General features: G+C 42.1%; 3 protein-coding genes across 15 annotated transcripts in view; 2 read left to right on the forward strand and 1 right to left on the reverse strand.

Moving 5' to 3' along the window:
- Positions 1 to 1744: 1744 nt before the first annotated feature.
- TP53INP1 (tumor protein p53 inducible nuclear protein 1) lies at positions 1745 to 13667 on the reverse strand. 5 transcript variants are annotated; one of them, XM_075085439.1, is made up of 5 exons: positions 13545 to 13661; positions 10141 to 10424; positions 9321 to 9669; positions 7580 to 7613; positions 1745 to 5198 (listed from the first exon to the last, which is right to left on the reverse strand). In XM_075085439.1, the coding sequence occupies exons 2-5, from the start codon at positions 10250 to 10252 to the stop codon at positions 5181 to 5183; spliced, it is 513 nt and encodes a 170-aa protein (XP_074941540.1). In that variant the 5' UTR covers positions 10253 to 10424; positions 13545 to 13661; the 3' UTR covers positions 1745 to 5180. The 5 variants fall into 5 exon arrangements, with proteins under 5 accessions (XP_074941540.1, XP_074941538.1, XP_074941536.1 ...); XM_075085437.1 differs by having other exon boundaries at positions 9321 to 9672; XM_075085435.1 differs by lacking the exon at positions 7580 to 7613 and having other exon boundaries at positions 9321 to 9672; positions 13545 to 13667.
- A 19553-nt stretch (positions 13668 to 33220) lies between these two features.
- NDUFAF6 (NADH:ubiquinone oxidoreductase complex assembly factor 6) lies at positions 33221 to 53555 on the forward strand. Of its 6 annotated transcripts, none has more exons than XM_075085441.1 (9): positions 33221 to 33434; positions 36902 to 37001; positions 37915 to 38037; positions 42542 to 42598; positions 44201 to 44303; positions 47007 to 47140; positions 49001 to 49102; positions 52847 to 52903; positions 53411 to 53555. In XM_075085441.1, exons 1-9 carry the CDS (start codon positions 33262 to 33264, stop codon positions 53537 to 53539), a joined length of 978 nt encoding a protein of 325 aa, XP_074941542.1. In that variant the 5' UTR covers positions 33221 to 33261; the 3' UTR covers positions 53540 to 53555. The 6 variants fall into 6 exon arrangements, with proteins under 6 accessions (XP_074941542.1, XP_074941543.1, XP_074941545.1 ...); XM_075085445.1 differs by having other exon boundaries at positions 33293 to 33434; positions 36902 to 37005; XM_075085442.1 differs by lacking the exon at positions 52847 to 52903 and having other exon boundaries at positions 33222 to 33434.
- Positions 53556 to 64644: 11089 nt separating this feature from the next.
- PLEKHF2 (pleckstrin homology and FYVE domain containing 2) overlaps positions 64645 to 70664 on the forward strand; it is a 23405-nt gene continuing 17385 nt past the window's right edge. The window contains exon 1 of one of the 4 annotated variants that reach the window (XM_075085456.1): positions 64645 to 64734. The gene's annotated coding sequence lies outside the window, so the exon portion shown is untranslated. Of the gene's footprint in view, positions 64945 to 65363; positions 65454 to 70664 lie in introns of those variants that run through there. The other 3 variants (XM_075085458.1, XM_075085460.1, XM_075085459.1) reach the window with 3 other exon arrangements.

Raw genomic sequence — 70664 nt, forward strand, 5'->3', positions numbered from 1 at the left:
CATCCTCAGGTACAAGCAGGAGCCCAGAAGAATGCAGCACTTTTGGAAGGAAAATATTCCCCTTGCTTAGGGTTAATTTTTGTTTCCTTAGGAGATTACGTGGTGTTTTTTTCCCAGCTGCTGAAGGTATATCCAACCTATCAGTCTCTAGCAAATTAGTGAAATCCTGGCACAGGTTGCCTAAAGACGTGGTAGATGACCCCCCCCGGAAACTTCCCAGTGTTGCACTCCATTACGTTCCTGTCAGTCCATTTCTCTAGTCTGTCAAGGTCCTTCTGAATGGCAGTACAGCCCCCTGATGTATAAATAACTCCTGCCTTCTGCAAGCTTCCTGATTTACGCACCCTGCCCCATGACCCAAGTCATTAATGAAGGTTTTTAACACTGTAAGATCCAGCATTGGTAGGATACACCAGCAGCAACTGGCCTCCAGCTAGGCTTCATGCCACTGATCTCAACCTTTTGAGCACAGCTGAGCCAGTTCTTGATGCACCTGCTGCTCACCACCTACTTATGTGGTCCATGATTCATCAGTTTGGGAGGATGTTATGGGAGACAGGGTTAAAATCCTTGCTAAAAATCAAGATAAACAACATCCACTGCTCTCCCCTTAACCACTGAGCCACTCATTTAATTGTAGAAGGCTGTCAGGTTGTCAGGCATCCTTTCTCCTGCATAAATTCATTCTGGCTACTCCTAATCACCTCCTGGTTCATGTTTGGAAATGGTTTCTGGGATTATTTGCTCCATCATCTTACCAGAGATCAAGGTGAGACTGAGTCTTGTAGTTGCCCCTATTCTTCTTGTCCTTCTTGAAGATAGGAAAGACATTTGCTTTCTTCCAGCCTTCAGGAATCCTGCCCATTGCTATAACCTTTAAGGTAATGAGAACAGCTTCACAATGACATCAGCTCCTTTGCCAGTCATGGATTTATCCCATAGATCTCTGTATGTCCCATCTCTTTAAGCATTCTTTAACTTGATCCTTCTCAACCAAGGGCTGATCTTTCTTGCTCTAGGCCTTTCCCACCAGCCTCAGGGGCCTGCAATTCCTCAAGGCTGGTCTTACCAGTAGAGAGCAAGGCAAAGAAGGCACAGACTACCTCAGCCTTCTGCATGTCCTTTGTCATGAGGACTTCCACCTAGTTTAGCAGCAGGACCATGTCTTCTCTGATCTTCCCTTTGCAGCTGATATGCATATGGAAGGCCTGTTGTCCTTCACATTGCTTGCCAGGTTCAGCTACAGATGGCTTGGCTTTGGCTTCCCTAACCCCAACCCTGGACATTTGCACAGGGTCTCTACATCGCTTACAGGTTACCTGTCCCTGCTTTGACCTCTTGAATGCTAACAGCAGCCTTCCATCCAGATTCTTCATGGCAGTCCATGGCAGGAAGATGGAAGGCAATGGGCATGAATTGAATCTCTTAAGAGAGGTTCAGCCTAAATAAGGAAAAACTTTCCCCCCTACCTCATGCACATTTTAAGCAGTAACATGTTTTTCTCTCTGTCCTGTTCACCTACAGCACTATCGCATGCTGATCAGGAAACGCAGCAGTTGGCAGAGATATGTAACGCTCCTTAGACCATGCATTGCCACTTGATTAGCAATGCAAACTGATTCCCAGGACTTCTGTACTAGAGCAACTCTTCTGAGATACTCGGCCCTTGTACCTACCATACCTGATACGGTGCTCAGGCATTTGGATTTTGACTGACCTGTAACATAAAAGAACAGACTGACAATTTTCAATAGGCCATTTTTTATTGAGAGTTAAAAGCATGTCTCCCCATGGTGTGCAGAACGCACTATGAAAACAAAATACAGAAGATTGTTTTAGTAAATACACACTGGTTAAGCAATGCTACTTTTTGGCAAAGTGCTGTATTTTGTTGTTTTTCAGCTTGTGTTAAACTATTAAAAGTAAGAGCCAGGACATTCTTCCATATCCAAAGGACTGCTACAAATAGAAGTGGCTCTGGAGAGAAGCTGCCATATATGCATAGACTGATGTACAGTATTAATCCTAACTGAAATGTCCCTTTTGAATCTTCAAGTTTGCTGTGTAGAAGGCACAGTTTAAAATGCAAGTCTGTCTATTGACCAATACATATGAAAATAGTTTCAGCAAGATTCATGAATATCAATCAGTATGAGACAGTGCAAGGCCTCCACTTTTACAAGAAAAAAACCACACACACTTTAATACAATTCAAAAACCATATAAAAAGCCACATAGCTCACTATTAAAACAGAAAACCAAAACAAATCTAATCGCCCAATAGCTCCAGGCACAAAACAGGGCTAGATCAACATAAATATATAAAACAAATTAACAAAAAGCCATTGATGCAGTACTATCTCACACAATAATATGGTTTCCAATATTACAAATTGAGAAGCACAGCTTTGTGCAACAAAACAGTTTATATCCTGAAAGATATAGGTTTTCATCACCAGAAAGTCATCTAGTAATGCAGTATAAGATGATCAGTATCTCCCAATTCTAGGAGCAGTCTAAAGTTGCATTTACTTGCCTACTGAGAAGAACAGACCAAGGCTCTCATTGTAATGCCTGGGAGCCTTATACTCGCAACTCCATCTCCCTGTTAAGAGTTAAAGGATTACTTACTCCTTCTGACACAGGGAGGTGGAGACTCCATCTTCCTTCATTTCACTTTAAGAAAATTAAAGCTGAAGGAAAGTAGTTACTTTCATATAAAGAAAAATAATAAAGGAAAGCAAAGAGTTTTCCTGAGCTAGAAAGTTGGCAGTGAGGAGAAGGAAGTTTAAGCGGGGCAAAAAAAGTTGGAGTGATAAAGGTGGATAATCTGAGGCAAGTAAGAGTACCTGTGAACAGATGAGAGACTGGTGAAGCTACAGCTATTTGCAGATAAACCAGAGTATGTGGACCACAAAAGAATTGTTGTATGGACATGGGCACATACTGCTGAAAAAAGTACTAACAAATCTGTTTTGGAAATTCATGACATGACCATTTCTATTTTCTTTCACTGTCCATGTGAGTTCAATGTGTCTTTAAAAAAAAGAGACTAGTATATCCAAGAAAGCACCTATTGCTTTTGTACATTTAACTATTTGTCAATATCCCTTTGCAACAAACCTAACTAATCCCAGTAAAGCAGGACATCTGCAGTGAAACAGTGTATGGGGAACAACATTTATAACCTCTAAGTATGTGCCACAACAATTCCAGCTCCAGAATGTGCAATGTTACCACTACATCAAGGTTAATCCAAATTGTTGGGTTTTTGCTTCAGTGAAATTGAGGTGTTTTGATGAATTTAAAATACTTCATAGGTCTGGAATAATTCACATTATTGATCTTGCCTAATCTCAAAAGGCTCCTCACACGACTCCTTATACTAACTTCTGTATAAGGACTACTGGAAGACATAGTTGAATGTAATGTTAACACTTTAATGCCCTAGGCACTAAACAGAAGGAAAAAAACCCCAGTAAGTCACATTAAGCAGTGACAGAAAGGAGGGATAACCTTACTTACATTCCCCTCTTCTTTCAGTGCAGAGTTCTGCTTCCACACTTCTAAAGCCATTTAATCTGCTTCCCAGATTGATCTGTTGGGGTTCAGCATGGCACGTGGCTGCTGTGTAATACACTCTTTTGTTAACAGGTGAACTTTGCTTTTTTTTTTAAGTGCCTGCCAACTTCCGAAACATCTTGCACAGTGTTCTTAAGAAAGCCACTTGTTAGTTTTGAATGGCTTTTCTTTCCTGTTGGCCCACAGAAGTGCTATCCAGTCCTTCTGCCCCAAATGGGCTAGGAGAACAACCACTGCCAATCTATCTCAATTTTTATGCACCCTGTTATCACTGTGTTTAGTTCTGTAAGACTGTTTTTCAGCATACTCTTCTCCCTGCCACACACTGCCCTTCATTTCCAGTCACAATTAACTCAGACTTCATTTTCAGAGAAAAAGAGAGAAAATTAGGAGAACTGCTAAAACCTTCCTTCTAGCTACTTTTGAGCTACTCTCAATCTGTAAATATGAGACTATCTAACAGCAATTAGCAGCTCAGAAATAACCATCCATCAGCCTGACTTCTTTAAAGAGCAGTCAGCTACTGATGGGATTAAAAGAACCGTCAATCCACCATTTTTTCCTTTAACTAGAGATTAAATGAAATAGGGTAGGCGAAATATACCTTTCAAAGACCGAAAGAAAGAGAAAGGAGTAAGAACTTGAGCTGTACCAAGTAAAACCCAGTTCAGCTCTCTGGGTTGTGCATCTGCACTTAACCCATAGGTACACTTTTCCTTCCATTCCACTGAGGTACTATATCTGTAACACCAGTGCCGTATCATACTGCAACAATATTTGGGGGACATTTAACCCTTTACTGACACCCATATTAAGTACCTAACACACCTACACAGACTCCACTTACACAAGCAGGTACTAGGCAATTTAGATTAGATGTCCTTCTTGTAACAGTTCAGAGTAACTATGTAATATCCACTGGCAGCTATAGTATTTCCTTGTTAGAAAATAATCGTATATGCTGATTACGGACAGATACACAAGCTGTCAAGTACTGGTCTTTAAAGCATAGGGCTAACCTCAAATTTTCTAACTCCACTTTGATTAACGCAAAACGTAACTGATTTCCATCTCAGTTAAGTTTCTTTAAAATACCATTTAAGAACCCATCTATACATCATAGTTTATAAAACAGCACACAAACTATCATACTGATAGGCTTCCAAGACATTGACATTTAACATCAACGTTTAGGACTTGCTGCAAGATGTTCAGAGATTTATGTGTCGTTTCAAAAGAATGCAACACTAGTTACGATTGTGTTTGAGGGATTGATGATCAGCTTCAGATTGACCACACTTACCTATGCATAAAAACAAAAGCAACGTAAAAACAATTAGACCATAGATTAAAACCACGAGAGCCATCAGTAATTGAACTGACGCTGGCAAGGCTGGTGAACAAACAGTCCATTGTGCTTGATTTGCCGAGAGTGGCAATCCCTGGTGAGGTTTTGGCGACGGAGACCGTTTCTGTTGAGATAGTGTCTTCCATTATGTTCTTTTATCCAGTGGGTAGGACGAAAGCTCTTGGTTTTTTCCAGAAAAGTTGAATGAGTAGCAAGAGCTGTGATGTAGCAGTGAACACGCTGTCCTGTTTCATTTTGGGCCTCCAGTCTAGAAATGTAACAAGCAGGTATCAGTCATTCCTGAGCTGTGTTGGAAAGACATGCAAGCTATAGAGAGCAAGAGACATGGATATCAACATCCAGCATCTCAGAAGGGCACCGTTAATCTACTGGGACTGATATTTGGGCTGAGGCGAGGTCAAGTCAGTTTAGGAAAACCACACTGGCAAGTAGCGTGCAGCACTGCTAACTCACTTTTAGTGCGAAGAGAACACAATAGCCTTTGGACTTTTGGCATATTACACTATTAATGCCCTTCCTTCCCCACCCCACCTCCCTAAGCCCAAGATGCAATACAGAACAGAAATATAAAGCAACGCATGTCACACTGCTCCAGCTTTAGAAGACTTGGACTTATCCACTAGGCAAAGTTTGGTTTAAAAATCATCTTGAATATAGGTGGTTCAGCCTGAAAGCAGGAGCACACTAATGAAAGTGTGTTGGGATTGCCAGCCACGCAAATAAATCCAAACAATGTTCATGCAGAGGAATAGGAAAGATAGAGCAGTTGTGACACACATGGGAAGTAACTTAGAAGGACTGTTCCTCAACCAGCCCTCTAGATTTCATGAGCAGAGAGTCAGCAGTTTTGGCAAATCCTTACTCCATCATGCACTAGTGAAAAACAAACCAGCAGCCTATGCAAGCAGGGAATGACATATTGAAAAAGGACTTTCCTACTTAACAGAACAATCACTAGTGTTTCCTGAAACTTCCAAAGTAAAGCTAAAAATAGCCTGGCAGTTTTAAAAGCAAAGTAAATCCCAAGCCTGAGTGCCACAGCTGGTGTGACATCAGTGGCACCAGAGTTGCTTGCCTTCTCTCTCCCCACCCAGGGTCCAACGACTAGCTGTCCACTCAGCGGTGCCCAGGAAAGATGTCTGCAAGACCAGGAGCTTGCTCAGATGTGAGCAGGAGGTCTCTTGGGAAGTCTGTCAGCATTAGCATGACTCTATAATAAAGTCTCTTCTGGAAGAGCTTAACTTGCATTTATTGTATGATGTCTCTGTAGACATAAGTCTGGTCTGCCTTGCCCATGGTACACCCTTGTAGCCTTGCTCTCAGGGGGGCTGCAGGTGCCTGGCAGAGAAGTGAGATCTTCTGCCTCCCCTCACTCCACACGGGAGCAAAATACTCCCTGTCAGCAAGAGAATATTCCCTCCCTTCTAATTTTTCTTTTAAATATTCAAATCCACTTGCTTTTTGGCTCCTTGGGTAGCTTAATATGACCAACTGAAGCCTACATATTCTGGAATAGCCATGTGTGACATGCTGCTTTTCCCTTGTTCATTCACTGGATACTGTCCTACACCTGGCACTTGAAATATGAAGCAAGAAATAAGAAAACAGCACATCACAAATCAACTCACAGTGCCTTGTAAACAAGTTCTATGCAGATTACACCAGTTTAATTTATATGACGGTGCCTGCAAATATGGGGCTACTGTTTCCTATATGGGGTGATCCCTTAACATGTTCAACAGTGCTAGAGGTGGAACTCCATATGAAGTCTTTCTGGGGAAAGCTGTAAGGAGCTATGAGGCCACACCACCTTGTGTTATTAGAATCCGTATTTCCTAAGCATGCCCTTTCTGCATGTCATTAACTAGCAAAGGACATCAACTGCTAATACAAAGTGTTGTGGTTTGTTATGGAAAAACATGACTAACCTGACAAAACAGAGGAGGTTTAAACAACAACCTTTTGCTTTGAATTTAAAAGGAACAAGTATATTTCCTCCACAAAAGGAAGAAAAACTAGTTGAAGATATTTATGCTTTTTCCCTTCTTATCAAAATGTCTTCCAGCGCTGGTTTGCAAACCAACACTCTCCTCCTTGCCATCTTAAAGCAAAACTGGGATAGCAGAGGTGGTTTGAATTAGGTAAAAGGCCACACGCTCTTCCAAAACGTAGCACTTTGGTATCTTAGTGGTTGCTTTTGGTAGCCTGATGCTAGCAAGCCCCGGGCACTAAGAGAAGAGGGTGATGAGCTTCCATCAAGATTGTCAAAATGTAATTTTAGAGGGGCTGTGTCTAAAGCCAGACCGCTGCTACACACATTTGCTGTTGCACCCCCAGCATCTATTCTGCTAGAAAGCGTAAGTGTCCTGCTAGTTGCGCTACGGAGCCAGACTTCACAAGAAACATTAAAAGGCTTCAGACCCCACCCCAATTAATATTTAAGTAATTTTTCTGCACTTAGCGTTTCAGCTTGTTAAAGCAGATGTAGTTAGGCTTGATCAAGTAACATCATTTGGCACAGAGGTTAGTCCTAAAACCAGTATTTTTTTGGCAGACAAGGCTCTAGAGGAAGCAGTGTTGCTAGCAGCCTGATCAAACAAAGCACTGTCCCAAAACAGTAGTACTTACTGTGCCAGTGTGCCTTAAGCAGCTTTTCTTGGCCCTACAATGTTAAATGGCCAACCATTAAACCACTAGAGACTTCAAAACAGCTTTTGAAACTTAGTGCATTACCAGTGTAATTCATTTTCCTAGTTCCTGTAATCTACCTCAGCTTTAGACTTAAATCTACTCCCAGTTCTGCCACTCAAAATAGCTCTTATGCAAAAGCTTAGATCCTCTGACGAAGCAACAGCACAGAATTCACTGTGAAGAAACTTATTCATGCGCCAGCTGAGGATCACCACACCTTTAGCTTCCCAACACATAAAAGTAGCTTAACTGTACAGCATAATATAACATATCCCTCTCTAGAAGATTTTATACCAGTATCCCTAGTTCACAAGTCACTGAGAAAAGTCAGAATCTTACTTTGTGTGTTACTATCCAATATAATTGATATTTTAGATAAACTGATCTACCGTCTCTCACTAGGGTATGCCTCACAGCCTGCAGTTCTCTTGCAGATTCCTTCAGACCCTCATTTTAAGGGTCCTGTGTGCTCATAGCTTCCCCCCGATTTAAGTTAAGCTAGACCTTTGATGCTTAACATCACAAACTACCCTCCCCGAATATTTATACAAATCCCATGTTCTCCAAGACTAACAGTATCAGCACTACACTTCAATATTATACAGCAGCATATCATCTCAAAGTCACTCATTTCTTTCAACTAAGAACTTTATGACAAGGAGGTCATCAGAAAAGTCAGTGGGCATCTACCTACAGCAACTCTACCACTATGCTCAATTTTTTCCCCCTGTGTAACAATGCTTACTGTACCATGACTTTTTTTTGTCTGGTTGTTTCTAACTGTAGGCACCAGATGGGAGGAAAAGTCAGTCTTTGTTATTAACCAGGATTCACAAAACACCCGTTTATTTCCAATTCAATGAACACACGGGCAAGTGTAGAGTCATAATGGCAAAAATACTCTATTAGTACATGTCTATGTGCACTATACTGATATAGCTGTATATACTGGACAGTTAATATCAAAGCAGCAGTGCAAAGCAAACATGCATCTGCAGTAATTCCACATGGAATATTCCACGTAGGTTTTTAAGGACCACCCACACCCCCAAAAAAACTCCAACTCAAGCAGTGCAACCTCTTACCTTGCTAAAAGCAGAAGTTTGCAGTGTAATTTTTTTGACTTTGAGGGGAGTAAGCTTTGTGGACTATTTCAGTTTGCTTTTTTCCACAAGGCACCTGTGGAAAACTTTAATCCTGTCCTAATCTATCACCAGGTTGAGGAACAAAAAAAAAATACCAAACAGACTTTCCTGTCAGGATAGTTAAAGTAATATTTTTTTCACCTCACAAGGTAACTAAAAGGGTACTAACAGGTATGAAAATACACATAGCTATGGAGGGGGCAAAGTGCTTTCAAATCTATGTTATCAGCTATAGAGCTAACTGCCACCAACAGGAGTGGAACATATTCTGCGAGGGAACAACGAGGCTCCATACATATTCACCTCAGTGTCAAAATAGCATACCTAACTGTTTCCTGACATGGTCACCTTGTATAACATTTTTCTAAGCAGGCAGGCAGCCCTGACCACCCTACCCACCTTGTGTAGTACTCATCCTTTATTCACTTGCTCTGAAATAAGATGGAAAGCTCAGTATTAAGTGTCTAAGCTGATCAAATAGAACCCAGATATTTTCAGCAACAGAGGTCCTTGACAAGAGAAGTCAGGCATACCTGGGACTACCTGGGCTGTGAAACTCCTCATCTCCACACCCAGTCTCGTTAAGGCTGTGACAGGTATTGTGGACAGCATACACAGACATGCTGGGATGCTCTATTAGGAGGTTCTCCATCGGACTAGTTTCCACTTTGATAGTGGTTAATCCACCTGCAGTAAAACATGGGGGAGGGGTGATAAACCAGCTCTCCTCCATGGGACATGACTCAAACTGGATGAAGCAAGACTCGCTGGCCTCCGGCAAGTGTTCCAAGGGAGACGGTAAACAAGAGAAGACAGGCGAGCCATCCGTGGCCGATACTTCAGTGATGTCCGCTTCCTCCGTGGAGCAATTAGTGCAAGTGTCTGCTGTAGGTGGCCATTAGTCAGCGGAGAGGAACCCATGGACATTGGTGATTGCAGGAGGTCAAAACCAGCAAGGTTGCACGTAGCCAGAAATGGGATATAAAAAAAGAAAAACAAGGAAACAGAAATAAACCCCTATCAGCAGGCATATAAACTTATTTTTTTTGAGAAGCAAAGGGAGGGGAAAAGGGAGTTCCCTGACAATCCACGCTAGACACGTAAAACAACCGTTATCAGTAAAGCAATACAATTGTGTAATAAGTCAAACATTTTATCTGTACAAGTGGTTCTGCTGAAGCCTGTGTCAGGCTTATAAACCTGACATCATTTTTCTCATCAGTTTACGTAACATGTTTTGGTACATTTGTTTGGAAGATACCCTACGCTCTAATCCACACCAGTTTTGCTTAGGTAAAGTTTCTCCCATGCTACTGGTTTCTAAGCAGAGCTTATGTTTGACAGACGTCTTACCTATAAAGTCAACCAGAATCCACTCGTCGTCTTCTTTCTCACTGAACTCTGGCTCTTGGCTGGACAAGCTATTAATCTCTCCCATGAGCATGTTATTTAACCTCTGGAACATTACTAAGGCAGGAACAAGACTTTGGCTGGTAGGTCTTTATATCCAAGGTTCAAGGCACAGCTCACACTGTACTAGAAGACTGGCATAGACTTGAGATTAAAGTGCATAGGTGCTTTATCAGCTTAGGTACGGGACATGCAGAGGCATGACTGGTAAACAGTTTATGTGAAACCTGCAAAAAATGATGACAGGGGTCTTAATGACAAAGCAATAGGTAAGAGCCCTAGGGAACAAATTAAAAACCCTCTCATTAGTGCAGCCTAAGGAACCAGTGAACACTTTTCCCTAAGAGGAGAGGCAGCTTCACTGGCATTCACCATTCCCTCCCAGCTAGATACACAAAGAAAAAGCCTAGGTCTCTCCTCGGAGCTGAGTGCTTTCCTCTAGATCCTCCTCCCTGTGCAAAGGTCTGTTCAGTTGTTGGTCCCCAACTTCTCCTATAGGAGAAGAGGACTTTTGCCGAGAAGCCTTGTGCCTACACTCACTGGGGTGCTCCCTGTAATCCCTGCCTGTCTTCTTCCTGGTCTGAGAGAGATGCAAGGGGCAAGCACACATTTTCTGCTCCAGACTTCGCATCTCCTCTGTTGGCACAGCCTCACACCTCTCCCAGAGACTCCTGCAAGGGCTCCCAGGGTGCCCAAGGCAGCATATCTTCTCTCCCATCACACACAGCTCAGGGCCATTGCCTACAAGCTAACACAGCAGGAAGGCGCGTCCCCTCTTCAGGTTCAAACTGCACTACCTAGTTACCAGTGGGATAAATTTCCACGGCAAGTGCCCAATTAGTCATGTATGCAAGCCTAAGTAACAAAGAAAAGTAACCTGTATACTTGATTAAAACCAATGTTTATTTCTCAATATGTTCCCCTACATCTACATGTAATTAGTCACCATAAGCCTGAAATCTGCATTTGGCAGTTAAGATGAAAAATGTCATTACTACCGAGAAGCTGAACATTCAACCACCTCAGATCAGTGTGCTTAGAGCCTTTCAGTGTTTATGTATGAGCCAATAAATAGAAGCCATTAAAGTAGCTGAATAAGGAAAGGCTATGCATGAAAAATGTTCACCAATTTAACAAGTTAATTTCACCACAGTGAATTATCACAGCATGCCAGAATTATTAAATACCTGCTTAATAATTAAATATGGAAGAAGATATGCATGTAGGACAGTATGAGTGTCTGCATTCAGAAAGAGAAAGGGAGTAGACACACTACACTAGACAAACGCAGCCATTAAGAGAAGATACAACCCTTAAAGAATATTATTTAAGGCCAGTATTCCTGGCTTCATCCTGTAACTCTCAGGCCCCTCTAAAGGGTCATTTTGGCATTCTACATCATCTTACCCCAGGACACCAGACCCCATCACCTACTTGTTCAATGCAAGGACAAGCACCTGCTCCATGCAACACCGCTCCTATAGACATTTATGTAGCTACCTCCTTATTCAAACAGCACAAAAGGATAGGATTAGAACTTAGAGTAGTCTTCAGAAGCAATATGAAAAGGTGCAGCATAATTCAAGAAGTTATGCACTCTAGCTCTTTAACAGGGGCTATGAGTTGCAGGGAAATACAGGACTAGGAACAAATGTCTCAGCTGCAGTAGTGATAAAAGGCTGATTTTTAGGACCACACTTGAAAATTAAACATCTGGGGTCTCTTTAAGAGAGCTACATGAATGGTCAGGAGTCTAAAGAAAAATGATAAAATCTGAAAAATGGAAAGGCTTAACAACAGGGAAGAAAAAAATGGCAACAGTAGTCCATTCTGTAAAGAAAGAGGTAAACATTTATTCCCTTCTTCTACATCCACAGCAAGCAGAAGTGGCTTTTAACTGCAGTAAAGTTCAATTTTCAGTGGTTACTAGCAGGAAACGCTTTTAACCATTAAGGTCATTGAGCCCTGGATGGGTTACCTAAGGAAACGCCGAATGCACAGAGCGCACCTAAGCATCTTCTTGAGAAGGTTTGAGTGCTTCAATTTTACTCAGAACTTGCTACAGATAAGGAAATGGACTCCAAGTGAAAGCTTGAAGCCTGTAGCTTTCCAGTCACCTTCCACATCCACCCCTAACCCTCTTCCGGCACAAGGCCTAGGAACAAAAGAGCTTGTTTTTTCTTTAGGCTCACTACCAAGCGGTAGCGTAACTGCTGATCAGCGCTGGCTCTCCCCATGCTCCCACTGCCACTCGCACACACTGCCTCTTTCCTAGATCTAGACTGGGAGCTTCTTCAAGCAAGGGCTGTCTTTTTGCTCTGCGTGTAGCGTGGAGCAAGGTGAGAGCTCACACTCTGTTAAGGCTCCACAGGAATCACAGCAACACCAAATAATTAACCTCTGAGAGAGAAAAGGGAGATAGATCACTGTTCCTGAGAACACAAGCTAAACAACCCACAACTTTTGACCCATAAATGTTTTTCTGTAGATCAAAAGCAGATTGTCCCATTTCCCCCTTCCCCCATCCCAAAAAACCATCTGAATCATTTAGAAACCAGCTGATGTTTTGACATCCTTTTGGACAAGTGCCTTTCAAAATGCCACACTTGCACTCTATTGTGCAAGTCAGATGGGGACCAAGAAGTGACACTGCTGCCGTTAGCGAGGGCCATCGTTAGGCAAGTCAAATGAGAGAGCAGCTGAAAGAGAGGTATGCTGGTTGTTAGACAGGAACTGTATCAGCTGCAAGGAAAGACAAGGCTAGGGATGACCAGCTCAGCTACAGCAGTGATAAAGCACTGTTACAGATACACAACCAACGCATGTCAACAATATTGTATTGTTGCATAAAGAAACTTTTTTCTTTTTTCCCCCCGTTCTAGCCTAGCAAAGGCGATAGGGTGCATGCTAAGCAAAAACACCCAAAAATAGACACCCCTCACACCCCTCCTGCAGTTCCCCGTGGGAGCCTGCCCGATGGTCCCCCCCGCCCTCCGCTCGCAGCCTTGCTATTTACCACCAGGAGGCTCCAAAAAGCCGCTCTCGGCGGAGCCGGCGGCTGACCCGGCAGAGCCCGCAGCAGCTGCGCACCTTCCCGGCTGCGCTCCGGAGCCCAGCCCCGCCGCTGGGCGGGGAGGGGGGGGGAAGGACAAGGCAGCGGCGGGGGAGAAAGCGGAAAAACCCTCCCGTTCCCGATGTTTTTCCGAGGACGGAGCAGCCGGGAGAGATGCAAGGGGAGACGGGCACTCTGCTGCTGCCTTCCGCCGCCTCGCCCGAGTGCTCAGCCTACCGCTGACCGTGCCGCCCCCCGCGCCGTGGTCAGCTCCAGCCTCACAAAGGAAACTCACCCGCACAACACCGCTCCCGATCCCGGCAGCCGCGCCGACCCCGCGCCCGCGGAGCCCTTTGTTGTCACGGCCGCGGAGCGCAGCTGACGGCCCGGCCGCCCCGGCCACGCCCCTCCCCGCCCCTCCGCCAATGGGTGCCGCCGGCGGCTGTCGCTAACGCACGTGACGGGCGGGCGGGGGAAGGGGCAGGGCGGGGGGCGGGATCTCAGGGCCGCCCGCCCCGCCCCGCCCCGCCCCTTCCCCACGCGTTACCGGAGCCGGTGGCTGCGGATAACTTTGCTAATTTTGGGGTCCCCACGGAAGCAGCGGGCAGGGACATCTGGCACCAGGTAGGGGCGCTCAAAGCCCCGTTCGGCTTGGCCTTGAACGCTGCCGGCGGTGGGGCATCCGTGCCTCGGCTGGGCAACCCTTTCCAGGGGCTCACCAGCTTCATCATTCCTTATATCCTGCCTAAATCTACCCTTTTTCAGTTAAAAACCATTACCCCTTGTCCTGTCACAAGAGGCCTTGCTAAAGAGATTGTCCCCATCCTTCCTGTAGTCCCCCTTTAAGTACTGAAAGGCTACAATAAGGTCTCCCCGCAGCCTTCTCTTCTCCAGGCTGAACAACCCCAACTCTCTCAGCCTGTCCTCATAGAAGACGTGCTCCAGCCCATCGCTTTGGATCATATTTGTGCCCCTCCTCTGGACCTGCTCCAACAGGTCCATGTCTTTCCTGTGCTGAGGGCTCCAGAGCTGGACGCAGCACTCCAGGTGGGGTCTCACCAGAGGCGAGCAGCGGGGGAGCATCGCATCCCCCAACAATTACTAGGCTGAAGCACCTTGGCTGGGCTGTAAAGTTTCCAAGTACCACATGTGAAGCCCTAGAAAACTTGTATGTTAATCCACTTACCCCACCCACTCCCTGTTTTTCTTTAAGAAAAAAAAAAAAGAGGCAATGAACGTAAATGCAGTGCTCTTCTGCGAGATGAACAGCTAAAAGGAAAGGAATTTCCAGGCGGTGAAGTTACAGGCTGGGAGGGCTGGTGCAGCTGTGCCACACACCTTCAGTCGATTAATATAACTCTAAACATATCAGAGTGTTAAGAGTTGCTTCAGACCACAGAGAATGCTGGGCAGGCAAATATCCACGCCCTTTGGAAGATGCTGAAACAAATGGGTGATGAGTAGCCAAACTATTTTACATGCAACACATCTTACCAATTCAGGATTTTTCATGGTTCCGGTAGTGCTGAGTAACTGGATTTGTAACAAGCTATAACATTTTCTACTAAAATACAAGGCGTGCAACAGGAGTGTGTTACAGTTGCTGGAGTCCTGATAAACTTCTTGATCTTTTAACCTCAGTGTTTAATAATACCTTTTTTGCACACTTTTTTCCCCCTTGTAAGGACAAAGCTTTTCTGTGTAAAACAAAATGGAGGAAGTAAATTTTGGAAAAACAATGAAAAGTGTCTTCCTGCAGCTGGGAATAGGCTGTGTAATTTGACTGACAAACTGTCTAGCTGTATGATCTGCAACATTTTTGCCAAAACTTCAAACGTCTGGTATTTGATTATATTTTTCTAGGCTGAACTAACCCTTCCTAAATTATGGGATCAACTTTATAACATCAGCACTATCAAGGGGCGTAAACTGGCTGTATGTTTGATTGAATTTTAGTTTTATAAGTTGAAGCAACTCAGGAAAAAGCCTACCAAGTCTCTTTGATTTTTGATGATCGGGGCTCCAAGATTGAATGGGGGAGGGGAAATGGCAGAGGCGCGTGTCTGTGCATTCAAGGTAGGCGAGACAGAAAATTAAATTTACAGAATAAATGCCTCAAAGAATTTATCTGTATTGCAAAATTACCTTGTGTTAGAACACGCTAATTAAGGTGATACAAAGCACTCAGCATAGACAAGAGCTGTCATGTTTGGCAGCTGGGTTACCTTGGGTCAACAACAACAAAAAATGTTAAACATAGTAGTCTTTGTTTATATTGACTGTTACATTAAGCATTACATGTTAATCAATTAACATAATGTATTTTTCCAGTGTAGGCAAGCCCTAGGAAGGCTTGGGTTGTATTTGAGATACAGACTCATAATGAAGTTAAAAGGCTAGTGTTTTTATTTTTTACAGTCCCCTGAGAAGTAATTAAAGGGAAAGAAGCTCTTCCCTTTCTGTAGCGTTGCTCCAATTTCTTTCCTCTTCATTTCACTTATCTCATTTCTTAATTCCCTATAGTGAATAAATGGTGGGAAAAATGGGCTTGCTTATTCTTTCCTCCAAATTGCATTGCTGTTGGTAGGAGAGGGGCAGGTCCAAAAGCCACCCCTCTTCTCAACCTGGCAACCAGCCTGCTTTTGTTGCAAGTCTGACAAGTACTTAAGCACATGAATGGTTACAAATGAAATAAATTACATGCATGTACTTAAATACCTGCTGACCAAAAGCCCGAGTATTTCATCCTGCACTCACTGAGGTCAACGTCAAATTTTCTGGTGACTGAAATGGTGCAGGTTGTGGCCTTAGATGCTTTATCCAAAGTCTTTCAAATCAATTAGCCTTTCTATTGATTCTAATGGTTGTTAGATCAGGCCCTCAGACAGCAAAAGAAATACGGTCACTTTGGTCTGGGGCTTGCTGGACACAAAAGCTGACTCAGGGACTGGCCTTCCCTTGAGGAATTTGACTATTGTATTTGTAGTACCAAAAAAAAATTAATCTGGAGAGATGTCTGGAGCAAGGGAACCATTTGTGTTTCCAATAATATGTGCCCTTGCATGTCTCTGAATAATTGTTAGGAGTTAGCAGAGAGCCCGTTGTACTTTCTGCATGCTCAGTGGCAGCTTAATGGCACAGCCAACGCTGCACCTGCAAAAATTCCCCTGTGTGTCATAGGAATAGTAACCGATTGGGCAGCAGTCCCCTGTTATTTGAACTGTATTGATTTTTCAAGATCCTACGCATTAATGCAAGTCATGACGTATTGTCTGGGTTCCCACTATGATGAAATACTACAGCAGTATTTAGCAGGCACAATATATGTCTAGCCGTGGAGTACAGAAACACTGACCTTCCTACCACAAGACCTGCGAGTTACAATGAGCGCATTGAGCTTATAACAAAGCACTGCCATGTGTTGTGCCTCTTGGAGAGGCCCTACTCCACAGACGTGCCTGTTTAAATGGTAGGTGAGAACGTAGATCTATCTCCGTATTAGAAACCTTGAGTAGCAGGATGGAGAATGATGCCAAATAGGGCTTGCACAGACTAAAAAAATAAACTCCCTCTGAACTTTGGAGAAGACATACCCTCCAGACAAAGATAAACAATGATTCTTTCCAAAAAAATCTGTAACAAACTGCTCGATATCACTCTGAGCATTTTGCACAAACAAATCCATCGTTCCCATGCAGCATGAATCTGGCACATCTGTACGGGAACCTCCACACAGTTCGCCTTTGTTGAAATGTGTGTCATCGTTTGTTTAAGGTCAGTGCAGCACAGCTACCAAAACCAAAGTTTCAGTTTAATCGGATGCCCTCAACCTGTTCGTGATTAAGATAAATTCTAATGCCTTTTGCCCCATGGAAGATAGCTTCCACCTGGCTGTAGCAGAAAGTCCTGGGCTCTATGGGAAGAAATTCTGTGTGATTCTGCGAGATCACCGCTGTCAGATAGGTCTAGGTCTGTCCTGCTGAATGCAACATGCAGAAATAGTGGGGGGTTATACTTTTAAAAATAGCTCAAGTTTATGATTAACTGCAATTAAATACTTCCCCCCCCACCCCCCCCATGGAAAAGATACAAACTGCTGTTCAAGAGTCCAGGCTTTTCTGTCCAAATTTAGGTACAAACACTTCAAACCTGTTGTTTAAAGCACGAGCAGTCTCAACAGATCCAAGCTTAAAAAAGCACAGTCTGACATTTGCGTCCTTGCACAAACGTCAATCCCTTTTTTGAAGGCGACTTCTAGATTTAAACATCAGTCTCAATGAAAACAGGCACTTCCTTTTCTGCTCTTCTTCCTCTGACTTTAGTTAGTGCAATTGTTTCTGCAACATTGGCTTAAAGATACCAGATTGATTGTTCCTGCTGTAAGTCACAAGTTTCTAATGCTGTTTTCCCAAACAGCAAGTTAAAATTTTGAGTAAGAGCAGGCCTTTCCAGACTTTTATGCAAAACAGGTGTTAGAGACCTGTTTCTGTATTTCTAGAGCATGAACTCAGCAAATACATGAATCCAATTTTGACATGACTAGGAGCCTCATGATTTGGCTGAGTGAGATCCAAGGAGTCAGAAATTACTCGATATGATCCCCAAACCAGACCGAAAAAGTTGAGGGATTCAGTTTTCTGTGGAAGAACTATTATCCTAAAACATTAAACCTGTTGTCCTTTTCAGCAAAGAGTCCTTTTCAGCAGAGTCCTTGTTAGGAAAAAACTCTTTTTCCTTAGAAACTGTGAAAATGCAATTCCAGCTTTTCATATTGTTTAAGAGCAAAACCAGGTATAACTCTATCTTCAAATTGCCATTGGCAGGAGGCCATTGTAAAGCGTAGCCAGATTAAAAAAATAACAGTAAGCTTTAGCCATACTTTGGGCTCTTTCCTCAGCTCTGTCAAAATAAGAATCCTTCCAGAATTCCGTATAGATTTCCATGGTCTGGATAACTCTGCTTTTTTCTAGAGCACCTTCAGTGACAGTATTTGAAGCACTAGCTCGGGCTGGCATGTGCTGGGCGCCTCAGCAGTTAGTACCGCGCAGCAGTGCCAGCCAGCAGAGAGCCAGAGGCAGATGCCTCTTCTTGTGTCATTATGCGAATGATTTCTCTCCTGAGTCCAGAGGCATTCATCAAACATTTTCCGTTGGGGTTGTCTGTCCCCTTTCATTTTTGTCTCTTGTACTAGAAAAAGTCCAGCATGGCTTCACTGCTCTTGCCTGTCTTACCTGACCTCTCCTTCAAGCACTCACTAATAAAAGACCCTATTGTACCCCTGGGTACAGCCAGGGATTGTGCTGCCTTACTGCTTTCCTCTGTGCCCTGTGATTTGAGAGGCTTTCCAGAAGCACGTCTCCTGCCTAAGACAGTCAAGTAAAGCACTCTTATCATCCAAAGGAGAAATGACCCGTGGATTTTTGACTTTGGCATTGAACATGCATTTGTCACATTTATGAAATTCCTTCATGCTTCAGATATTTGATGGGTTATTACCATGGTTACTAACACTTAATTTTTTTTCTTTATTTCAGTGGTGATCTTACGATGATGGGCATCCCACAGTCAGTGTACAGGCAAGTGTGCTTGACGAAAGCTGGAGAGAGCTGCTGCAGTTTCATGTTGGCAAAAAGTTGTTCTTAAGCACCTACTACAGGTTGAGTTTAGGAGTAATTTACCTTGGTGCCATAATTGATTTTCCTGTGCTGGGTTTACCTTCATAATGATTGTAACTTAATGTTCAGTGAGAGGATAAGTACATTTCTCTGTCTGTAGCATATCTGTGTTTTAAATCATATGGGAATGACAGACAGCGTGCAAGAGAGCTTCCTCCTTAAACTGTCAGCTCAAAGCATGTTTTGTTGTGTGGCTAGCCATGCTTAAAACCCTTCCTTGACTTTTTCTGCACAACCGCAGAGTCAGCAGACACACACTGTTCACATCTCTGAGGCATTTTTAGTCTCACCAGTGATCCATTTGTTTTCTTTCAGCTCTCCCACTGATTCATGCACTTAATAAAATAGTGAACACTATCTTTGTTCTGTTGTGACGAGTTACAAAAGAATTAGCAACATCAGTTTAACACCAAGTAATATGAATCACATCACATATTTGGATGGGCTCAGATGTCAATTGTCAGACTCCATCCAACTGCAAATCACCATTATTTTTGAAAGATTTCTTAGTCTTTGCAGGGTACAAAGCCACACACCGTGATTCCGTGTTGTTATTCTTTTCAGCCATGGATGTTTCTTGCAAATACTGAGCCCAACATTTCTCAACATAGCTCAGACCGGCCCTAATAGATAAAAAACAAAAGGCCAAGTACTTCTGAGAGAAGATCAAATAATGTGTATTGCAACAGAGCCTGAGGTGATCACAGTGGATAAAAGACGTGACCTTTCCTGCTCCCAGGTCTCAGGCACTGCGTTGGTAACAAAGACAATCAATACTTCACAACATCTTTAGCTCATATGTTCAAGCTTAATTTTAACATAGCATATATACAAACATATATGTGTATCTCTGTGTATTTAATGAATGATTTATACAGTGTATTACAGTATACATGTATGCATATGTAGTTTACGCATGGAGGAATTGATTTGGGATCACACACACTTATTGACAGGTTCCCTTTCTTGCTTAGGTCAGACATGATGAATGCCAGCACTCCATCCCAGCTGAGCTCTGCTGAATGAATAAATAGCGTGGGAGGTCTTGTCTGTCGGGCTAAGCATTTCATAGAAGCCAGGTGCAAGAGTGATCATTGCATAGTGAATCGCTGCAACTCAGAATCTGGTATTACAGTCATCTGAAGAGCTCTTTTCAGATAGCATTTTAAAACTGGCTCTGCACAGTAACAAATTAATGAGGTCCCAGTCTCTGCAAGATTTGTGCTAATGAAGCCTCCAGGCAAGAGACAGCTCCTGCCACATGCCCTTCCAGTCTGCAGAAGTTAGTGTTCACAGCAATGTATAGCTTCCCTGCATAACAATGTAACTAACTCCCTGAATGAGAGCAATGATTTTATTAAAACTTGCCAGCAAGGTTGTCTTGTCCAGCCATTGCAGCAACAGATCTGTAGTTCCAGATTTAGTTGTTAACCTGTTGCGTGGCTTTGGGCAGACGACATAACTCTGCTAAGTTCCTCATAGGTAGGATGTGGTCAGGTAATCAGGCACTCCACCGGGATGATGCAAGGGAGTTGTTTGCGCTTAACCCTTTTTACTATAGGCTGTCTAAGAACCTATCAAATAGCTGTAAGTTGTTGGAAAGCTTCTTGGATAAGAAGAAGAGCTGTCCCTGGAGTATTCTTCCAGCTGATAGTTCAGCTGGTGTGAGGTCCAAAACCTAGACAAAGTAAGTTAGTATGCTTCATTTCTCAGACACATACACCAAAACCGCACTTCTTGGCTATGAGTGACAGTGTGACAGAATGTGACAACTTGACAGTCATGCTCTCAGCCTCCAAGCACCTGGTATCCCCCAGGGTTCAACCCCAACAGCTGATGTGCTACGAGCCATTTACCTCACCCGTACCAGTGCTTCAAAACATGCTACCTGATGAATTTTAAAGATACATCTTTCATCCTGCTGTGGTGAAAGCGCTCAAGTATTAGAAATGTTTTTTATAACAGGATTCCTGGCAGAAGCAGAGCCTTAGAGTGTCTTCCAGGGTTTTTGGAAAAACATCATGACTGGTTGTGACAGACTGAGGAATGTGTTGTGAGAAAACAGGCAATTCAAGAGAAGAGCTAAATAAAAGACGCTGAAGTTGAAAGAACTGTTTTTCTCTGTGCCTGAATTTTAGACAGATTATCACTCAAATGTCAGCGCTTGAATAATTAAGGTGGAGTAATGAGATGTAATTGCCAGAGCTGCAAGGACAGTAAACATAACTGCGCTATTATCAGGACAAGCTGAGCTTCCAATGGTGTAACAGGTCAAACAGCTGTAATCATACCACCCTACCTGGAATAGGATAAGTGAAGGGGTCACGTGCAGGCTGAACATGAACATAGTGTACCTGGGCTCTGGAACTATAATTAGAGCAAAGCTGAAGGTTTATAGATCCCAGGCACAAAACAGTGTGATAAAGCTTAAAAAAATTTGAAAGTAAGTTGGAGGAAATGCAAGTTAACTATTCAACAGAGCAATGTCCCATTAATTAACTACATAGCTGGGGTTGTTAGTGGAAAAAAACCCCTGCTATTTAAGAATACGAAATCTAAGATTTTATGTCTGGTCAAGAATAATCCACTGCAAAAACACAGACTGAGGAGCAAGTGAGTAGGGAGCAGCCCTGAAGAAATATTCTGGAGGTTGCATACTCTTTCAAAAAAAGAAAACTACATACTGAGAGCTACAAATATAAATAGAGGCTATAAAATACGTGAAGTAATTCTTCCACTTTTCTCAGTATTGGCAAAGCTCAGCCGGAGCTCAGTGAGCCTGGCTTGGGGCACCATGCTTGGGAGAGATAAAACACTCATCAGGCTATGGAGGAGAGTAACGTGTATGATCAGAGCTCTAGAAAAACACAGCTTACATGGGGAGATTGGATAAATAGAGGGTGCTGGCTCTAGTGAAGAGAAACCTGACAGAAATATGAGCAGTTGTCAGAAATAAAGATATTGCAGATTAGTAAGACATTCCATTGCCGCAGAAATAGACTTTGGTTAGACATTAGAAAAAACTTTCTAAAAATAAGGCTAGTGATGCATTAAGCTAGATTGCCTGGGGATTGTAAGTCTTTTAAAAATAGAGATCAGATAAAACTTAGTCAGGAATGACAGAGATAAAATTCATCCATCTGTAGAGAGTGGGATGGTATAGATGACTTCTCAAGATCCCTTTTCATCTGTATTTTCCATGATCATCCAAAAGATGAGTGTTTGGGTTTTTTTCAGACTTGCTTGTTTATTCATGCTATTCACTTGCTTCTTCATCTTGGAAATGGAAATCCCATTATTCAGTCCCAGCCAGCACTGACTTCAGGTTTTTCTTGTACTATGTAGCAACACAATGTGACTGTTCAAGTTGCAAGACATCAAGACAAAGTTTAAAATGGTGCTAGTTAAAATATCAACTTTGAAATGACAATCATACTAGTCAAAATACTTATCATTGGCTTCAAATCAAAAGATTTAATGAAAACAGGTCCTAAGTTGTGAGTCTTAGGTAATTCACGTGGTCCCTTTGACACTTCAAAGAGAGCGTGCTGTTTGGATGAAACGTGCAAGTTTGCTGGGACAGGCAAGACGGAGCCAGGAATACACCCATCTGGATCTGTGCTGCAAAGGGGCGTGCCACCGGGGAAGCAGGAGACCTGTTACTATTTCACCACGCTGCCAGCACCCATCAACACTTGCATACATACCCATATCCACTGCCAACAACATGGAGCGACCTGAAGTCCCTCTAACACAAAGGAGATGGCAGGTGGATCTAAAGTCTGCCCACAGTGATCTCACTGAACGACTGGGCCCTTTGGTGGGATAAACCTGAGACAAGCTTAGCAATTTAGGCCACCTCCTGCTTTCATGGATTCCTTTGGCATTTTTCTTCCCCCAGTGTTCCTACAATGGCAGAATCAAAGCCTTGAACAGCTAATCCTCCTGCCTATATCCTGGGAGATTTGGGCAACATTTGTCTATATTTCTGTCTCTGTGTAATTTTGGTTATTACTGAGAGAATTTTAGCCTGCCTTCAAATTATTTCAAGTATATTACAGTGTTCCTTGTTGCAACACGCTAAGGTACTTGGCTCCTGAGCAAGCGCCTTATAAAAGGATAAAGTGCTTCTACCTATTATGATTAGTATTATTTTGCTAATTATGGAGGGCACTTTGGCTGCCCTCCCCCCAGGCTGCTACAGCAACACACATCTGTAAGGAGTCATTCTTCTAATTGTGTCAATTAGGCTTATATAAGAGTATTTCAGTGATCCAAACAGTGTGGAAAGCATGGCTTGAGGTCTGGCTGAAGATGAACCTCATGCTCCAAACGCTAACAAAATTATTTTAAACTTCCTTCTGATGTAATTGCATTAGTCATGGCGAGCAGGAAGCAGTGCCGTGGCTTGCTAAGCCGGGCAGGTTTGCTTGTTTCTCTGATGGAAAGGAGAACAACAGGCAGCTTCTGAAATGCATCTCTGGAACAAATGAAACAAAAAGTGAGCTTGCATTTTGTTTGCAATACATTATTTTGTGATGAAGCAAAGGAAATTAGAATGCAAACCCAGCATGTAATGACTCCAGATTAATGATTAATACTTCACAGCTAAATGGTGCCAGATTAATGACTAATACTTTACAGCTATACATTGCTTTTCAAATAAAGCCAATCTGTGAAATACATATAGATGTACAAGTCAACGACAGTGAAAGTGCAGCAAATGCCTGATTGACACCTTTGACTGGAGTAATCTGAAAGCTGCAGGGCCACGTGGAAACTTTCCAGACAACAGCAGTGCCTTTCTCATGCGAGAAAACTATGTTACTTTCCACACAATAAAATTAAATGAAGAAGTTTGTACTAACTAGCTGCTTATTTTATTAGCTCTATGCCCCAAGGGCATTTTTGCAACCCAGATCATTGTGTGTGAATAACAAACACTTTCTGAAAGCTTGGTCTACTTGAGATGGTTGTCATTAAAATATTAGCAGAAGACACTGGCTTGCTGTTACATGACATTACACTACCACACTTGCCATGTTCTGCCGATGCTGTGACTCATCATAGGAGTTTGCTAGAGACCGGCTATTGAAATGCCATCCAATTGCAATAATTGCTGGCTGAAACCTCCTGAAACAAAGAAAATGGTATCTTTAAAGTGAGACAGCTATGTCTAATTACAGCCTATCATGGTCATGTAATAATATAACTGTCCAAACATAACAGTATGATTGTTCAAATATGTAACTCCATTCATCCAAAAGAAACCTAGAAGTTTCGAAAATCAACATGCCAACTCTTCCCAGATTCTCATCCTGTGTTGCAATGGAATGACAGATCAGGCTCGAATAGTACTTATTGTGTAGAACAGAGTGGTGGTCTTTTCACACAATGTTTTCAGATTACGAGAAAGTGTAAAAATGGCACTTTGAATAAAAGTTTCTCCCCGCTTTATTTTTAATGCAGCTACTGGGGGGCCACAAAGTAACTCAGAGTTGTGTGTGAATAACTCACAGCTGTGCATGTGTATGAGATTGATCTTGAAATGTTTTTATGTTAAAAGATTATAATGGCCTATATAGGAATAAAGGTGAGGAAAGGACCCCTTACATTCACAGATGCCAAATTCCAACACCAGCCACATTTAATAGCTTGCTAACTCTAGGCTAAAATAAGAATCACCATACTCAGAGTATCTTATTTTATCTTTGCACCAGGCTGCTGAGTGCTGGAGTCTTTGGTCAGGAATTAGACCGTGGAGCTGAATGCTCAGTACGTGAAATCGCAACCCTGCAATGCACTGGCTTCCCTTTGTCAAAGAGGGGGCGGGGAGGAGGCAACGTGTGGGAAGGAGATGACCAGAGAAGTTCCCCGGCTTAGCATTTCCAGTGCAAGCACTGACCTACATTGACCTGCCTCCCAGCACTGAAGCTTTGCCACACTGATGCAGAAAGGATTACTTCCCCATGGTTTTTTGTCGTCAATCTTCCAACCTAAAGCTCCTTTCTTCTTAAGGTTCTCAATAATTCTTCTGTTTCAGCAACCAGAGAATCGCCATAAATCACCTTTCTACATCAGCACTTTTTCCCCTTCTGTGCTCTCTAAGCGTGTTTTGTCATTGATCTCGTCTGCCCTGCAACTCTTTTCACTATTTTAGCTGCATTTAATTAGCACGACCATTTATAATGCTCAGAACTGAACTCTGGACTGTGGATTTGAAAACAGTTGGTTTTTAAAAGGTGTTTTAGAAATGCTTTGAGATCCCACATCACCAGAAAAATGTGGCAAAATGAAAAGTGGGGCAGTAGCTAGACATCTCATTTTTCCAGCAACTGCTGTACTTAGTGATTATGGTCAGCTGATAAGGGGCGCTTTTGGGGGAGAATATCTCTACCTACCACTGCAGATTTCAGTATTATAAATACTGTGTATGTTTGAGCCCTGAAGTCCTCTGCAGAAGATCCTCCCTGTTCCTGCCCAAGTGTGTCCCCTTTCCTAGGCCCCCTGGATCTGGCAAATCACTTTGGCCAGGCAGAGTTGGCAGAGATTCTCTTTGAGGAGTAACAATGCCATCTGTAAATGAACAAGGATGCTAACTTCTGAAGGATGTGAAGTTTCCCCACCTGTGATGGCTCTGCTTTGCAGCTTCTCACATCCTCGGGGCCAGAGGATAGAAAGGCAAAAACCCCAAACCCCTCAAAATAGATTTAGCATTATTCCCTGGCTACATGGATATTTTACTATCTGTCCACTTCCCTGAAGCCCTTAATAAGTAACTTCAGTTACTTCGGTGTCCACAACCACAATGTCAGCGGGTCCTCTGCAGGCTTCCTCAGTACTTTCAATTTCTGCTACATTGTACATACTCTGCCCAAGGGCACTCAGGTGCTTTCTGTCGATCCAGTGAGGACTGGTACTACCATTTACATCTTTCACAGTCGCAGAATGGCAGAATCAGTGGATTCTGTTCAAAGGCTGGAAGGTGCCTCTGGAGACCATTTAGTCCACCCTGCCTGCTCAAAGCAGAGCCAGCTAGAGCTTTTCTCTACCCTATGCTCAGGCTTCCTTTTGTCATGTAAGGGGAAAACATGCAAACACGAATGCTCATGTGGATGGTTGAAAGAGCAGGATCCCAATGTGAGATGGAGCAGACTGTGTGACCTCTGAGAAACCAGGCTGACTTTCAGAAGGGGACATGGTTGCCTAAAGTAAAGACTAGGCAGAAAGCAGTTTAACTGGATAATCAGGGCCTGCTTGCTGATCTGAGGATCTGTAAGTGCCCAGGATTTTGTCAGAAAAAACTCTTAGGCACCCAAGATCCTGTTTCTGCACATGGCTGTAGGTGCTATTATCATGGTAGAGCCAGCTGTCATAGCATCTCTTGCACACCAGCGTCCCTTCCTCACCTTAGGGACCAACCCCAGGAAACCCTGTATCCTCTCAACAATAATTTTAAAATTAGCATAAATAGAACAAGTGCTGCACTGTCTCAGGAGCCTACATGGGTGTCTCTACACTGTATTCTGCAGTCCTGTCCCTACAATTGTTCCCTGCGGTCTGCACTGTATAAAATTGTCAAATCCGTTTGGTTGGGTTGGCAGCCTTGCGCCCTTGCACAATGGCTTTCAAAAAGAAACTTTTTTCAAAAAGAAGCTTGCAGTGTTTGGGGCACTAGCCCGCTAAGCAGCTGACTGCACAGCCCGCTCTAACTGGGACCACCTGGCACCTGCCATGAGGGGCTGGGGTGGAGGAAAGAGAGAGAGGAAGCTCGTTTCATACCTTGAGCAGGGAAGGAGGCTGGCTCTGGGAGGTTGAGAGCAAATGTCAAGGAGGAATGAATCTGTGTCTGCATCCTTATGGCTTTATAACTTTTGGACAAGTTGCTGCCAGCCATGGGTTACAGGTGAGCTTCCCAAAGCATTGTCTCGTCCCCAAAGATTGGCACACTGCCTAGCCTGCAACGCCCCAGGAGTGCCCGTTCTGAACAGAAAATTTCCTCTGAGCTTTTTACAAGCTGTTATAAGGGCCTTCAAGGCAGCAAGGGTGCCTGGGATGCTGTAGTGCTGCCAGCAAATCTGTAATGTTTTGCTCAGCTGCCCGGCAGCACACTCAACCCTGCAAGAGTTTGGAGCCTGGTTAAAGTTCCTGGACAGGTCAGGGGTCAAGCTGAATTGACCATAATGAAGAGGGATCCCCTCAGGCCACCGGATTTTAAAACAGCAGAAGACAGCAGAAGTTCCTGGCTTGTGTCTGGTGGAATGTATTCAACCACCAAAAGTTGCCATCATCAGGGACTCTGCCAGGGTAAGCAGTTTATGAATTATCCTCATTGACTGACAAGGCTCAGGCAGATCAGGGTGGGGTAACTCTTGTGGATACAGACCCCATGTGGTGGCAGCAAAAGGAATGTGAGTCCTGCTTCTGTCTGTTGTTTTTGTGGAATGGCATCGGGGAAACCCCCTTACAGCTCAAGGTCTAGGACAGGGCACTCACGATGCCAAGTTCTACGCTTTACCTCGCTCTAACACTCAAAAGCAGCAAGCACCAGCATGCCTGTGCAGGGAGTGCAAGGCAGCAGCTGAACGGCAGGAGAGGGAGCAGTCCATACCCAGCCATACCGAGTCCTGCTGGGCTCATCCCCTCTGACTCAGGTAGCAAAGGTGGAAACAGGCCTGTGGATGTTTCCATGGTGGGACAGGTCTCATACCACCCTGTGTCCCTGCTAATATGCAGTAATGATGTGTCCTGTGCACCCAAAAGGCCTTGAGTTGTGAATGCTAAAGATGCAAGTCAGTTCAAATGACTTGGCCCAGGGACTATGAAGCGTAGCCACTCGCAGATGTGACCATCGCAGACAGTACGTGCGTTGCCATAAGAACTCAGTGACAGGACTTCAGAAGCCAAGCTGTCAGCCTTGTGCTTCAATTATTCAACAGTGCTCCCTCTTGCAAGTTCCTAAAAGGAAGAAAACATAGGAAAATGTAGAGATCTCGGTAGAACATGGTAAGGTCCTGGAACAAGTTGTTCTCCCCTATTATTGCCTCTTTGCCAAAATGCCCGAGGGCTCTCCCACCTTGCTATATATTTTGTCATTTCTTTCCAGACCTGTCAGGGACAATTCCTAGTGGCGCAGTTTCCAATTATTCACCTTCCCTCCTTCTGAGTGCTAGTCTGATTTGCAGGGCTTCAAGCAAAAAGGTATAAACAAGAGCAGCATTCACAGCAAATACACCTGCCTCCAACACAGCAGACACAACATTTAGTTATATTTCGGCTCCGGTAAAAAACATTCACTTGGTGGATTCCATCGAAATCCTTGTTATATTTACAGTTGACTTCACCTGCATGACAAAACTGAGTTTTCACACCCTCAGCTTCCTCTCTCTCTCATCTCCCTTGATGAGAGACCTTGACCTGTCCATCAAGAATGTGCGGCTTTTCAGTTTGCATGTTTCTTCCTAACACTGTTTATCCAGGTAGCACAGATGGGGCATATAATTTGGCAAGCTTACCCCAAGCTTTCTACAACAAAGATGATAACAGGTGCAAGGTAAGGGATGCGTACAAAACCAAGAGTTCATTACAAATACATTTGCATCCAAAGCAGCAGTAGAAGGACTTGGCTCTACTTTATCTTAAAAGCACACAGTCTGTGAATTCCATTCAAATACTCGCTGTATTTGCATTTGATATTGTATGCATGTCACCCCAGGCAACAACACAGAACCAAACTGTGTTTGTGTGGGCCTGCGCTTCTGCGCAGGGGCAGCCAGATAAGTCATCTCTTCTCATGACAGTATGGAGGTTTTATGATGGTTCTTGAAAAACTAGAAACAAAAGGAACTCGTTAAATTAATAGCAAAGGGTTTTTAATTCTGAAGGTCTTATTTTGAGTCAAAGTGGAAGCTGTGCAGTTAGGATGCACTAAGCCCTTGAAAATTTGGCCCCAAGTTCTGCTTCTGCCTGTTGATGTCTTCAGAGAATGTGGCACAGCTGTGGAGAGGTTCCTGGTCAGACAGGGTCAGTAGCCTACAACCAGTAGAGTGACTAAGGTTAATTAGCGTGATCTGAATGCTGAAGCTATGTCCTTATTCTGAACTACCCTCTGTAGAAGCCCTATTTTACTCGATTGGCTAAAAAGAGATAAGAGACTATCCTAACAAAAGATAGTATCAAAAGGTATCATGTAACAAAAGTTGCATGACCTGAATACCCACTGTTTCACTCACAAGTCTGCAGTCTGAATCAGGAGTAACTGAAAGTTGGTAATATCTGGCCTTTACCTGAGAGTGTATGTAAAGTGCATTGACAGATCCATCTGTTTCATGGAGTAAAACTGGATCTCAGGTAAAACCACAGGAGGCTTAAGAATATCAGATGAGCAGCAATTCCTGTTGAGTGCAGTGGAGTATGCCCGTGGTTGGCAAAGGGGTCAGTGGATAAGGAAAAAGAGGTGTTTCACAGAATCCCAGGTTGGAAGGGACCTCAGGCATCATCTAGTCCAACCTTTCTGGGAAGAGCACAGTCTAGACAAGATGGCCCAGCACCCTGTCCAGATGACTCTTAAAGGTGTCCCACGTGGCCGAGTCAACCACTTCCCTAGGGAGATTATTCCAATGGCTGACTGTCCTCACTGTGAAAAATTTTCCTCTGGTGCCCAATCGGAATCTCCCCAAGAGCAACTTGTGCCCATTCCCCCTTGTCCTCTCCATGTGACTCCATGTAAAAAGGGAGTCTCCACCTTCTTTGTAGCTGCCCCTTAAGTACTGGTACATGGTGATGAGATCCCCTCTGAGCCTCCTTTTCTCAAGACTGAACAAACCCAGTTCTCCCAGCCTATCCTCCTATGGCAGGCTTCCCAGTCCTTTGATCATCTTGGTGGCCCTTCTCTGGACCCCCTCCAGCCTTTCCACATCCTTTTTGTATAGCGGGGACCAGAACTGTACACAGTTCTCCAGGTGTGGCCTGACAAGCACTGAGTAGAGCGGGATGATGACTTCTTTATCTCTGCTGGTGATGCCCTTTTTGATGCAACCCAGCATCCTGTTGGCCTTCTTGGCTGCAGCAGCACACTGTTCATTCATGCTGAGCTTTCTGTCCACCAGGACCCCCAGGTCCCTTTCCACAGAGCTGGTCTCCAGCCAGGTGCATCCCAGTCTGTGCTGCACTCCTGGATTACATTTTCCCAGGTGCAAGACCTTACACTTCTCCTTGTTTAACTTCATAAGGTTCTTGCTGGCCCACTCTTCCAGCATATCCAGATCTCTCTGCAGAGCAGCTCTCCCTTCTGGAGTGTCTACTTCCCCACTCTGAAGGACAGACGCTCCAGCTCAGTCCTGCAGCACACAGCCAATGAAGCACACAGTGGTCCTCATCCTCCGTAAGTCACTGAGACCTTTGTTTCCCACTGCTGTTAGCATAGCACCTTTTACAACCTTTATTTGCGCCTGAAACTGAGGAGTGAAAGAGCACAATTGTAACAAGAAATAAATGAAAGTTTACCAGCACATTTATTTACAGACAAAACTACAAAAAAATAAACAAATGCAGCAGCAACAAAGAAGAAACCCCTTCACTGCAACATCCTTTTGGAACTCTCCATCTACTTTGTAACTAAAGACTTAGATGTTTAAACCACAGAAAAAGGGTGAACTGTGTTTTAAAGTGGCCCAGTGCTTGTTACCACACACATTAATGTATTATTCTGTGGCCAGGAGTGTAACGTCTGCAGTTAGACATGTTTTCTGAGTATACTCCTTTAAAGAAAGATTTTTGGTTGAAAGTTTTTAGTAGTCTAGGTGAAAATAACTGCATACGCCTGTTTGCTGTGGCATGGAACTGGGCAGGAAACATTATTGTTATGACAGATTTTTTCCTTAAGTCTGATACTGGAATGAATCCAGGATTAATCAGAAGAGGAAAATGAGAGAAAGGGAGATTATATCCTTGCCTATATGAGTGTAGGGAACAGACTTGTCAGATCACTGTTCATATTTCTGCTCTCGTTGCTACAGATGAGGGATCCCAGTGAACACCTCAGCCTCCGGCCACTGGATATTCTGAGGCGAGTCTCTTTCTCTTCCCCAATCTCCTCTGTATGAAGACTTTTTTTGGTACAAGCGCTCAAATATACGTCACAAATATACATAGACCTTCAGCCTATGTTTGGCTATCACGGGACAGCTGAAGGTCTCTTCTTCTCATTTATATGCTGACAAAGAAAATCTGGATGTTATTTTAACAAGGATTGGCTATAACTGATTGGTATTTCCTAACACAAAACTTGGGTTTTTTTTTCCAGAAATTCCAGGTTAGAGCAATAACTGAATTATCCCTACCGAAACCAGCCATTGCTGTTACTAGCGTCGCTGCCCAAGGATTTCAGAGTCCGTGGGACAAAATACTTAAGTAAGAAGTATGCATCGGAGAGACAAGCAATCACCTTTCAGCTTCTGAGAGCAATATTGAAAAAGGTGATGAAATGTGCTCTTTAACATAATGAGATAATTAAGAGTTTGTAGACGCCCCTTACTAAGTTTAAATTTTTGTATAGTGTTAAAAACTCACTAAAACATTAAGCCAAATCATTAGTCCCACTGCACTGGCAACACAAAAAGCTAACTTATTAGAATCAATACAGACTTGAAGAAGCTATAAAGGATGCAAAATATTTGTTTAAAGAAAAAAAACTTAATTTAATGAGAACAGTAGAAGTATAGAACAATAAGAAACAAATGTCAGCACACTGAGAAAGAGGTCGGGATTATTGTTTTTTACACCTGGTTTATTCTTTTCTTGCTAAGGCTTTAAATCAGTTTAGCACCATTTTGGTTCATTCATAGATTAACAAAAGTTAATATTTTATAAGATTTATTTATAATACCCTTGAGGTTTAGAGTATGTTTATGTAACCCTTCTGCCAGGAATTGGCAGCAGCTGAAAGAGCTGGATTCATTTATCTAGGGGTTCTCTCTGAACACTAAAACAACAGCAGTTTCAGCCTCCACCCAAAGCTAAATGACCTCCTTTGGGTGCTCTGACAAACAATCAACCTTGTTCAAGGCATAGCAAGGGTTTAAAACAAGGTCCAGACTTTCAAGACAGAGAACTCTAGAGACAAAGGAAAACCCGCAAGAGCCACTAATCTATAAAATAAATAATACTTAAGTGAGATGCCTAACCTCCCTCTCCTCCTCATCTCTGTGATGCAAAATAAAGGCTTGCTCTCATGGCCAAACAGATGTTTTGTCATTTGAATGTCGCTGCCCACTCAAAACTTTCCCCATATTTACGGCGTGGCTTCCCTTTACAGCTAAGCTAATGAACATATGTGTTACTGTCCACAAACCAGGAGATCCTACCCTCTCTCCAGTCCACAGCTTCTTACTCATACTAACGCCCTGTGCTGGTGCTGATGCTCAGCTGACCATGCAGTGAACTGATTCAAGGCACCAAACTGGCAGAAAACGAACTCAGGAAAACCAAAAGCGAGCTGTAGGTGGGTTTCTGCTGGTTTAACTACCTCGATCAGCTCACTGTACTATAAAATGAAGGTCAAAGCTGGCACAAAGGAAGAGGATGGCAAGGGTGGGGACAGAAAGAAAAGCCAGACAGATGTTGCTTCTAGTAATAACTAGGTTGGGCAGGCATAGTTTTAAGATGAAACTGCTCTTAAGCATGGTAGCACTTCTGTATGAATTTGCTGGCTTATCCCCATATAGGCCAAACTTTAAGGGAGCACAGATGCTCTGTCCATGACTACAATACTAACAGGACCATCCTCTTTCTAAACAAACTCCAGCCATCCTGAACAGTATGGAGTCCCTCTCCCAGCCAAGAGAAGGAAAAAGGGCTCCTGTTGCACAATGTTTTACAGAGGGCTGAGCCCTGGGGTCAGCTTTGCTGCCCAGGCAGAACTGCCCTGCCCTGCTCCCTCATAGAGCAAACTGCCCCAAAGGTTTTCCCAGTCCTACAGCCGCTCCTGTAAGTCTCCTGTGCTACTCTGCCCACAGCTAGGAGATTTTTACAATTCAGCTTCCTCATTTTTTGCGGGCTACCGGTTTAAAAACCCAAGGGCCTAGTTTCCCAGGGAGCGGAGGAATTCACCTCAAACCTCAAAACCCCCGCCTCGGGAGCCGGAGGAAACTGAGGCAAAGGCAGCACGACGGACGCCATTTGCAAGACAACAAAAGGCCGTATCGCTCCCACAAAACCCTGGGCCGACACCGCGCATTCTCGAGTGCCATCTACCGGTATATTCTCCGTTAAACGTTTACACCGGAGAGGCCCCGCGGGCCTAGGGTGACTGACGGGAGGGGCGGAGCGGCGGGCAGCATGGCGGCAGCCGCCGTGGTATGGGGCGGTCTGCGGCACCACCGCATGCTGAGGGCGACGGGCGCCCGCGGCGGGCTCCGGTGGCCCGGGCTCGGCAGCGGGAGGGCGGCGGCGGCGGGCTGGAGCCGCCCGGTGCCCGGAGGAGAGGTGCAGTACTGTGCCGAGTTGGTGCGGTGAGTGCCCGGGGCGGGGGAGGCCTGCAACGCGTGGGTTTCCCTCTCCTCAGGGGTGAGCGAGTCTGTCAGGGGAAGGCTTGCGGGCGCTTCCCTCCGGGCCGAAAGGCTGCCGAGTTTCCTGCAAAAGGTGACTCTTTTTTTCCCCCAGGCCTCGCCTGGGCACGCCTGGCCGCGAAAAAAAGCCCTGGGGCCTTGGAGCGACCGGCTCCTGGGGATGGGGTTGCTCCGGGACCCTGTCGTTTCGGCGGGCAGAAAGGGAAACTAGATAAATATTTAAGCTACGTGGATGATTTAACCTGTAAACGGAAATTTCCCTCCTCCGCTTCTTCCACAGCTGCTTTTCTTCTGAAATATTGGACGTTTCTATTTCACTGTCTTGGCTTTTTGGAGAGAAAGATCACCGAAGTGGATGTTTAAAAATAATAGGTGTTTTCAGATCTTGGCTACTGGGAAGCAGCCAAGCTTCCCAAGTACTTCTTAGGAAATAAGCAAGAGCAGAGGAGATCTGACAGCTGGACAGACAGCTCAAGTAGCTTTTCTGTCCTGAATGCAGGACGGGCAGGAAGTCTAGTTTTCGAAAGTATCCGTTTTTGGTCAAATCCAAAAATGCTCCAAGAGGAGCAGGAGTGCAGCTCAGACACTTCCAGGCCAGGCAGCGATTCCTGCTTGGCTTCTGGGCTGTCAACAATGTGCAAGTCCCCTTAGCTGCTTTCTACTCCATAAGAGTTCAGAAGTACTAAGTAAAAAATTAAACAAGTCTCTTTGTAAAGACTTAAATAATTTGTCTCTGGATACAGTTGTCCCAGACGGTTGACAAAAGCAGGGAGAAGGCTTCCAAGCATGTATTAAAAAAAAGTGGAACAGGACCATCTCCAGACTGATGCTTGTAAAAGATAGAGAGCTGTGTGGTCAGCAGTAATGTTTGAAGTAGGAAAACTAATGGAAAGAAGTGTGACAGTCTTGAATACTCTGTGCAGCACCAAGCAGCAGACCTTTACAGGTGTATCAGAATGCATAGCCAGGTTGCATTTTCCTTGATAAAACTTCAGATTGCAGCTTTGTTTTCCTGGTTACTCTACCTAGAATTTGTTTACCAGTTACTCAGGAAATTGGAGACTGCGTTAGTCTACAGGTAAAGTTAACATATACAGGTAAAATGTTTTCAGTAACAAACAACAGTGCACAGAATAGTTAGGTTCCAAGGCACAGAAGCTGAAATGGGTGAATTTAAATTTTTTTTTTTTTTGTTAAACCATAAAAAGGACTGCTCATAAAAATACACAAGCATTCAAAATAAAAAAATGAAAGGTGGTTATGTTTTTGGCATCATTTAATTGAAGCAGTCGTTCACAGTAGCTCATATGTTGCATGGAAATCGTGAGTTACAAGGAAGAAGAAGGAGTTACTATTCAAACAGATAAAATACTTGAGGCTATGCAAGCATCAGCAACTCCCCAGTCCTGAATTTGTCTCCCACACATTAAGAACAACAAGAACTGAGTTATACTGTAATGATGTAGATTTGTGCAACTTTCTGTGATATGGCAGATGGCTTTTCTCTTTGGTTTTCCTTTTTATGTTAACTCTTTTACAAGTAGCTTTAAGCTATCTGATTAAAAATATGTTTCCCTGGTAGGTATGTTTTCTGTCTCTTGCTGTTTATGATGCCTGCTCAGGAGGACAAGTTACATCTTGTGACTTCATGGTATTATGGATCTTTGGATCGTGGCAGAAATTCTTTTTATGACTTTAAATTTTTCATTATACTGAAAGTCCAGTGATGGTCATAACAGACTTTTCTTCCATCTGTGGGTTCATATGTAAGTTTATACTTATTTGAGAGGGGAAACTACAAAAGACACTCAGTACCAGACTTGAGGTCATTCCCTCCTTCATTCTTTACTGGAATACACAAAGAGAGTTGGAGTGGAACATGATCTATAGCAATATCAATTTTATTTTACAGGCTGAGGCTTAATGGATTTGCTTTTCTACTGTTATGTCCAAGGGTATGTCAGCATAAAAGTCACATTCCTGTCTGATTTTTCCCTTAGTTGTTTTTTGCTACACTTAATTTTTAAGCTTAGAACAATTGGGGGGGGGGACGGACGACGACGACGACACACGGACAGACCACAAACCCAACATGCCAACACCATTGCTAGGGGGAAGGCAAATTTCTGTGTTGTGCTGCTGCTTACTTTGTGTGGTATGTTTCATTGTTTCCTTTCTGGAAGTAGAGGCGGTTCTGTGTTGTGTGAACAACCCAGGCAAACTTCATGACCGGAACTGTGAAAATGTGGCTGTAAACCTGCCCAGGGTGGACAATACTGGGTATTACTACAGTCAGCTTTGAAAAAAGTACTAGGTTTTGAGCTGATAATACTTTTCAGAGAGTGTCTTAATTGAGAGATGTTTGGTGCATCTGCTCTTTAATATGAAGGTGACATTTAAAGCCTGCTGAAATTCACAACTATTTTTTTTGTTGTTGGTGCTTCTGGATTTGCATCAAGTTCAAAAACAAGCTTCACAACTGTTGTGAAAACTTTAAGCATTTGCTAGTTATCAGCTGCTGTGCCTTGTAGGGGTAAGAACCTCTATTAAATTCATTTCTTTGTTGTTCAATGCTAAAAGTAGCAACCCTAATAACCGTTGGTTTTGGTTTGGCTTTGCTATTTTAAGCTAACGTTCTAAACAAATATGAGTACATGTAAGAACAGCAGACCTCATGAAAATGAGTAAATGTGTTTTCCTTGACACCTGCTTTTCCAATCTCGATGCAAAACTTGGAGTTGCTGGTCTTGCTCTAATGAAGAATCAGATTACAGGCTTATCAGAAAGTATACAAAAATGTTGTTCAAAACAAGCAATTTTGCTTTTCAGAGGTGGCCAAGTGTTTTTGTTAACTACAGTTACGTATGATTTTGCAATTTATGATTCTGTGCACTGTGATTGTTTTTAATTTAATGGCACACCCAAGTGGCCAAACAAAGGCATGTCACTAGATTGCCAACAAGTTACCTGCAGCAAAACTGCCAAGACCCAGAGTTTTTATGCTTTGAATATAGTTGCCAATAAACAAAAACTTACTGGTTAAGCAGAAACTCTTCTGCCAAGTTCCAAAGCACAGTCTTTTAAAGAAATGGGGTTTCATGTTTGGAACAGAAGTCTGGAAGTTGGACAGTCTGGATTCTATTTGCAGTTGTGCCACAGCCTTGTTCCATGCCTTTAGCCAAATATCTTGAGATCTGGATTTGAGAGGTTCATGGAGAGTTCAGGCAGCATCCCCTCTTTCTTGGAGTTTGTCTTATTTTAAAATAAGCTTAAAAGCTGCTACTTTTGTAGAGTCAGAGTTTTGAACTACAACTTACTGCTACTATTTTAGGAGTTCAGTGCTAAGCAGTAGCACACCCAATTTACATAGAGCTATAAATAATAAATGTAGCTTTTTCATCCTTTTATAGAAAGCGTGACTATGAAGGGTTTCTGTGTTCTCTGCTGTTGCCTGCGGAATCTCGAACCTCTGCTCTTGCTTTGAGAGCCTTCAATGTGGAACTGGCTCAGGCAGGTATTAAATTTGTGAACTCTGGCAATGTAAAATAACAGTTTCAATATTCTAAATTACACTAGTAGGTGGTGTTTTCCCAAGATTAACTTTTTGTACTATAAGGGGCAGGAATACAAACACCTAGTTTTGAATGGCCTTTGGAAAGTAGCCAGCCTCCCCCAGTTTATTTCATCTATATATATAGTTTTTTCTGACTTTCCTCTTCATGCATCTTAAAATTAAATTGTAACAAACAAGCTGTGGTCCTTGATACTGTTGTGTGATTGCATCTATGTCTCAGCTTCAAATGCAGTGACTGAATCGGTAAAGTGCAGCTAAATCCTATCTGTAGAAGGTCTGTCAAATGTTTGGATAATATAAGTCCCAGGTCTGTGTTGGCAGAAGCTAGGTGATGGAAAGACTGCTGGGAGGGAAGTTTGTAATTAGAGTTATGGGAAGGGAGTGGCTGCAGTCCCTTGCCTTTGCTAGGTGGCCAGAAACTGACAGTGCAACCAGGAAAGTTAGTTATACTTGCCAGAAAGGAGCAATCCAGGAAATGTGCTGACCAAGCAAAATCCTAGATCAGCTTCTGTGGGGTGTGCTTCTGGCAATCCATGGTGCTGCCCTCCCGTGCTGCTGTTACCACTGATTCCTTTCCTTCTGGGAAGAAAGCTAAGGTGCGGGTTGCCCAGGACTTAATCTCCAGGGGTTTCAAAGTCAGGTTGTGCTGAAGGTTTTGTTTGGTTTGGTTTGGTTTTGTTTTTTTTTTTACTCTCTGTAGTGTTCATATGCCTTGTGAGGAATAAAAGTAAATTCAGAATGGAGCACCTTCCCTACTGAGTTTGGCTATGTCCTGTGTCTGTCTTTTCAGTGTAGATAGACCAAGTGCCTTAAAGCCACTGAATTTCACTCCAGATGTATCCTTTCCAGATTAAAGACTCCATAACTCAGAAGACTATAGGTCTGATGCGAATGCAGTTCTGGAGAGAGGCTGTGGAAGATATATACTGTGATAACCCACCACATCAGCCAGTTGCTACAGAACTGTGGAGGGTAAGATAGACCTTTATTGTCCTAAAATTCACCTGAGTAAAATATTACAGTGTGAAATAATGTAATTGTTTTGTATGCGCTGTGTTGCATAGTTAACAGCATTATTTTATATGGAACAGACAACGTAAATTGTGTTTGTGTCTCTGTGTGATGTTTTAAGTTACCTATTGCCAAAGAGCAGAGTTGAAGAAGTAGGATGTTTAGGTAGGACTGACGTGGAGGGTCAGAATCCTGTGAGCCATCTGCTTTTTTCCTCTTCTGTTTAGTTGAAGAACAGAGTAAATTGTGGTAAACTGTAAGTTGGTAGCAAATAAAGTATGTAAGTGTACTTTTCTGAGCCAATGCTAGTCCTGCCTGAAGATATTAAGCTGTACGAAAAGACAGGAGACTAAGCACAGAGTTTGAACTAGCAAATAGAGTATGAGGAAAAGCCAAGACCTTCATGCTTACTTACTGGGTAATAGGAAGAATCTTAATACAGTTTTCAATTCGCATCACGAGTTGCTTGATGACTTCTATTTACATATTATGTTTTGCACAGATCCTTTTGTGTGCATTGAGTAACAGGGAATGTACTTGTGAACTCAAGTTTACTTTTACCAAGGTGCCCGAGTTCTGCAGACACTAGAACATCACACATAAAGTACACCTACAGATCTGTTCCTCTGATGGTCTTGGCTGAAGAAACAGAGGCTTTCTTGCAAAATGTTTTGTTTGTAGTTAGGACTGTCATTGATACATTTGATGGATGATTGAGGGACTGAAGGACGTGTAAATGGATTTCCCCTTGATGCTGTTACAGAACCACAGAATAATTTAGTTGGTAGGGCTCTCTGGTGATCATCTAGTCAAACCTCCCACTCAAAGGTCTAGCCTCAAAGTTAGATCAGGTTGTCAGGGTCACGTTGAGTTGAATTTTGAATTTCTTTGGGAATGGAAATTCCATACGTTGCTAACTTGTCGTCTAACATGTCAACTTGTGGCCATGGGCCACAGCAAGTCTTAGAACCTTCCAAAAGAGCAGCTACTGTAAGGCCTCCGTAAGATCAGAACTTGCATTTAAACTAAAGATATCTGAGCTCCTGGACAGGAAAAGCTGCAGTTTGTCTAGATCTCAATAGCTGAATACAGTTAACATAGATCCCATAGGTAGTTAAGTTTATGGACCTGGTGAAAAACAGGCAGTGAAATGTGGAGTCCTTATCCAAGTATTCATCTGCATTGTTCCTGTTAAAATCCTGGGAAAAGCAGGACACTCACTGTAACACCGGGTTAGAACAATGCAGTTCCTGTGGGATTAGAGCGTTTCACTTGTTGCTATCTTGGCTTTCCATCTGCTCTGCTGCACCTCTGAGACCACAAAAATCAGTCCTTTCCAAATCCTTTTTTGGTGATTTTTGGCAGTGCTGAAACTGGCCTCTCCCTGACTCCCTCCTTAAAATGTGAAATAAAGCATAAGTGAGCATTTGTTCCTGGATGTCAACACTCATGTTTAGATTAAAGTTGGGATTTAAACAAGATACACATTAACCAAGAGAAAGCATAGGTAAAGCCAAGAAGTAAAAGAAAAGAAAAACACCTGTTACAGTCACTTTTAGGAGGACCAGAGCTATTCATAGGTGTCTCCAGCTCAGATGAAGTGTGTGCCTTAGCCACAACAAAGCATTCATACAGTTAGAATGAAAACTGGCAAATGTTGTGAGCCTTTTTATGGGATTATGAGAGTTGAAGATGCACCTAGGGTGATATTTTAATGCAGACATTAAAATGCAGAATGGGTTGTTTTACATGTCAATCTGTCCGTGCCTTTGCTTTTTATTTCCTTCTTTCTGTCTCTCTTCCAGCATATGGCAAAATTCCCAGGAACAAGACTGTTTTCTCGCAAAATGCTGTTGTCTCCTTTCCAAGGAGGAACTTGCTTTAGTGTAGCTTAACTTAATTTTCTTTTGGAAGATACTTATTTAGTTGTCTGAGTGGGTTAGGCATAAGTTAGGTTTGGGTATGACTGTATATATTCTTTTGACCATTTTTAATTTCACACTGCTTGTGTGTTTATCAGTGTGGCGTGGAGATGTTTGTTAGCAGAACAGTAACTTACAAAAAACCCAAAACATTGTCATGGTTTAACCCCAGCTGGTAACTAAGCCCCACACAACCATTCAGTCACTCAGAAAATCAGAAGGGTAAACTGGTAGGTTGAGATAAAAACAGTTTAATAATTAAAAAGAAATAACAATAATAAAAATTGTAAGGAAAAGGGGAAAAAATAACTGAGAGAAAAACAAAACCCAAAAAAGACAAGTGATGCAAATGAAAACAATTGCTCACCAACAACTGACTGATGCCCAGCCAGTCCCTGAGCATCTACCCCAGTTCCCCTTAGTTTTATTGCTGAGCGTGACATATGGTGTGGAATATCCCTGTGGTCAGTTTGGGTCAGCTTTCCTGGCTCTGTCCCCTCCCAGCTTCTCGTGCACCCCCAGCCCACTCACTGGTGGGGTGGGGTGAGAGGCAGGAAAGGCCTTGACTCTGTGTAAGCACTGCTCAGCAGCAACTAAAACATTCATGTATTATCAACACTGTTTGCAGCACAAATCCAGAACATAGCCCCTTACAGCTGCTGTGAAGAAATTTAACTCTATCCCAGACAAAACCAGTGCAACATTGAGATGTAAATCATTTGGATATTGAGATATCAGTTGCAGCCCTTTTCAACAGCTAAGACTGCCAGTCATACTCTTTTCTCACAAAACAGAGAATTGATTTTGAAGTGGAAGAAAGAATTAGCCTATCTCCATGGTAAGATTTCACTTTACATATGTATTCTGTAAAGGAAGAACAGTATAAGACAATCCAAACAGAACTGATTGTGAAATAAGATGTTGAAAAATAATTCAGAAAGTATTTCTAGGAGCTCTGGTAGCTCTGAACACTGCAGAGCGCTGGAGCAAACTAATGGTCCAACCTGACCTGGTGACCTTTGTACTGAAGATGTGATTTTATGTCTACATTTCAGCAAATACCCTAAGAATGACCTATTTGAAGAGCTCAGCTTCACAAATGTTCAAGAACATCATTGCATTTCTTAGAAGGATTTGGAAAGATACCTGAAGTCACAAGTATTGCAGAGCTGTTAATAGAATTAGCATGTCTTTTGCACTGCATATTTTATGTATGCTCTTTTCTTGCTCCTCAGTTCATATGAGGACAGTTTTGGTTTTGCAGAAGAAATACTAATTTATCATGTTAAATGTGTTTTGTGTGTGCCTAAGTTTTGTATATCCCAGAATAGCCTTTAATAGTATTTCTAGAATTATTAATGGCTCAATTCTCAGTGACTTTAATATAAATTTATACGGCAACTGTATTATATTTGTTCTTACTTATCTGTCTGTTAACGTACAAAAAGTGAGGCCTAATTCTCTGATCATTTCTGTGGGAGAAGCCAATTTTCAAAATGTCTGAAAAATGAGCATCTGTGTGTTTGAAGTAAGGTAGCTCAAAATGGGTGTGATGTACAAATTGGGTAACTCAGCAAAACCGAGTTTGGTGCTTTAAGTCTTGAACTGTGAATATTTCAAGGATTTCATTTATAAAAGGATACTCGAGACAACAAGTGAGACGTAAAACTGACGTTTGTAGTTGTAATTTAAAATTTGCCTTTTCATATACCAAGTACTTCCTCAAACAGATTTTGTTGACTCAAGAAGATATAGTCTTGTCAAACTTGAAAAAAATATTTACAAATATACAGATGAAAAGAAGCTGAAAGTGAGCTATAAAGGCTAAGACTCTGAGAAACGTACTCCATAATATTGCTTATAAATATTTATATGTGTGACTGTAGCCTTTCTGACAGTGTGGTCTGCAAAATTCAGTGTGTGTGAGAGGATTGAAGGTAAGTTGATAGAATTAAGTGGTAGAGGAAGAAAGTCAAATACAAGGTAAAAGCCAAAATAAGAATATGTGAAAGAGATGCTGTGGGATGCTTTGGGTTTTTTTTAAACAAAACCATATTTTTTATATTACTTTGTTAGGATGCTGGCTTTACAGCATGTATTGGTATTTGTACTGATGTTTTCCTGGAAGTGTACAGGGGAAATCTTTTTATTGCTTGACTCTGGAGGAAACTGTTCACTTTGGAGAGTGAACATAGTTAACTGCAAATATTTTGTGGGAGCGTTTGACTTCATGAAAGAAAAAATTACTTTCAAAAATATTTTTAAAGCAATTCTTTTAGTTAACTGTCTTGATGTCCAAGTTTTCATTTTTTTGTGTGCAACAACTTGTAACAAATGCTAGTTGAAAATTTTTGTATTTGAAGAAGCCAATCATATGTTTCTGTGATTCTATGATTTTTGTACTGACATGCCACTTTGTTTTAACCAAGTGAATACAATCCTTGTAAGAAAAGGATTATCTAAAATATATTTCAGCCTTCAGAATGCAGTACTAGCATCACTTTGTATGCATTAACATGGATGTTTTATTTGACAATTTTCAGGCCGTCAAGAGGCATAACTTGACTAAAATGTGGCTCATGAAGATCATTGATGAAAGGGTAAGTATTTACCTTTCAAGGTCTGTTTCTGGATTTAGTTGTATGTGGGGTTTTTCCCCGTAACTTTATGTGTTTATGTGTAAAACGAAAGCTTAAGTAATTCAACTTTTCCAGATAGTAGTATTTCTCTTTAAGAATGGTACTGCTATATTTCCTTTAAACTCTCCATCGGTGCCCCTACTCATAATTTCACCTTTTTCTGCCCAAAATGGCTTTAGTTTTGCTTTAAAATACATGTAGTTTGTGTACTGACATTTGTCTTGTTTCCTGCTCTGATAACCAGTGTATCTGTGCTTGTGTTTTCCGTTGCTGGTCTCTCTTCCTGATTTGAAGTGGTTACCCCTAGAGGTAATCCAGTGGGACTAACACTTAGATACCTTTCTGTATGTAAGTGAGGGAAGTTTGATCCTGTGGGATTTAGTAGTAAGGTCTCTATATGCAACTGTTAAGAATTGTGGAAAACTGCATTTTAATAGAAGTGGAAATGAAGACGTGCAAGAAGGGAAATCCATACGTTGTCTCTTTTTGTGCCATTCCAGTCCTGCCTCAAGAGAAAGGACATCTTGCATATTGCAAAAAGTTGCACAAATCTACATCATTGGCATCATCTTATTCCTCCTCACCTCTTTTCTTACCACATCAATTTGGCCCCAAAATAGCCTTCTCTTGTGATGAGTCATGGATATAAAATCTCAAAAATTAAATGAGCTGTCTGAACCGTTCTGCCAGCTGTAGCTGCTGCTGCTTATTGTGGCTGTGGAGTTTTTTCTAAGTATTGTAAATTGGAGCATTCAAATCACATGAATTTTAAAATAACCACCGTTTTTCGAGAAAAACCAAGAGGAAGAATTTCACTGGTACAGTGATGCTGCTACCAGCTCTGACACAAGGGCAGGAATGAATAACTGAGGGCAGGAATTTCATAAGCTAGCTTTGCTGCTAAAGTTCATGTCTCATGAAGTTATACCTTGAGAAAATTGATGGTCAGTTACTTGTGGAGTGTCGTCATTATGAAAGACTCCAGAGGGTTTTTTTTAATCTTAGGACTGGTGTGTTTTAACCACAAAAGCCGCTAGGACAGGAAGAATGCTGAAGGATGTTATATGTTTGGGGGTATTTGCATATGACTTTGAAATTCATGTGCTTATTTTATGGATTGATTTTTGTGCATGTTCTAAAAAATGCATTCCTATTTATCTAAATAGGACGCCATCCTAAACCAGTCTCTGTGCTTCAGATGCAAATTAAGTATTAAAAATGGCAAGCCCATAGTGTAAGGATACCATATGATGTTTTGTTTTGGTCATATCTTTTTTTATGAAGAATTCTCATTTATTATTATTGCAAAAGGTTATGTTTGCTCCAGTAACCAGTCTTGGCTGCAGTTGCATGCAGTTATTTGGTTATGTTAGACCTGCTATAAGCTTTAATGACTGCTTCTGTCCGAGTTTATACTCGCTTTCTAGCTCTTAATTTTGTCCTTTTGTTTTGTGTTTTTTTTTTTCCCCTAATAGTGGATTAGGCTGACCTGACTGTAGTAGTAAATTTGCACAAATAGCAGTTATATTTACGTTTTAATGAAGTTCTGTGTTCATATGACAGGAGAAGAATTTGGATGATAGAGCATACCGTAACATCCAGGAGCTTGAAATGTATGCTGAGAACACTCAAAGTGCTCTCTTGTACCTCACCCTGGAAATGCTGGGTAGGTATTTTCCCCTCTTTAGATTTTGCTGATGACTCATTAGTGCAGGTACAACGTTTATTGATGTTTCAAAAAGCCCTCTCTTTTTCCACTGGAGTTTAATTTCAGTAGAAATTGTCTTAGGTAGTACTTTAGATACCCTTTGAATGCTCAACCATAGATCTGGAATCTTACTGCGCCTGTCCTAGAACTATGTGCTTGCCTTAGGAGCTGCTCAGTGGAAAGCTCATTGAAGTGTGGTCTCAGTTAAGCAACTACTCTGTTCTTTGTTACTTAACACTCTTTTCTCTTTTCTTGCTCCTGTTACAGGGTGTGGTAAATTCAGCCCTTCACTGTGTTTTCTGATTGTCCTGCTTGTCAGAACACAAAGTGCTGTAGTTATTCTGCCGCTGCTGTTCTATATTGCAGTGGTGTACACTGGTTACCTTGAAATAGCTGTCTTCCCAACCTATAAACTTCCCTTGGTGATGTTATAAATTGGGGTCTGTATCGTCTCCCCTTCCTAAAAGTAGGTTAACTATCAATAATTAAATAGCTAGGAAAAGCACAATAAAGATGATATGATCCTTGTCGTTGAGCTAGTATCTGTCTCATGTTGAACAAAAGAGTAAGATTGGGTAAGAACTTTCATTTGCAGTGAAGAAGAGAGTGATTTTCTTTTAGATGTCTGTTGTGTTATGGAAGTATTCCCTGTATGATCTCAGATGTAAAAGAAGGGTGAGAATTATTGTTGTTCAGTAGTATTTAGTATTGTAGTAGCACTGTTTTCCTTCTGCTTATCAGAGTAGCCTGATGGAAGGCCAATGCTGAGGTTAAAAGAGCGTGAGAGAGAGAGAGAGATGGTGAGCACATTCTTCTTGGGAAGAAACGAGGAACCTGTCTCTTACATCTGATGTTCACTTCCTCAGTAGGAAACTGGTGAAATGTGGCAAGTGTCTTTCTGAACTCCTGATTGAAGAAACATAGGACTATGAGAAATACTAGTGTCTTCCATTCTGAGAAATGTCTTTGATGCTGAAGAAGTTCAGTCAAGCTTGTGTCACTCGGGGTACAAGTCAGATGATCCTCCTCTTGAAAATCTGTTATGGGGGGCTCTGCGTTTTCTAGGTGCCCTATTGTTGTGTTTAACTTCTCTTAAATATACCAGTGTAACAAAATATCTAAGCAAAAGTCTCCTTTGCTGCATATGAAACAGTTAACTCCTATGGGCTTTTCCACAAATGGAGAAATTAATCAAACACAGCCCTTTTCTTGGTGTTTCCCATGAGCAGTCTTTTCTAGGCTAGGGGGACCTGGTTTCATTACAGGTCATGCTTGCTAAATTTCCTGTGCTTTTTAGCTTCTCTATTCCTGACCTGTCTCCGGTTTCTGTGTATCTCTCCCAGTAGTAGTGCTGCTTTATTCTTACTGATTTCAGGTTACTACTTTGTCAAGCTCATTTTGATTGGTAATCTTGTCATCCAAAGTCTTGGTACTTCCTTCCAGCTCCTGTCATTTAAAAATTTTAATATTGTGTGCTCCGATTCATTGCCTAAGTAGTTAGGGGTCTGGTACTACCCAATAATTTTGTTAAACCTCTTCAGAACCTCACTTTTGGGATATATTCCCAGGTTGAGCCTGAGTCACTGCTGAATCTTACTCTCAGAGGTTGGGTGGCTTTTGTTTTGTTGGTTGTGGTGGTTTGGTTTTTTTTTTTTAATTCCCAGTTATATGTAAAGCCTGAGCTGCCCAGTCAGTATCAGTAAATTATATCCATTGATTCCTCTGAGCCACACTCTGCTTCCTGCTGCCATTGCGAAAATAAGTCCATGTAGTCTACCTGTAGCCACTGTTTTGCAAAGGCTTCCGAGGCCCATGCAGGCCTCAGGCAGGCTTGGGCAGTGAATGTGGTACACACAGTATCGTTTTCAGGTGTCAGTTAGGCTCATTGGTCTGTAATTCCTTTTTCCTCGTTTCTTTCTTTGTAGAATTCTGCCTCTGTTAGTGCTTTTGTAAACTTTAATTTCAGTTTTCCTTTAAATTTCATTTTATCCTGGGTCAGTCCTGTGAAAACATCATGGCTTTATGATCAGTCTAAGCCAATCTTGTATGAAGAGCAGTAGTGCTGCTCTACCCCATTCATCTCCCTCTTCTTTCAGTTCTAACAGTTGTGTGATCATGCAGTAATTGAAGTTAGTTTTCCCTTGCTTTGGTGACCTGATTCAGTTTGCCATGCTACTGCCTCATTGCCCATGACAGCACAAGGGAGGTGGCAGAAATATGGGTGTGGGGGGGGAGCATAGGACCATTCTCTTTAGTTTCAGTACACTGCTGAATTAGCTGCAGCTAATCATGAAACCATGCTGTAAGCATTAATGCTTGTCAGGAATCTCGCACTTGAATGAGTTTTCTGGGAGAGGACATGCCAGTGAAAATGAGTTTGTGTACTGAGATATTATCTGAATATCTCCACTAAGTGTAGCCTCTGCAGAAGCTGCAACAAGCTAAGAGGCATATTGCTCCTGAATGTGGAAATCAATGACTTTGCCTGCTGCTTTGCATCTCTGAGATGCGATCTCAAAGCAATTAATGAACGTAGACAGTTCTGTCATGGACCAACGCACTTAGCTTTCCTTAAATATGACCGTGGTACACATCAGGGAAGACTATATCACTCAAAAGGCCCGACAGTATCTTCTAAAAGTATTATTTCTGCAATTTCAGGTGTGAGGGACATCCATGCCGACCATGCAGCCAGTCACATTGGGAAAGCACAAGGCATAGTTACCTGCCTAAGAGCAACTCCGTATCACAGTGCAAGACAAAAGGTCTTTCTTCCCATGGACATTTGTATGTTGGTAAGAGAAGCAAGTTGTATGGAATTGAACAGTGTAGTGTTTCTAACTGTGTCTTTCAATGCTAGATATGAGATCATAATTTATTAGGCCAGAAACAGAACCCCTTTTTTCTTTATTTTAACTCTTTCTGCTGTGGCCTAGTAATATGCCATTGTCTTGGTTTTATATCTTTCGGGAGGTGAGAGGATTGACCTTCATGAAACTCTAGGGTTTCTGATTTTTTATTTCTTTTTTATTTATTAAATGTAGTGGTATTTTAGCTTTCATGAATTTTTCCATTAATGTGTAGAAATACACATACAGAATGGGGCCTGGCTTTTGATTGGGCTTTGGTTGGTTTTTGGGGTGTTTTTTGTCATCATGTTTCCCCACCCTCCCCCCACCCCCTTTTTTTCTTATCCCCATAAAGGAAGCACTGTGAGAAATTTTACTTCTGAACAACCTTTTTGGGTTTCTCTTTACTGCCTTTTCATAAATGTGCTGGTGGTTTTGGGTTGGTGTTTTTTTTTTTTTGGGGGGGGGGGGGGGGGGGGGGGGGGTGTGTGGTTTTTTTTTTGTTGTTACATGTTTGATAGCTATAAGCATGCATTCTGTACATTGCTGTAGGAGATGGTATAGTCCTCCAATTTAAACTGTATGCCTAATTTGCATTGGAATTTAGCAGATCCTGCAATTTGGGTAAAATGAGATTAAAGCTCAAATTTCTTCATTAATGTTCTCTGGCTATATCTGTAGGCATTGCAGCTGTTATTCCTTCATCTCCAGTCTTTATTTTCAAATGTTAATGCTGTTCTTTTTATACTTAACCAAAAATCATGTAATTATGGTGATCCTTAAGGCAATTGTGTTAGTATTTTCTGAGTATCATTTCAGTACAACTGAAGGTTTTGATTTGAAGTTTAGTAATTTAGGTAGTTGCAAAAATTGTAGATACTAATATAGGTCAGGGTTATAAGACTGCAGGAAGGAGCTGCACCCTGCTTTCAGCCCTTCTGGGACTGGATGGTATGGGAGGCCTTCCAACCTTTTGAAACATAGCCTGAAAATTCACGGTCGTTCCTTGCCACGGAAGGTGTTTTACAGTGAAACTGTAAAAACAGCTTGCATCCCTTCTGTGCAGACTGAGCATCTTGGAAGCATTTCAGCTGCTGGCAAGTATCGCAGAGCTCTGCTGGAGGCTCTGTCTCCTGTGCAGCCTACCTGCCTATCTTTATACAGCCTTTACATGTCTGAGTGTTGTCAAGAACAGGCAACTTGTGCATTTCTGAATATACCATATTATGTCTTATATTGGTCACTATAGTCAAAGAATAAGTCTGGCGTTACGGGTTTTTTGGGGTGGAGTTTTAATGGTGGTTTTGTTTTTTTGTTTTGTTTTTGTTTGGGGTTTTTTGCAAGCCTAGTGGCACACACCAATCCCAAGATAATTGTAGCTTTGTAAGCCAGCATGGCTTCTGTGTTAGCTGTTACTGGCTTTCTTTTGCTTAATGTCAATTCTTGGATTATGGTTTTTAAAATTGAACATCTAAACTGATCTAATTTCCCGAAACTTTAAAATCTGACTTGTTAATCTGACTGACCACAAAGTCTTTAGGGAACAAATTCATGCAGAGGGAGTCTGTACCAACTGTTTTCTTTGTTCTCTTGGTTTTTTTTTTTCCCAAGTGACTGACAAGAGAAAAAAAAGGGAAATAAAAAAAAGAGGGGGCAGTGATAAAACATTTAGGCTGTTTCAGTCTTGTGTCATTAGTTCAGTTGCCAGGACAGATTTTTGAGAAGTTAAAATGGAAACTTGGTATTTATGGAGGGTTTTTCTTTTTTTTTTTTTTTTTTTTTTTTAATTTTCCTTCCTATGTCTAGCATGGAGTTTCACAAGAGGATTTCATAAGAGGCAAGCAAGAGAAGAATGTGAGAGATGTAATTTATGACATTGCCAGCCAGGCCCATATTCATCTAGAACATGTGAGATTCCTTCCCTTTTATTTATTTAAATAAATATAATTGATGCTCGTCTTCACAAAGCATTGTGCCTATGTGGTGTTAGAATACTTAGAGCTGCATCCTTCATTTCAAATATTTTACCTTTAATGACTCTGAGTTTAAATTAAAACAAAAAATCACCACAAAACCTTTAAGTATTACAACTACTTTTGTATGAATATTATATTTATCTGTATGTACAGGAAGCAGTTTACTCACAGCCAGGTCCAAATGCATATATATAAAGACTGCCTAAAAGCCTTGTTACTGGGAGAGAAACTTCAAGCAGCCTTCTATAAAGGCAACTACATGCCAGCATGGGATCAGCACCATAGAAAGCACTTCTGCATATGGTATTTCACAGTGCTGTGGAATGGCTGCCAGGAAAGCAGAGCATGTTGCCTTTAACTGCTGGTTAGTCTGCGTGGGAGGGGGGATTCATTCCCTAACATGGCCAGCCATGCCCAAAGCTATGTTGGGAAAGGTGCTTTCTGTTTATTTTCTGGCTCACAGCCAGGTGAATTAAGAAGGACTTTATTTGCTTGGAACAGCAGATAATGAATCCTGAAGAACTGCGGAGTCCTAGTCTATTTTTCTTCTATGCTCTTATTTTAGCTACACTCTGAATTGCTTGTTGGTACATAATACAAAAGCAAAAGAATGCTGTGTCTGCCTTTATGTGGAAGACAGAACTTGCAAGAAACACTGTGAAGAGTTTCTTATGTCTACAAGTACATGTACACATATGCTTTGAGTATTGCACCCAATACTTCCAATCAAGGTAGTCTGAAAAGATACCACTTTGAAGTAAAGACATGCCAGATTTACCTCTGTATTTACACCATTAATATAATCCTCAATTACAGTGTTACCTGTGATCACAGTATTTTGTGTGGTAGAGATAGGAAAGCCCTTTTTTTCTGAGGGTAAGATGAGGCATCCCTGTTTTGTTGAGTCAGTGGTTAGTTAGTTGATTAATGTTTTTAATTTTTGTAATAATATGTAGTCTTGGGCTTTATTTTTAATACAGAATGTTTATAATTTGCATTTAATGCATTCCTGTTCATGTTGTTTCACATCATGTCTCAGTTTTTGTTGTCACATGCCCAAGGAAACTTGTTTATTCCATTTAGAAGCAGGGAACAGAGACAAAGACAATACAAGGTGAAAATTGTCCACCATCTTTGTTCAAGCTGAAATATTTTGATTTTTTTTTTTTTAATTCCACACCCCGCAATCCATAGTGCACATCATGTAAAACCCATTGACTTTGGTTGCAACTGTAGCTTACAAAAATGCCAACTACCTGGCCTGAAATGCCTCATACCAGGGTTGGGAGTCATGGAGAACAAGCAATGTGCATTAATTCTCCAGCTACTTAAAATTTGGTTGCTGGTATTGCATGGGAACTTTGGGACAGAAGCAGGGAGAGAATTCAGTTCTTCAGAGCCTTTCAGATAATTTGATGATTCTTAGTGCGCTGGTCCCCTGCCTCCCGACATGCCAGCCAGCTCCTGAAGAGAATAGGCACAAACTTACCCACGCCCTTTCTTCCCACTCCATTCCCAGAGCCCTGCCCATGTTATGCACTGGGAGGGTCCTATGGAAAATATGCAATGTGATTATGTAACTGGAGACTATACAGAAAAGTATAAACACAAGAAAACCAGATTAGGGCAGCATTAGCATTTTATTCAAGTGAATGTTGATCTTGGCACCTTCCCTTCCCCCCCCTGCTTTTGTTTTTGGTTTTTTTTTTTTAATGGATGGGTTATATCATCTTAATTAAAATTAAAAAATTCCTCTCTGAATACTGGCTTCCAGCCTCCATCATCATCAGTGAAGAGTAATTGACAGTGGTCTCTGCAGTGTTCAGACCACTTGAGCTGGCAATAACTGGCAGTAATAACAGGGTATTAGCCTCCTTGATAATCAGATGGTCCTTGTTAATGCAAGGATAAAGATACTTTCTCTCCTAATGGATGAAATAAGCTTTTGCTGGCAACATTTGCTGGGTATTTCAAGAGTTTATGTGAATGTAATGGGCTGGTGCCTTTAAATGCATCTGTTCTCCTGTATAAAATCACCATCTTGTTTTGCCTGAGGGTCTTTCAGCCACTTACCCTCCATCTTAGTTGGAATTACAGTGTAGGGTAAAGTTTAAACCTGCAGAGAGTTTTCAACAATCTCGGCATTTGTTACACAAACCACATATTTTGGATCAGAAGAAATATAATCCTCAAATGCTAGATTAAGTCCCAGCTATATTATATGAAGCATATTGTAGTAAGGTGGCACTTAATCTTGGGAGAGAAGTGTATGAAGCATGGTCTGAAGCGTGGCCAGCTCTTCTTGATACTTCAACTGATGACCAGCAGAGGGCAAAATAAGATAATGAAGATTGCAGTTTTCTTTAGGAATTGTGTGTTTTATTGGAAAAAAAGCATAAAATAAAAGTGCTCTGTCAGTCCTACGGTGATCCCTTTGAAAGTCTGTGAATACATTTACATGTTCCCCTTCTTTCCCTTAAGCATTCCCTCCCCCGTCCCTCTTTTTAAAAGAGGGTCTCCTTTTGGCTTTCTGTGTTTATCTCAATTATGCTAGCTCCTTACGGACTCAATATACCAGGGAAAATAACATGCTTTCTGAATGACTTGCAACCCATTCTGGGTTAAGAAGGTCAAGCAAGATTGCTTTCTTTTTTTCCTCTTATAATTAATAACTGTAAGGCAGAGCATTAGATCAGGGAAGAGCATTTTCCTTTAGATATATATACACACGCACATACATGCACACATACATTATTACATTTCAAAGTTTAAAAATAATTTTCCCTTTGGAAAGATACAGTATTTTCCCCTCAAAGTTTGAGCCTGATTTTTCTGTTTTCTGGAAGGATCCACAGAAAACTAACAGAAACTCATATATTCTCATCAGTATTCATAGAGGGTTTGCTTGTTTTAACCTGTAAGAAAAAGCAAAAAAAACCAACAAAAAACCAAGGAGGGATTTTGTATTTATAAGTAAGCATTACAGGACAATTTGCTTCAGCTCTGTGAGATGCACCTGAGTTGTACATGGCTTTGAATTGTAGATTTGATTCAGCTGTGGTTTAGACTATATGATTATTATTATTAGATACTGAGGACCCGAGGCATTGAGATCCTTTTGAAGTCCCATAAATGTAAATGGAGCATAACTGGACTTCTGGGACTGATGGCAGCACCGAACCAAAAAGATGCACTCAGAGAGCTGCAGTTCTGGTCTTCCATCATTACTGTCTCTTGGGATGCAAAGAGTTATTTGGGGTGTGGGGGGAGGGGGGGATGTTTTAAACTGTATTTATTAAATCAGATGCAACTTGGAACTTTGTTGGAACAAGGGATGCTAATTGACATTGGTTTATTATATGCAGACTGTAAGGTTGTCAAAACATGTAAGAATTTTAGCAGGCTGCTCCCAGTATTACATACTTTCTGTGTAATCGCTTTTGTATACAGCGAGAGATGGTGCTGCCTTGCACATAATGGAAAATCGTAGCTTCAGGATGCCAAAATAAAAAGGGATGAAGCTTGTAATGCAGTCTGTTGGCTCTAGCCGTTATGTGTAGTACTTGTTATTTAATCTGAAATGTTACATTCTCCTGATAAGTACCTTTGTTTTTGTTCTTGTTTTTGTTTTTTTTTTTTTTTTCTTCCCCTCCCACCTTACCCCATTTACTTTCAGGCTAGATCTTTCAGTAAGAAAGTTCCTGTGAAGGCATATCCTGCTTTTTTCTGTACGGTGGGTGTGACATCATGCACTCTTTGAGTAATGGACTAATTTCTGTGCTAATACATTTGTGAAGAGTAGAGTATCAAATTAAGCATGGTTAAGTAATGCTTCATGTGTCTGTTTTGGGAGGATGTAATACGTAAAACTTCTCAGTCTCATAATGTGTGTCTGACTCTGGAACCTCATGGTTTTGATCAACGCTTCTAATCCTTCTTTAACTACATCATTTTGCCCAAGATGTCTGTATATTCATAGGCCGTTGTTCTGATGCAAGGGCCCAAAATCTTGTCTATTTTTACAATTTGCTGTTTGGTCTAGTAAAAGATAATGCTTCTCTTCACAAAACCTGCCTTTTTTTAATCCTTTGAATGTGATGGTTACACTACCATTTAATAGAACAGGCAAACTGTCAAGCCCTTTTGCAGTTCCTTGTTCAGTTTCGTGCATTGCTTTTCAAACTTAATGCCCAATTATTTGTGTGTACCATATGGACTAAGCTTTTTCCTTCTTTTCTAGGTTGCTTTAGATGATTATTTATGTAATGTGCGAAAAGTGGACTTCAATATATTTCATCCAAGCTTACAAAAGAAGAGTACCTTATTACCACTGCATTTATATATTAGATCTTGGAAAAAAACATATTAAATTTTTTTTAATATGGGTTCAGAGTGCTGAGTTTTTTTCTTTAATGCCTTAACTTGATAGAATTGTTAAGTGTCTAATTTCACACTTCTGCACACTGCAGTACATGGGAAGCAGCAGATGCGCATGAACTGTAGCTGTCAGCTTGCTGGCAGTAAAGTTTGTTCTTGGAATATTAGGCTGATATCTCTGCTTCACATGTCTGCCAAGTCCTGTGTCCTTGTCTGAGATTACATTTCTTGTCCTTCCTGTAATAACAGCAATATGATAGAATTCTTCTTGGACAAATTCTTCGCTAATGGATAATTCTGACAGCTCTGACACTTCACTGAAGAAAAAAAAAAACCCAACCCAAAAACCAGAAAGAAAAAAAAAAAGACTGCTTGTTTTGTGCCTGAAAGCAGTTACAGTAAATGTCTCACAGAATCAGCTAAGCAATTCTATTTAGTGCAAGGAGCAGAAAAGTATTAATGATGCTTCATAGTTGGAAGAATGAGCACGTGTATTGGAATGCAAAAATACTGTCAGGAAAAGCTTTAGCTGTTATAATTACGTAGTGTTTATGTAGAATTTCAGAATGGTAAAATAGAGCTGTAGGACAGAAGTTACTTAACTGGGTGTTGTGATTGAGCTTGAAGTGAGTATAGGTGGTGGGAGGATAGCTTTACAACACAGGAGGGGAACCCTTACACAGTTTTTCTCTCCACCTCAGCCAAAGGCTTTCAGTCTGCTCTTAGTTTGGCAGCACCTTCCTCCTGCCCTCTCGTGTGTCTGTTGTTGCCCACAGCTGTTGCTGCAGTGTGGGTTTGATTGCCCCTTCTTCATACCATGTCTCAGGACACCCTCCTGCAAGGCTTCCCTGAATTCCCTTTTTTGTTATTGTGAAGAAGCATATTTCTGAGTGTTCCAGGTCATTTTAGTCGTCCCTCTCTGTAAAGATACTGCACTGGTTTTTTTGGTGGGAATTACTGGGAGATTTGTGTGATTTGTGTGATTTGCTGTTCGGTAAAATAATACTTCCTAATATCCAACTTGATTCAGTTGAACAAATCCGGTAGTTTATTCTGCCATCATCCTTGTTCTGTTAAATAGCTGCTTTTCCCAGAGATTTTTTTTTTTTTTAAATCAGGGTTAATCTCCTTAGATGCTTGGTTGTATAACAGCATCCTGTGTTTTAGTGTACAATGCTACATAATGAATTTCTGAGACCAAGATTCGTTGCTTTTTTTAATCACAGAAACTCATCATGGTAGAAATCTTAGGAGCCCAATGTTAAATCCTTCATTCGGTGATTTTATTTTTGTATGAAGTCGGTTTGTGATACACATCTTGGTTAATTCTGCAGTTTCCTACTCCTGAATAAGACATTTCTCTGAATTTGTTCAGCTCAGGATCTTGGTTTCTATATTACTAGAGGTGTAATAATCAACGTTGATAGGAACCTAGAAAAATCCGTGTATACTGGATTGGCAGTATACTGGCTATTTTCTAGAAGTAAAATCTTAACAGGCTCTGTCCACTTCTCCAGTCAGCTGCCGCATCTTATCATTGGTGTTCTTGAATGTGGCAAAGTAGTCTGGGGAAAAGAAAGTATTTCCTTCCTATGCAGGCACCGCGGGTCTTCCTGCCAAATGAGAAGAGCAAAGGCTTAATTAGGCTCTACTGCTGCTACCAGGCCAGCTGCGCATTCACTGTCTCTATTTTATGATCTGGAGAAAGCATTACAAATGTCTCTTTCTGCAGTTGGTCCTCTTGTTCTTGAGTGTGCTGAGTCAGGACAGTAGAGGCAGCCCTGTCTGCCCTCTCAAAAGGGGTTGTTTTCCTGTAAAGTTAACTTTTGGCAGGAGTGCGGTACCGTGAGGAGGAAGAGAAGGAAAACCATGCAGTATCACCGGTACATTGGGTTGCTGCGGTGATATCTTGCTTCCAGGCCACAAGGCCAGCACTTTGCTACGGTGTTGAAGTGGAACAAATCCTGACAATGTGCTGACAAAGGCATCAATGGAAGGGCTGATTTGTTCTAGTGTAGGAAAGAAGCCATGTGATGCAGTGAATGGTTAGTGTGGTGAGAGGGATTTATCAGTGAATTAGCAAACAGGATATGGAATAAATAAAGTCAAGTTATGACTTCAGTCACAAGAGAGGTTTGAGTGGCCTCAGAAAGTAAAGCAGCACTTGGGAGTTGCAAATGGTGGGAGGCTGCTTGAATAAGCAATCTGTGTTTCCTTTGTATCCTTCAGGAAACAGCGCTCTCTCGGATGGTCATGCCTGATTCTGGCCTTAGGGACAAAGTTGTGAACGGAGGCATTAAATACCTGTCACTCAAGTTAGTCTTAATTTGCCTGCTTTCACTAGTATTATATCCTTTTATTTCTCACTAGTGATTGGTGGATATAAGAAATTCCATTCATCAGTTCTGATAAATTATAATTACGCATCCTACCAAAATTTGTCCAATTTATGCTTGTTTCTTTTTTTAATCTGACGAAATATTTTCTCACATTGGTTCTAACCTACTGGTCATTTTTATCAGAAAAGCTACTAGCAAAACTAGCAGATCTGTTGCTGCCTGCTAATTACGCTTTGGAAAACAATTTCTGTGCCTCGTTACATCATCTAGTTAGCCTGGTCCACGTAAAGAAGTAGTCTCACAGGTATCCTCCTCAGTGACTTTACATATTTTGTGTATCTTTACGGGCGTCTTTTTTTTGGTTAGGCATAGAATCGTATCTCCATCTTTCTCTTCAGAGCACTTCACTGGAGTCTGTTCCAGAGTCTCTTTCCACTTAGGCTTGCAGGTTTAAGATAGCAAAACATCAGAATTGTATTACTTGTGTAACCGATTGTATTTTGTCCGCAGTGGGTAACGGCTGTGGGGTCAGAAGTGCTGTCCAAATTGAAACTCAGACATCACTTGCCCAGTGATCTCGCTTTAATTGGTTTCCCATTTAGCCATCTAATAGTCTTAGTAAAAACAAACCAAAGAAAGGATTAATTTTCAAGAAAAAATGCAAAACCCTCAATCATTGCCTTTGAGAAATACATCCTCCAGATTGTCCCTGCTTCCCTCACAACTTAGCATCTGAATATCTGCATCTTATTTCAGTCCCCTCTAGTGTCACAACATTTAACACTACCAGAAAATGCTTTCCAGCCATAAACATAGGAACTGCTATACTGCAAAAGGGGAGGGCCATGTACTCTTTTACATTTGCCTCGGTGTTTTTCAAAGGAAAATACAAGAGGAACCATTTAGATTATTATAAGCAGTCTGCCAAAATAGAAAGGATGTTATTCCTTACTGCTCTGATGCCAGGTTAAGACCCGAACTACAAATGTTCAGCTATAAAGGGATTTAGAAGGGCGATACAGTGTTACGCTGAATGTTCTCAGAACCTGTTTTCCATTGTGTTTGCTGACGGCAGTTGTGCATTCTCAAAACTACAGTTGTCCTTCTGTCTGAAAACATAATTTTTTGCAGCTTCTATGAATCTTGCTTTAAGTCTACAGACTTTTTTTTTTTAATGTGGCTGATCCTCAGTCACTTTGAATCCATTGAAGTCAATCAAGTAAGACATTGTCATGGATAACATCCACAGGTACATAAAACAGGCAAAACTTGCTTCAGAGTGTGTGTTGATTGGTATTTGCCCTTATAAACAGGCAACTGTTTGCAGATAATCGTTCACTGATCTATGTCCTCAGCTGAAGCAAATGGTGTTTAGTCTCCTGCTCCAGCAGAGGCAAGTTATATACGCAATGGGGAAATCTATGGATGTTTTAGATTCCCTGTTCTAGGATGGGCCTCTGGATCAGCACGGTCAGAAAGGCAGGGTAGATGCGCATGTCTGTTTCATGGATAAAAAGCTGTAAGTCTTTAAAGGAGGGTGCTGGTTTTCTTTCTTCATACTAGAGGGGGGACTTTGGAAACCTTTAATTGTTCAGTAGTAAGTGGTGGAGGGTTTTTTGGCAGGTCGGCTCTGGAAGGCAACTTGTACGTGGTAGCTACTCCTGGATAACCTGCTGTAAGGTCTGGGAGCGGCTACCCATGTGCTGCTCTCTGGAGCTGAGGATTATTTCACTCTGTGTATCTTACACTGACTATACTCCCATCTCAGTCAGGGTGTTCAAACTTCGTATTTTATTAACCTGATGACTCCAAAGGAATAATAAAAAAAAAATATAAAGCTCTAACTATCAGTCGCTACCTGGAAGGTTGGAATTTGCCAAAGAACAAAAATCCTTTCACACAGAACCCCCTCCCCGTTGTACATAATGCACAAAATCCGCAGCTTATTTCAAGTCACAGGTAGGCAGCGTGTGACTGTTTTCATTAATTCAGCTCTAATTGATTTGTCCTTTCATTGAATTAGCTCAGCTGTAGTTCATCAGCCTAAACATTTTTTCTTTAAGCACCTAATGAATCAGTACGCCCACTCAACCTTCATGTTCACCAACAATTTACTCTAATAGGTTGAAAGATCTCCGTTTCCTAAATAGCCACAAATGCATGTCTTCTGTTGGCTTTTCCCTATAGGCAGTATCTTAGCAGGAACAATCAGGTCAATTGGGCGTGCAGATCCGTTAAGCAAACATCTTGATGATTTCACTCAGATATTCAGTATGGCATCATAAAAATAGGGCCATAAGGGACACTGGGAAGTAATTAAAGTACCAGTCCATCTATTTGCAGACCCAACTATAGCTGTACCATCCAGTTATCCATTCTATGGATGAAATGTTATGCCTAAATGGATTATGTTATTTATTAAATAACAGGATTTATTTTTTTTTAATTGTCAGAGATTTAGAATTTATAATTCATAACAGTTTTGGAAGATGGCAGAAAGGACTCAGAGTAATTTTTGCTTTAAGTTTTCCAGGATTTACAGCTACTTTTCAGGATTATTTTAAAGCAACATAAAGGATTTTTTAAATCACACTGGGTTGTCAGCGGAGCAAGGATGGCAGTGCACCCACAGGTGACTCTCAGTCGCACAGTGACTGTCACTGTGTTTGCTGCCTGCTACTACTTGGTCTTTAATCTGTGCCAATGGGAGAGGGGCTGTAATAGGGAGGGGAAATGTATACTGATCCATCTTGTATGGTTTTCTACATTAGAATCATGGTGCTCTGGAGAATCAAAGCCAAAACATCGGGGCTAGGGTGGGTAGATTGTTCAGACTTCTCTCAATTTAGTAGTAGTTTAAAAAAGTTTAAAGTTACTCAGTTTAGGGGTAGTTTAAAAAAAAACAACAAACACTTGAAAATTCAGAGTGCATGTCTAGTTTTGCCAGAGCGTATCTAGATACTGTTCCTTGATATATTCCTGCATATAATCACTTATGGCTGAAGTGTGAAAGCTTATAATTCCTAATTTCACACCTTCTTGAGTTACCCCAGGCAGAGCAAAACGTTGTGGTCTAGGGCATCCATGCCTGTTTAGATTTCCATGCTTAAATATGCATAAAATTAAATGAAGGAGAAGGAAAAATAGTTAAGATATAACTCTTGGGCTTCTTCAGCGTCAGAAAGACCATGTTCCATCAATAAAGTCTTTGCATATGGCATTCTGGTTCAAAAGTCTGGTCTCTGTTCTAACCAAAAAGTCCAAGCAAAGGTTGGCTGCTGGTTTCACTCCATACAAATCTAGAGATTCCCAGATTCTGTCAGACTCCCCCAGATATTCTCACTCCAACAAAAAAAATCCCTACCAACACCCAGCAACACCACCCCCACCCTGCAAAAAAAGCCAAACCCAAACTCCATAGGAGGGCTGAGCCAACGGTGGATGTGTGTAAGGGGCTTCATAACAGATGCAATATTTGGAAATGAGAGGTATGAACTATAGCTGCAGAAGTTCCATGAAGTCTGTCTGCCTGCAATTGCTGCTTTTTGTGTAGCGTAAGTGAAGGACATAAGCAACTAATGTGAGGCAGAGGAGGAATTCACCCCATAAATCTAAAATCACAAAGCAGTTAACTCTGCTGCCCAACAGCTGCCACTAACCTTTACAGACCCCTGCCTTTCAAGTTCTTGAGGTGCCTGGAGCTGTCTCTCTGGGCAAGCTCAGAGCTGTCCCAGTGCACGTAGTTTGAATCAGTTTCTCTCGTTACCACATCATACAGGCTCTGGATAGACGCTATCCTTCCACCGAGGCCTCCTGAGCCCTTCAGCAAGCTGTGGATGTAACAGCATGGCTGGGCTTTCACAGAATACAGCCGTGGCTGCCATCTGTCACAGGCATCCCGGGAACAGAGACCCCAACCCAGCTTCCCTCTAGCTTGCAGCGCATTCAAGGCCTCCCCATGCAGGAGGGTGCCTTATCCACCAGGAGGTGGCTAACCTGAAGCCGTCAGAGATGTACACAGGCTGCTCTGTGTGACTCAGCTTTTTCCACTGGAGTTACACCACGATGCAGCACAGGATTCGCAGTGCATTTGGGAAGAGGGGAGAGGCACCGTGACTGTGCAGGCCTAGTGGTTGTATTTGTCACCTCCGAGAGGGGAGCACTAAGCTCTGGTGTCTGCTTCTGAGGCTTGGAAGTAGGCATTTATCTGCCTTTGAGATGTGGATTTGGGCCTCAGTCAGTTGGGAAGGTTCATTGCAAACCATTCCCAGAGGGATGGAGGTCTGAAACTCCTTCCCTGCCAACCCACAGTCCGACACTTGTGTAAAAATTGCTTAAAAATCCCCAAAACTCAAATACAGCGTAACATCTATTTGTTGTCTGCTAGTGTCAGGAGATGAAAAAGCACCCTAAAGATTTGTCCATCTACATTTACTTAATTGAGCTATTGCTTGTTTCTCCTCCAGGTGAACACAGGAGTTCATCTTCTTAAACCATGGCTCTGACCTGACCACGACAGTTTAAGGATGGAATTCCAAATTTCAGCAAATGGTTTACTCAGAAATGAACGTGTGGGACTGAACTCCTTCAGTGTTCTGCAGAACGCTTTCCAAAACCAGATTAATATGATTTATATATTTAACAAATCCTATACTCTAAACTTTTAGTAAGGTAATAAATACACTTTGAACTGCAAAAATGTGATGCCTTTATGGCACTTGGAAAGATGAAAAATATAAAATTTAGGAGCTACTGAAGTTTCTCCTTAAAAAAAAAAATCTATCTTATCAGATTAATTTCTAATAAGGAGTAGAGAATCATCTTTTGCTTTCAACAGTGCAAGTTTAGAATTCAGCATTATGGATTATTTAATGAAAGCTAAAGTTAAAAATTACATGGATATTTGCAGGGACAGAATGAGACGCACTCAGAAACAGAGAGGTTCTGGTTCAGCTTCTGAGACCTTTCTTCTCAGGCTGGTGGCAAGCAGTTTGGCTGTGGAAACAGAGGAAAAAGAACGCTATTTGGAAGAGAACTGAGTTTCTGCAATGAAAAAGGGATGAACACCAAATGAATGAAAGGTTGGTCTATATGAATTTCTATATGAATTTATATGAATTTCTATTATAAACATTGTTTTTAGGGACAGGCCTTGCTTGGTGTTGCTACTTCTTTGCCAAATTCTTTCCTACCTTAGGCATACAATGAGTGCAGCCTCTGGTTTTGATGAATTCTCATCATACGAAACCTTGGATCACAAAGGATGGATTTTGTTAGTTTTCCCTTGGCTGATCAGGAATTGCCCTCAAGTTCCAAAGAGGTTTTGAATATACAGATGGTGAGCAGGAATCCTTACTGTGTCAAAGCCAGCGAACCCTGTCCATCAGTGGCAGAGAAGTGATCCATCGGAAAATGAGCTGGGCTTGTGCCTTTCTGGCTGGTCATTTGTTGAGATCTGGCGATAAATGGTTACTGCTGAGTCTCACCCGTATGGTACATACAGCAGAGGGGCAAAAAGAAAAAGCACTGCATTGCAGACTATTTTGAACTCATGTCAAAAGCAACCTATCAATTTGCCATTTAGCTTTCAGGGTAGGTTGAAATGTTAAACTCTGGTAGTAGTTGTACATGGACGGAGCTCAACCAAAAACGGAGACAAAAACTACAGATTCTATCCATCCGAATTCAAGTTCACAGCTTGGGGCTAAATTTACAGAACACACTTAAGCAATCTGAACTCAGAGAAGTTGGGAATCAATCTGTGGTCTTGAATTTGAGTCCCCAGGTTTAGTTTCTATTGCACATGTACAGATACTGGCTCTCATAATAATACATCAGTGCAAGCTCTCCAGTATGGAACAGTACGTGTAATTTTAATGCAACTCTCAAAACCTTTGCAGTGAATTTTTTGGAAGATATCTAACAGCCAGAAATTCATGTTACTAACATAAGCTTGACAAAACATTTTCAAATTATATAAAATTACAGATGGTCCTGTTTTACTGGACATGTTGTTTATAATACATAAGATAGACAAATATTGTGCTTTTTCACAGCAAAAAGAATTCTGCCCATACATGTATGTGTTATTTTTTTAAAAGGGAAATGCTTAAAGCCAATTATCAAATCAAATTCTTTTGTCTGTCTCTTCTCATTAGTGTTACATGGAAAACAAGAGCCATAACACATACATTTTACCAGTGTTCAATGCAATTCCATACAAATGGTGTGAAGAATCTTTACTTCTTACTCAGTTATTTCCATTGCAACTGTGGTCTGTTTGCTACTAACAATTTTTTTTTCCTATGCTGAGTGTAAAATTCTAACACTGTGTTGACCAAGCTGAAGGTAAAACACCCATTGACCTGAGTTCTGTTCAAAGAACCAAGGTGCTCAGAAATGATTAACAGCAAGTTTCTGCAGTTCATCTTTGCCTCTAGTCAGCTGTGGTGGGTTTGCCAAGAACTAACGGCTCAAAGGTTAGCAGTCAAGTGTAATAATTTTCCAAATACAAACTATACTCTTAGCTGTGCTGGATCCTATAGAATGTATAGAAATAGATGGTGGCAAAATGTTAGTAACGCTTATTTGTAGATAATGTATATTTTATTTTGAAATAATGAACTGAATCATTCAATCATTGAATAATGACTTTTCAAAGAAAAATCTACGCATTATGAAGGTGAAAAAAGGAATTTGATAAATTTAGGGATTCATTATCAGCTGGTGTCTATTAAGGAGCATACTAATTCCAACCTCTATCACATGAAGCCCACATTCCCCCCCCCCAAAAAAAAAAAAAAAAGACTTATTAGAAGCTCAGTTAATGAGATAAATACGTAATTGCTCTATTTTTACTTGGTTTTCTTAAGCCTCCACTAGTGGTCACTGTTGGGGACAGGGCACAAAGTTAAAGGGATGTCAAACACCACTTATGGCTGCTGTTGAGTTTCAAGAACAGAGTGGCCTCTTTTGACCATTATGGAGTTTTTATTTGTTGGGGTTATTTTTCTTTTGTTTTCTTTTACAAAAAAAATGAACAGATCCCAAAAAGTAGAAAGTGATAAGAGTGAAAAAGAAAAGATATTTTACAGAAACGCTCTAAAAAAATAAAATTGTTGTTGATAGGCAACATATATGGGTCTACACCAGGGCTTAAAAAAGCTACCACAATATTGTTCAGAGCAAGAAAAAGCATTAATAAAAATGTTTTTCATGCATGCTTGGTTTTCTAGCTATTGTTTGCTTTCTGCATAGAATTCAAGCAGCTTGCCAAGGGTTCCTTGTCTCAGTGGGAGATTTGCTCGCCTTCACCAGGAGCTTTCTCCTTAGCACCGTTTATTGGCTCCTCATCATGGTCCACTGGAAGGGATCAGATCTGTTATTTGTAGAAGGGATGTTCTTCCATCCAGGGTTCAGCAGCCCTGCTTGCTTTGGCTCTGCAGGAAATCCACTCACAGAGCTGGGAACATACCTGAACGTGTTAGTAGTCTCTTACAGCTGTCCATGTCACTTGTCACACTCCCATGCAGAAGCTTTTGAATGTGCCCCCTGTCCAGAATCTACGTCTGTCACAACAGTGAAAGAGCACCATTCCTTCACTTCTGTCCCTCAGTAAACCCTTAGGGCAGCATTCTGCTCGGGCTGAGCTGAGCACTGGCTGGATTTGAGGGGAGGAGCAGATGGCCAGGCTGCCGTGGTGCCCAGTGGGAGGACACACGTGCTCAGCCCTCCATGTCCCTCTCTCACAGGGGGAGAGACCCAGCTCGCTGATGTGGCTCTTACCTATCCGTGTCCCCATCTGAGCTGGGGTGAAAAATTCAGATGAAATTCAGGAACTTCAGTGGGTTCATTATTACCACTGGAAAGCCCCACCACCTAACTACTCTATTTTTTTCCCCAGAAAAGCTATTGCCCAATAATGTGAAATTTGGAAAATGAAACCCTGCTGTATTGCATGTAAGTGACACTTTCTTTAAAAAACAACCCCCTTGGGCCATTTTCCAGAGCACAGACTTGGGCACCGCAGGGGCACCGTAGCAGTACACAGTGCTACCGCCAAAACAGGGAAGCTGTGACCCCTTCCCTCCTGCCCCGCAGCTCCCAGCTCCCCAAAACACCCCAGCTGCCCTTCCACTCTGGTAGCACCCACCAACGTCTGGGAATCTCGAAAGGACCTGGTTAGCTGCTGATCAGCACACTAGATTTCGAAAATATTGCTCTAGGTGGCTTGATGCAGAGATGCTGAAAAGTGGTGATGTGGAGGAGGGAAGGGGCTTCTTGTGTTTGTGACTCCAGCAGCATTTCTGGTGGGAGTCGTGCTAGCTTGCCAGCTGTAGTTTCTCCGATCTGACTGGCAAGCCTTCAAACTAAAACGTAACTCCCTTCCAGGTGCTGTAAAAGCTTTATGTAGAGATAGGTAATGAAAAACGTCACTATCGTGTGGGAGACTGTGCTTGGCGCCATGCACAGAACACATGGATCCGGGACAGTGCACAAAGAATGGAAATGTGGAGTTTCCAAAAAAAACTTGAGGTAATGTTCTCGTGTACTGAGAATTCCTCTTCCACGAGGTGCCACCCGTCGGCTGAGAAGCGCCGGGCCCTGCCCTGCTCTCCCCACGGAGGGCGGCTCCTCGGGGCCAGGCCCGCGGCGGAGGGGACGCCACCGCCTCAGCCCTTCCCGCCGCCTGGCTCCTCCCAAGATGGCGGCGGCACCGCCCCGCGCGGGCGGTGTCCCGGAGCCCGTCCCCCGGCGGCGGGGTGTATGACCGCGGCGGAGCGGGGAGAGGGCGGCGGGGTTGGCGGCAGCCGGGCGTTGGGGCGGCAGCCGGAGCGGAGGGCGCCGGGTGAGCACCGCGGGCCCAGCCGCGTCCTGGGTGAAGGGGGGCTCGGCCGCCGGGCAGGGTAGAGGGAAACTTTCCTCGCGGAGCCCTTTCCCGCCGGGGCTCCGGCCGATTTTCCGCGGCCATGTTGGGAGCAGGGGGCTGCCTGGCGGGGAAGGAGCTTACCCCGGCGGGAGGCGGCGCCGGGCTCCGCTGAACCGCCGCCGTGCTGAGGTTTGTCCCGCTGTGCGGGGGTCTGCCCCGCCGCAGGGCTGGGGCGGTCCCGGCCGGGAGGGAGGTGGCGGGGCGGGAGGGAGCTGGGGAGGAAAGGAGTGGTGGTGGCGGCGGCCGCTGGCTTGTCCCAGGGCGCTGAGGGAGTTGCGCGGCCTCGGAGAGGAGTTCGTCGTCAGGAGCGGGGGGAAACAACAACGGCACGGGCCCCGCGGTGTTACATAAATGCCTGAAACTCCCCCTCTCGTGACTGGCGCCGAGGCCCGGGCGGCGGCCGCTCGCCGTGGGGCGGCGGGACGGGACGGGACGGGGTGGAGGGCGCTTCCTTCCCCGGCGGGCCCCGCCGGGCTGCCCCGGAGGCTGCGCCCGCCGCGGGGAAAGCGCCTTGCCCCCCCTCCCTTTAAACTCTTCGTCCTTCTCGGAGCGAGTCGCCTGAAAAGTCTTGATGTAAAAAAAAAAAAAAACACAAAAACCAGCAGCGGAACGGCGAGTGGCGCGGCTGCGACCGTAAGGTGCTCATTTTTTTTTTTTTTCTGTGAAATTCTTGTATTTTGGGAGAGGAACCTGACTGGTCTGCTTAAGATCCATGTGGCGCATAAGGTGTTTTCTGAAAGCGGTTCAGGAAAAGACGGCCACATGTTTTTCCTCTCTCCTCATTTGAAATACTGTGTGCACAGACACCGATATTTATAAATGGCAAAACTGCTCGTCACAGCAAGAAAGCGAAGAGCAAGTCTGCTGAGCAGCGCGTCTTGGCATTGACTTTGTCGCCGCTAAGAGAAACGGCTATAGCTCAAGTTTTGACACGAAGTCTCAGTGCAATAGTTGCTGATAACCAAAATGACCGGTTATCTCCTTAGCCAGAGATTAAGAGTATTCATTTGCCTTTGTTTTGGATGAATTGATGAGTGGTTCCAGAAGTCCATTAAGTCTGAACTCAGGCTGTCCAGTGTGCTGAGTGCTTACTGTAGGGGCTGATGCTTATTTGACAAAGACTACATCTGAGGCTCTGATGTACCTAACAGCTTGAATTGAGATGAGGTTAATACAGTAGGCAAAGTAAGTCTAAAATCAAACCCACAACACTGGAATCGGTTTTAGAACTGAGATTGTTAATTCCTCTTTCTCTCCTGAAATAAAGAAAACTTAAATACTCAGCTCTCAAGCTTTAAGACTTGTATATTGGATTATTTTAGGGATGGCTATCTGAAAGAAGGGAAGTATTTAAAGATGGCAGTGCAATCAGTGTTGAGATGCTACAGATTATTTGCTTTGTATGCACTCAACATGCAGAAAGGAATTAATTCTTCAGCTCAGAAGGCAAAGTTTTTGCTGTTAAACTGTGTAATCTAAATACTTGTTGATTAATCAAGTGACAAATAAGAATCTTTATGTAGTTAAATGTCATGTATGTCAGCTCAGTTTGTTAAATAGCATTTTCCCAGTTGTATTAGGGCTGTGTTACTTACGTTGAAAAAGGCAGTGAAAGTGAAGTGTTGTAAGCCTGAGTCCTGAATTCTTGCTTCTCAATATAAATTGGCCACGTGCCTTTTGGAGCATCTCTTAGTTTTGCCCTGCACAGAAATCCACACAGAGTAGGCCTCTTAAATGCAAAATGAAAACCCATTAGTGGAAGTTTGGAGCTGGGGAAGCTGGATCGGTTTCCTCTGCCATATCTTCTAAAAAGAAATGGAGTAGTGTCTTTTCACCTAGAAGCAAGTTTTCGTTATATGCAGTGATGAAATCATTATTTAGCAAGAGCTGCATTCTGTTTCCCGTAAATTATGGGCTGAGACTTAACCCTAGTATTACATATGTCCTTGGATAAACAGGACATCTACCTGTAACATCCTGAAGCCCATTATTTTATAAAAATTATTATTGGTAAAATAGCTTTTATAGTCAAACAGCATTGTGACTTTCAGCTTTCAGCATTTTTAGGATGCAGGAAGGTTTTGTCTCTCCTGAGTTACGGCAGTAAAGAGATATGGAACTGCAGTTTCAGGTGAGGTATGATATGATGGAGCTTGGCATGTCTCATTTACGTCCCCAAGAGGTAAAAAAGTGAGGGCAATAAAGTGCTGTCTGCAGGCAGTGTACAAACACTGGCTTACACTTGTGGAATTTTTGGTAACATGCTTGTCAAAGAGGGTTAGGGGTGTTAAAATGAAAGCTTAGGGTCAAGGCATGACATGTGGATGAGGCAGAGTTGAGGATTTTAATACTTGCAGATATAATTTTCTGAAAAAGTATCTGTTAGGCGAAATGTTAGAAGTGCTGGTCAAGCAAACAAATGGCATGCAAGTTTTTGTTCTTAAAGGCCATTTATTAGCAGGCAATGTCAAATATGGAAACCCCAGCATTAACAATGGATAAGTTTCTTAGATACTGGTAGGTAAGAAACTTAGTTAACTTCTTGGGTTTTGTATTAAGAAATTAAACCTTGTTCGGTGCTGCTTCAAGTTCTAAAGGTACATTTGTGGCTTATTCCAAGCTCTGTTAATAGTCAAGCTTACTTTTCCATTTAATTTTTGTCTTTTTTTTTAATGATAGATGATGCTTTTTATATGCATATTTTACTACTTGCAAGGATTGAGTAATTTGATGGAAGTGTGATAACTGGGATTGTTCCAAAAGAGAATAAATAAGGTGCAAAAATAGGCTTTTGAAATAGAACCGCCTATTTAAAACTTTCTCCCTGTGCAGCAAATGCAAAGTTGGCTGTTGTAGAGTAACTTTTGTTTTCATGGTTTAGCAGAGGACTTGCTTTTATAGTTGAGAGGGGTGAAAAGCTACTCTGTAGACAGGTGTGGTAGAAAATGTTTACCATACTAAAGATTGTTTTAACATTGTCGTAAGCTATAAGATGTGATGACAGCTGCATTAGCAAGTAGTCCTGCAAATTCTGAGCCAAGTGAGTAGTCCTGTTGAAATAAACGAGCCTGCTTGCATGAGGAGTGACCTGACTGAGAATTGTAGACAAAGATTCTCCTTTTATGAAAAAAGATATTACTGTGCATAACTATTGAACAGAAGAGTACTTCATGTTTTTCAGCCTGACATTTCAGCACTAGATAGTAAAAAATGCAGTCATATGTTTACTTTGGGTTTCTAAAGTTACATAAATAGGTAAGAGTCCTACTGCCTTGGATGTAATGATTTTTTTTTAACCTACTGGTGATGAGAAATAACTTAAGGATTATTTTGAAGAGAGTGGCTTTTTTCTTTTTTTTCTTTGCCTTGTTATGTTTTATGATAAAACAGTGTTAAATATATTGTGTACGTAACATAGCAGGATTTTGGCACTTTGTGTAAGTGTAGAAGTGAACACAGTTGCAAGGTAAGGATTTCAAATAAGGAATGTTCTCTCTACATCACACCCCCCACATCCCCCTTCCGTTCCTGAATGTAGTAAGATGACATGCAAGCAGTTAGTTACTGTGTTGAGGTGCAATCTCTTGAGAAGTTGTACTGATTCAAATGGATATGGGGGGGTTGCGAGACAGTGATGTATCTGATCTTTCTATCAGCAGCTTTAGCTTTCACTAGGTACCTCTTGCACCTCAAACATATCATCTAGAGGTAACTGTTTTGCTTTTAAGTACTTAGTGTACTTAGTATGCCTTCTGCAAAAGGAAAAGTTACAGCGTGTTCTTTTGACGTTTGCATTTCTAAAGTGTACACATAATTTGTTAATGCAAATTAATACTAAAGACTGTACTGTACACGCTGCCATTCAGGTTGTCAAATAGCATCTTTCTCAGAACAGTGAGCTGTGCAGGTTAACTTCAGTGCAAAGCTTTGTGCAGTTTTCAGTTTCCTCTAGATTGTGTCATCTTGCTGCAGCAATAAGTGCCTAAGAGCAAAGGAAAATGGCTTGCTGGATGACAATCACGTGGACCATGAGCCCCTGGATGCTGTTTATCGCACTCGGAGGACTGGGTTGTGCCGAGTGTTCTCATGTCTGTACTCCAAGTGCTTTCCGTATAACTTCAAAATAACATCAAACACATCTGACAAGCAGTAATAGGGAAAAAGGGAATGCATTTATCAGGAAGGCCACCTACAGTATTGCAGTGTCACGGAGTTCTTTCAGGAAATTACTCCTTCCCCCCCTTCTGCTTTAAATTTCTCCTGACTTAGCTGTCAATACTTGGTAATGTAAAACTTCTGAGACTGATTTTCACCATACTTTTGTTCTGAAGGCTGTGTGTGACAGTGATTTCCCCCTGCCCCAGTTCTGATCCAGGTTAGCAGCAAGGAGGCCAGTGAACTGCCCTTTTAACACACAGGTCGTGGTTGAAAAGCTGGTTACATTGAAGACTGACACGTTCTATTTACAGTATCATTGTTAAAGCTTTGCTTTCCTTTTGCTTTCTGTTGATAGCTGTCAGATGTCAGTTTTCTAGAAGGTCACCGTCCACCTATGTGTTACCAGGTAGCAGCATTTGGTATAAAAAAGGGCTTATGTCCCTTGCTCAAGAAAGAGCAACGCAGTGCTTGACTTATGTATTTTAAATATTGCTGAATAAATACATTTTAACTATTGCTGAGGGGCGGCAGTGACAGGTCCACAGTTGCGGCACTTCAGTGTTCTCGAGCTTCCTGAAAATCGCAATATGTGGTTTGTTCCAAGCCCCAAGCTGTGTTTCGGCTTCCAGCGACCCCCTGGTTTCTGCTGGGCTGGTGGTTTGCAGCCTGACAACAGCCCTGCTGCGCACATGGTTACTGGGGCTTCAGCCATTTTTTGGTACCGATTTAAGCAACTTCTTTCAGGAGGTTTAAATAATAGGAAGAAGATTCCCTGCAGCCAGCCATACTTGCCCTTAGTCTGTTCTTGCTGGTGAAATAGTGGTAGAAATTGTTTGGCTTTTTTTTGTTTTTGTTTTTGTTAAAAGCAGTTAAGAATTTTAAGGAACTAAGTAGGTCTGAATATTCTGGTTTTCCTACTATAATATTGAAAATGTGCTGCAGCAATGCTTCATTTGACCCTGTAGAGTAGCGGCCAGCTGCCTGGCCTCCTGAACATATTTCTGCAGTATAATATAGTATTAGGGTTGCCCCCTGAAGTGGACATTTCTTAACTTACTTAGGTCAAGAGCAGCAGAAAGTTGAGGTGATTACACCTGGTCAGAGAAAGAGTTTGAGTGTTGTTATTTGACTTGTGTCTTGTCTGGTTTTGTAGAAGTGCTTGGAATTGCTGAGCTGGTAAAAGAAGCCTCTTTATCATGCAGCTTCTTTTTCTATAACAGGATATCTGAATGTAAAGGACACGTGCATGTGACAATAATGAATGTTGATATAATGAAATGAAATATGATGTGGTTATACTGCCGTGCTTGTAAATTGTGGGAGTGCATGGGAAAACTGCTCTGTTTTAAAAGATGCTTGGCTAAAAGCAAAAGTCCTTTTGTGTTGCAGTAATTTGTAGCAAGTTAATGGCTCTTGCCTAGCTTTGATTACTTGGTAACTCTCCCTATAGCATAGTCATGCTATAATCAATTACCTATAGTCTAGTTCTTGCTGGGCTGTTAGTAAAATTCAGTAGCTTCTCTCATAATGATAATAAAGGTAAACTAAAGAAAAGTTGAAAAAGAAATTTTTTTTACACCAGCTGTTTTAAGTACCTGTGCATTCTAAAAAGACATAAGCCAGTGAACAGTCAGGTGTGTCACAGGTGTGCATTCATGAAGAAAGTGAAAACAAAATTCTGTGAACTTGAG

This window comes from Phalacrocorax aristotelis, chromosome 2 (assembly GCF_949628215.1).
Source record: "Phalacrocorax aristotelis chromosome 2, bGulAri2.1, whole genome shotgun sequence".
NCBI classification, from domain to species: Eukaryota; Metazoa; Chordata; class Aves; order Suliformes; family Phalacrocoracidae; genus Phalacrocorax; species Phalacrocorax aristotelis.

Excerpts from the sequence above, each read along its gene's own strand:
- NDUFAF6 (XM_075085441.1), top strand. The coding sequence starts at position 33,262 with ATGGCGGCAGCCGCCGTGGTATGGGGCGGTCTGCGGCACCACCGCATG. Across the intron at positions 44,304-47,006 it reads CCTCACCCTGGAAATGCTGG|GTGTGAGGGACATCCATGCC; the intron begins GTAGGTATTTTC and ends CTGCAATTTCAG. Across the intron at positions 49,103-52,846 it reads CCCATATTCATCTAGAACAT|GCTAGATCTTTCAGTAAGAA; the intron begins GTGAGATTCCTT and ends ATTTACTTTCAG.
- TP53INP1 (XM_075085435.1), bottom strand. The coding sequence starts at position 10,252 with ATGTTCCAGAGGTTAAATAACATGCTCATGGGAGAGATTAATAGCTTG. Across the intron at positions 9,673-10,140 it reads GATTCTGGTTGACTTTATAG|CAGACACTTGCACTAATTGC; the intron begins GTAAGACGTCTG and ends GGCCACCTACAG. Across the intron at positions 5,199-9,320 it reads CACAGCCCAGGTAGTCCCAG|ACTGGAGGCCCAAAATGAAA; the intron begins GTATGCCTGACT and ends TTACATTTCTAG.